The sequence below is a fragment of the Sciurus vulgaris genome, assembly GCF_902686455.1.
Source record: "Sciurus vulgaris genome assembly, chromosome: 10".
Taxonomy (NCBI): Eukaryota; Metazoa; Chordata; class Mammalia; order Rodentia; family Sciuridae; genus Sciurus; species Sciurus vulgaris.
In genome coordinates, this window is record NC_136470.1 from 70,609,565 (window position 1) to 70,681,653 (window position 72,089).

General features: G+C 42.2%; 1 protein-coding gene across 1 annotated transcript; it reads right to left on the bottom strand.

The window, feature by feature from the left end:
* Nucleotides 1-4,073: 4,073 nt before the first annotated feature.
* Nucleotides 4,074-57,993, bottom strand: FSTL1 (follistatin like 1). Its single transcript, XM_079155309.1, has 11 exons — nucleotides 57,838-57,993; nucleotides 57,638-57,694; nucleotides 23,930-24,034; nucleotides 21,181-21,310; nucleotides 20,311-20,343; nucleotides 18,676-18,806; nucleotides 14,427-14,545; nucleotides 13,022-13,134; nucleotides 12,606-12,716; nucleotides 9,942-10,018; nucleotides 4,074-6,750 (listed from the first exon to the last, which is right to left on the bottom strand). Exons 1-11 carry the CDS (start codon nucleotides 57,838-57,840, stop codon nucleotides 6,706-6,708), a joined length of 924 nt encoding a protein of 307 aa, XP_079011435.1. The 5' UTR covers nucleotides 57,841-57,993; the 3' UTR covers nucleotides 4,074-6,705.
* Nucleotides 57,994-72,089: the final 14,096 nt, after the last annotated feature.

Consider the following 72,089-nt stretch of genomic DNA (forward strand, 5'->3'; position numbering starts at 1 on the left):
CCCCTCCCACCCCTCTTTTCCCTCTATACAGTGCTTCCTTCCTCCATACTTGCCCCCCTCCCTAACCCTAACTCTAACCCTAACACTAACCCTTCCCTCCCCCCCATTATGTGTCATCCTCCACTTATTAGCGATATCATTCGTCCTTTGGCTTTTTGAGATTGGCTTATCTCACTTAGCATGATATTCTCCAATTTCATCCATTTGCCTGCAAATGCCATCATTTTATCATTCTTTATGGCTGAGTAATATTCCATTGTATATATATACCACAGTTTCTTTATCCACTCATCAATTGAAGGGCATCTAGGTTGGTTCCATAGTCCGGCTATTGTGAATTGAGCAGCTATGAACATTGATGTGGCTGTATCTCTGTAGTATGCTGATTTTAAGTCCTTTGGGTATAGGCCAAGGAGTGGGATAGCTGGGTCAAATGGAGGGTCCATTCCAAGTTTTCTAAGGAATCTCCACACTGCTTTCCAGAGTGGCTGCACTAATTTGCAGCCCCACCAGCAATGTATGAGTGTACCTTTCTCCCCACATCCTCGCCAACACCTGTTGTTGCTTGTATTCTTGATAATCGCCATTCTAATTGGGGTGAAGGTATTAGTTTTTGAGAATGATTGGGCACACATGCAGATAGAATCACCTATGGTTTACCCTACTTATTTTTCATATAATAACTTGTAAAGGCTTTTGTTTCACTCAGTAAAAGCCAAAGTCCCTATGTAGCCTTTTAGGTCTATAGGATATACCTTCCTCCTCTCCCAGTCCCTTAACCTGCTCTATCACTTCTTTGTCCTTGTTTCTACCACTCCCACCTTCTTTACTTCAGCCCTGAAGTGACACTCCGGCATGGCGTCCCTGTTGTTCAGACATCACCCATCTAATTCCTTCCACTTAAAGTCTCTTGATTTTTTCCTGTGGGTCCTGTTCTGACTACTCTTTTCAAAATTGCAAACTGAGGCATTTCTTTATCCGCACTCTCTCAATTTTCCTTATCTGAAAGCTCCTTATCACCTTATCACCTTCTAACATACCATAAACTTTACCTACTTATTTTGTCTATTATCTATTTGTCCCTGTTAGCATATGAGCTCCACAAGGCAGAAATCATTATCTCTTTTCACTGGTCACAGATGAGTTCAAGTACTCAGAACAAACTCTTAGAAAATGCCCGGAATAAGGCTGGAGTTGTAGCTCAGTGGGAGAGCACGTGTGAGGCACTGGGTTCGAACCTCAGCACCACATAGAAACAAATGAACAAAATAAAGGTACTGTGTCCATCTATAACTAAAAAAAAATTTTTTTTTTAAAGAAAATGCCTGGAACACAATAGAGACATAAAATATTTGCTAAATGAACATATATGGTGTTGATCTCCACTTTGCCTTCACTGAAGAAATACAAATCGCCCTTAACAAATCATAGAACAGAGCATAGAAAAATTGTAGTTCAGTTTGGATCCACCTCTGTACTGTTCTTGTTCCAGTTGGAATACTCTGTTCTGGAATACTCCCTGAATTGTGACCTTAGATTTAATTTATATACTCCCTAATGCTGGCAATGACTACATCATACCGCTCTTGGTCCCTTGAGTACACATTTTCTGAGTTCTTTCTGAGGCCCTTGAAGTTCTGCACTGGCTATTTTCTGTCCTTAGGCTTCAATAATGACAGAGTTTAAAGTTATTTTGTCTTAAAGACAGAGAGAAAAGATGGATAAATTGGGTTATATAAATAGTAAAGCTTTCAATAAGACAAAGAATACTATAAATAAAGTCAAAAAGGGGAAAATAATTGCCACACTCTTAACAAAAGGCTAGTGACATGAATCATCTTAAATCAATAAGAAAAAGGCCAACAACAAACAGACAAAATGAGCAAAGGAAATGACAGGGTGAGAACTATCATTATATTAATGGAAAGGTGCTTTATCTTACAAAAGAAATAATACAATCAATAAATTAAATGCAACAAGGGCCACGTGTGGTGGCACACACCTTTAATGCCAGTGGCTCGGGAGGCTGAGGTAGGAGGATCGCAAGTTTAAAGCCAGCCTCAGCAAAAGCGAGGTACTAAGCAATTCAGTAAGACACTGTCTCTAAATAAAATAGGACTGGGGATGTGGCTCAGTGGTCAAGTGCCCCTGAGTTCAATCCCTGGTAACAAATAAGTAAATAAATAAAGCAACAAGGAATTCCATTTTTCTGGTTGCCAAAAAGAACTGTGTTTGTGAAAATGTAGGGAAATAGAGACACTTTATGTAGGTACTTTTGGTGGGAATGTATATTGATACAACCTCTTTGAAGGACAACTGGCAATTGTAAGCACATTCATGAATGTATACACCCTCTAAGAGGATGATTTTGTGATATTTTCTTCGATACAACTTGGGATTTTTATTGCCAGGTGTGCATATTACTTTTTCAAGTATAACATGTTAAATAATTAGAAAAAATTTCCTTCTAATTGACAGGAAAACTATTTAGATGGCAACATTTTCTTCCTATACCATGCCATTAAACAGCCCCAAGGAGTAGTAGCCCATGAATGTCTTCATATACCACATCCATGTTAGATGTGCTCCAGGACTCTGAGAGCATCTGCTTAGATCTACTCATTCATATTCTATTTTTCTCTCTCCCCACCCTTATTTCAGAAATAACTGGAGGACTGATGGAATGTGATACTGCTGCTCTAAAACTAAAGCTAATCAAACTAATTTATACTTCATCTGTGATCCTGCATTTGAGCAATTCCCCAAATCCAATCAAGTTTACCTGGTTATAATTTTACAGAAGCAAGGTTTATACAGATATGATATTAAGAATTTTAAACCTTATCAGATGTGTTCTTTGGGAAAAACAGAATTAGTGGATCTGGGGGATGCATCATATCTACGAAAATGGGAAGTTGGAAAGCAAGTACTGCTCATGTGTTTTAAAGGAGGAGCAGAAAGAAGTCTTAACCACTTAAGATTCAACCAACCAACATTTGGTCCACTTGGAAATGTTGATCCCAATTGAAGTATGCATGAAGGAAGTCATTAGGGTTACGCAACCCATTTCCAGCAATGATTCCATGCTCCTTGTTTCACCTTCCCAAGTTTTTTGGTTTCTCATACAGTTTTACCAGTAGTCAGCCTCATTGGATGCCATTCCAGTCTCAGAAGACCCACAGGGCCTTTAGGAGTCTTCAGTTTAGCCTCTTCCCAATATAGGAATGCTTCCTGCCAAGTTCTGAATGTTTGTGTGTCCCCGCCACCAACTTTCATAGATGGCAATCGACTGTCCAGTGCAATAGCATTAGGAGGTAGGGGTCTTTGGGAGATGATTAGGTCACGAGAGCTCCACCATCAGGAATGGGATTAGTGCCTTAAAAAAGGCACTCCTTCTGCCATGTGAGGATGCAACAAGAAGGCACCATCTGAAGCAGAGAACAAGCCATCATCAGACACCAAATCTGCTATACTTTGATTTTAGACTTACCAGCCTCCAGAATGTGAACAACGAATTATTTATGTATTACCCAGTCTAAGCTATCTTGTCATAGTGGTCTGAATGGACCAAGCCACTCCCTGACTTCTCATCACAATTTACCCCAGATCCACCATCGTATTAGCCCAAGTAAACTTTCCCTTCCAGTGGCATTCCCAAAATGCCTTTTTTCAATTTATTTATTTAACTGGTATATGATAGTTATATATAAAATTGGAATGAACTGTAACATATTCATACATGCATATAGCATAATTTGGTCAACTTCATTCCCCAATTCTTCCCCTTTGCCCTCACCCTTGGTCCTATGCTTCTACTCTACTGATTTCCCCTCTATTTTTGTGAGATCCCCCTTTTAATGCCTTTTTCTCTCTAGTTTATGCACAATAGAAAATATTTGACCCTTGATTTTGAGTCTGGCTTATTTCATTATATACTCAAGATACCTTTAAGACAAACTCTTCAGCTCCTTTAAAAAGGCTCCTGAAACTCAAATTTACTTTTGTGAGGTAAGTGGTTATTGTTTGTTTGCACAATTTTATTTGGCCTTAACTGAAAGGAAGGAAACCAATAAATTATTTTATTTTCTTTATTTATCAATAGTAACCAAAAAAAAAAAAAAAAAATCAGGAGTTACAAAAACAAGTTAAATGCAATATGTAAGCATACTAAATACAAATACATTTTCACAAACACACAGGCAACAAACCTGTTAATTGTTTCCTGAAGTGTGACTATTTAAATCATAGGCTAAAGGAAAGACATTCAGACTGGTTCATATGGGCTTATTAGCAGGTGGAGGAGCCCTGCTTTCCAAAAACAGTGAGTGTCCAGAGTCATGGCATGTGGGAAGGTTTCCATGGACACTGGATCTTAGGAGATACTGTTTATAAAACCACACACACACACACACACACACACACACACACACACACAGAAAGCCCAAGAAGCTTGCAGCCTATGCCTCATATGCTTTTAGAGGGCTGAAAGAACTGAACCTGATTTGATCCTGCATGTTTGCTCCATGCAAAGCTCTATGCAAGACTCCCCAAACTAGGCTATTTAGCAGCTTTCCATGAATGGTCCTCAGATCATGTGATCCCATGGAGCAGACAACAGCTGCCCTATTTACACAGAAGCAGCAGAACTCAAGAGGAATGTGGATTTGCTCTTGGGAATTCAATGTTGCAGGGCGGGGTAGAGTCTTGGATGGTAACCATGGTTCTAAATGTGACCAGTGGAATAGACACTGTGGCTTCTTGCTTTTAAACCAACTGGGACTCCTGCCCTCTCCCATCGTGTCCAAGAACTGGCAAAACTTCTTTTAATTAAGGCATGCTTCTGTGAGTTCTCCAAGGCACTTGGACAGGGAGTTGAATTTCAGACTGTACAAGGGGGTTCAAAGTGTTTTTAGATGGGATGGTACATAAAAGCTCAGAATTTGAAGCAAAGTGGAATTTTGTCCTTTCAAATGAGAACAAGGAAAACCATTTAAAAGGAATTCTGGTAGACTTTCTCACAGTTGCCGGTGTAGTACAAACTACATCATATGTAATTTAATTTTTGCAAATGAGTTCTTCGAATGTTTGATCCTTGTTTTGACAAATGCATCTAAAACAGGGTAATGAGGGGGTATAATAATCTGAGGCCAAAAGACACAGGACTATGAACAACAACGGACTTGTCTCCAAGGTTCATTTTAAAAATTCCAACTCCATTTTTCACTCCTCACATTTGAAACCTTCTTTTGTTCTCATCTCTAAAGGGAAGCTCTTTCTGACTCCAACAAGAAATTGCACATGCACAGTTGAAGAAAGGGGTGGGGGGTGGTTCTCTCTCTTGTACTCTCCTCCTGGGCATGCTTTCCCATGGAGGCCTGCAAGGGTCATTCAGGCTGAGGTCAAACTTGGTCATCATATTTTTGGCTGACTCTTTTGTCAATAAGGTTTCATTTACTGCAAGAAGAAGGAAAATCACAGGAACCTGCCTGGCTCTGGACTAATTACCAGAACCACAAAATTTGTCAAATCAAAAGGCTAAAGCATTCTTATTAGCTCATTGAGGAAACTGAGGCCCGGTAACAGGAGACAGGGCCATATCACTCTGCTAGTTAGAGGGATAATGAGCGTGTTGGAGGCATTGTAAATCTCCAGTCTTTCAAACACTGATTTGTCTGAACTTCTCAGAATAAATGAAAACAAATAAACTTTTTGGATCTTGAAAGCTTTATATGAAGATGCTTCTTTCCCTGGCTTCTGTCTGAGGAATGTTCTGCCCCTTGTGGTACCCAGTTGACCTGCTAGAAGCCAGAGGTGCCAACTGTGGGGTACATCTAGTATATGGTAGGTTGGGGGTCTGGGTTACAGAAGTTCCTGTACCAAGAATCCCAAACTCCTTTCACCTCTGAAATGGTAGTACTGGAAAATTATTACAAAAGCTTAATATCTAGTCAAGAAAATAAAATATTATAAAACAACAACAATAATATAATGATAATAATCAAAGAATGAAGTCAACTTGCCAAAAAAAAAAAAAAAAAAGAAAAAAGTGTTTTACAGAGATATAGCACCTTTGGTAAAAAGTATTTAAAATTTTTGGTTAGGTCTCTATGGGGCTTGAAGTCTACAAGTATCTGCATCATTTGGGTCTACCCTCCCAGAAACTCCATCCAAGCCTGCAGGACACAGGTAACTAACAGGGTGGCTGTGTAGCTAAAGGCAGGGTTGAGACCAAGAGGAGAAGCAGAGATGCTGGAGGTCTGTCATACTGACAACAGAAACAGCATGGGCTGAAAGCAGAATGCATTCCTCTCCACTGTCCTCCTGCAGGGACGGCCTGCTCAGTCTTCTCTGGCACTGCATGCTCTCCCTGCAGCCTGCACACAGCTGCGGTGGACTCAGAAAGGCTTCCGATCTAGGTCTGCTCCCTCCCACCCTGATGCAGTTTTTTTACTTGCCTCTAGCCCCAGAGCACTGTTTACAGTTTCTCGCAAAGCACTCCTAGAAATGAAGGCTATGGCCCTTCCCCTACTAGCCAGCCACCTCCATTTCCTTTATTGCAAAACAAATAAACGAAATAAAATTCATTGCTATATAAGCAAATACTGGTGATTTGGCGATTGTAGCAGACACTTGCGTATACTGGACTCAGCGTTGAAGTGGAAGAGAAGGTGCTGGGTTCCAGACACTGTGTCTAAGTGTCTCTTCTTAGATCTCTTTAGTGCTCACCCTCTTGGTCTTTTCAGCTGTTTCCTTTGAGATGTAAGAGAAAATAACCATCAGGGAAGTATTACAAAATCATTGGCATTTATCTAGGTCTCAAAACTTTATATTGCTGTCATTGATAGATACATTCTTATGCTGAATTTGAATTCTGGCAAGGACTATGCCCTATTCATGACATGGTCATGAAGGGGTTATTTACTGAATTCACAGCTGACTCCATCTGTACTCCTTTGAAACAAGATCAGACCTTATTATTCCCATTTTAAGGATAAATAAAAAGGATACTAAAGGGAAGTGCTGCAAGATATTCTGAATCCCACAGGTCCCAGAGAAGTGGTAAGAGCAACACAGGTTCTGGAGGTAGACTGTCTGAGCTTGAATTTGTGCTACTTTCTTGGTGACCTTGGGCATATTGTGAAACCTGTGTCTCAATGTCTTCCAGCAGTAGAATGAGAATAAGAAAGTACTGGTTTTCACAACAGTGTCTGGCATTTTTCTCCAAAGAATACACAAATGGCCAATACGGACTTAAGAAAATGTCCAATATCACTAATCATTAGGGAAATACAAATCAGAATCACGAGATACCACTTCACATCCACTAGGGAAGCTAAAATAAAAACAATAACAGCTATGTGTGGTGGTACACACCTCTATCCCCAGCTGGCAGGAAAGTTACAAGTGTAAGGCCAGCCTACGCAATTTAGCAAGACTGTCTCAAAATAAAAGAAAAAAGATTGGGGCATAGTGTAGAGGTAGAGCACTTGCCTAGCATATCCACGGCCCTGAGTTTGATCCCTAATAACAATTAAAAAAAAAAACCACACACACACACACAAAACAAACCAAACTACACAAACAAGCAAAAAAATCAATAGCAAATACTGAGAAGGATGTGAAGAAATTAGGACACCGTTGATGAGGATGTACAGTGGTGTGGCCACTTTGGAAAACGTCTGGCAAGCTCTTAAAAGGTTAAATATAGAGTTACCATATGACCCAACAATTCCACTCTCAGGTAAACAGGTGAATTAAAAATGTATGTTTATGGAAAAACTTGAAAACATACACCCACACAAAAGCTTGTACAATTAATATTCACAATAGCATCATTGATTAGGAACAAAAATTAAAATAACTTAAATGTCCATCAATTGATGAATGGATGTACACAATGTGGTAGTTGTGCAATGGTAAGCAGCCACAAAGAGGAATGAAGTACTGATTCATGCTGTAAGAATGAACCTTGAAACACCATCCCAAGTTAGAGAATTAGACAAAAAATGCCATGTAGTGTACGATTTCATTCTTATGAAATATTCAGAATAGGCAAATCTATAGAGTCAGAAAGTAGATTTGTGGTTGCCAGGGACAAAGGGAGAAGAGAATGTAGAATGACTTCTAATGGGTATGTGGTTTCTTTTTGGATACTGAAAGCATTCTGGAATTAGTGGTGAGAACTGAATAGACTAAAACCCACTAAACTGCATATTTTTTAGGAGTGAATTTTATGGCATGTGAATTATACCTCAATTTTAAAAGAATTAATTAGGAAAAACCATTGGTCATAGTGATTAGTATCAGCAGACACAGTCGGTTTCCATCTCCAGTCCCTTGCTTCAACTGTTTTGGTGGACACTGGCATTGCTTCTTACTGCCACACCAGCACCTCTGCCTGGAGGCTTTCTCTACCTTTGGAAGCCTAAACTGCCTGCATGTGCTGGTAGCCAGGAATGCCAGGGAATTAATGAATACTGGTAGTCCTCGATCAAGGGCTAATGCGAGCTTTTGTTGAAATACTCCAGCTCCCTGCTGTCTCAGGCACAATAACTCCGCTCCCAGAGTTCCCCAATAGGATTAAGTTTTGTGTGCCCCTGGTGGTGCCATGCTGAATATTCTTCTTCTCCTCCTCCTCCTCCTCCTCCTCTTCTTGTTCTTCTCTTTCTTCTCTTCTCTCCCCACCCCCCACCCCTCCTCCTCCTCCTCCATTTTGGTCTCCCTAAGTTGTTCAGACTGGCCTCAAACTTGCAATCCTCCTGCCAAGTAGGTGTGTGTTTCCATGCCTGATCCGAATACACTCTTGATTGCTTCCTTCCTGGGTGCATTTCCCTGTATCTCTTCTGCTGTTTTATGGGATTGCCTCCCACATAAATGCTCTACTTGAGTCCTTGCTTCAGTGTCTGCTTCTGAAGAAACTCCCAAAAGACAGAGAAAAGTGAGAATTTTAGCTACTGTAATTCACTCCCCACCACCTGTCACTCCACTGTAACTTCTTCACACTAGATGAAAGGAATTCCTGTGAAGTTTATTCTGTACCCCTACCCCTTTAATGGGGCTGAACTCATTTGGGCACTCAAGACTGGTGAAATTAGGAACAGCAAGAATGATCAATAAATATGAACAATTACGATCAAAAGCAGTATTTTTTTTTTTTTTAACTCATGTTAAACATTTCATCTCAGTAGTATAGCAGCCATTATATTCCTTAAAAACTCAAACGTCAGGGAGGCGGCTTGTATTATTAGATCAGGTCTATAGACAGGTAACGTAAGGAGCAATATCCTGTTAAGACTACACGACATGGTGGTAGAAGGATGGGCCCAGGACCCAACACTGCCACAGTACATCAGTGAATCACTACTCTGCTAAGAACATTTTCCTTAAAGAAGTTTTCAACATAATGACATACAATCAACTAATTTACTATCTTCTTGAATCTCCAGGAAGGAGAATTTTCATCAATCACACATTTTTCTCTGACCAGATGGGTATTTAACTTAAATCCTTTTTATTGTGGTATGAATCCACTCATTTCACTCTCACTGAGTGTCTGCTGCATACCAGGCCCATTGCCAGACATAAGGGTACAATGACGAGCCAGTTATGGAAGCTGCTCTCCAGGAGCAGTTTTCAAACTGGGGCTGAGCACTGCATGGAATCACTAATGCTTCTTTAGACCATGCTCACTTACTAACAGCCATCTAGCCAATTCTTACTTACATAGTCACTCACCAAGTTGTAACTCACATCTGCAGGGTCTTGCTGGACTCTTAGAGGGCTTTACCAGAAAACTGTGTCACAGTTTGATAGTGCAGGTGAAATAGTATTATGCAAGATCTACTGTAATGAACAAAGTGTGTCTCCTTGGTCTCCTGGGGCACTGGGCAGTGACTGAGTGGTGTAAGGGTCTGGAGGCCAACACAGTGGCCACCACTCACCTGGTGCTTTTGGAGCTCCTGGACGTATCTGGTCACTTCCTCCTCTGTCTGGGTCTGGGTCCCCTTCTGATTCTTTCCTGCAAGAAGAGCCAAAACTCAGACAGTGGCATCTGGGGTACACCTGTGAGGAACCCACTAAGATCTACCTTATGTGTTTTCAACTCATCGCCCATTTAACCTGTGGAGGGAGAGTAGATCGTTCACATTTTTCTGAGTAGGAAGCCATAAAGGATCTTGTGCAACTGACACCTCCAACACACTACAACCAGTAATCTACCAACTATTCTCTGGCCTCTGTTCCTACTGTCTCCTTCAACAGGTCAGCACATCATGCCAGGGGCTAACCCAGCAGAAAAGCTATGGTGAGAACCTGGTTCCTGGCTAAGGAAATTCCTCTGAGGCAGTGATTCTGAACCACTTACACACCCTCAAAATGCTCTGAAGAACATTCAGATATGTCATTCTTGGAAGAGGGAGAGCTCAGTGGTAAAGCACTTGCCTAATATGTGTAAGGCCCCACATTTGTTTTTGATCCCTTGCACCGCAAAAGAAAAAAAATGCCAAGCTCTTACCTTCAGAGATTCAGATTTAATTTATGTGAGGTTAGGCCTCGACACCAGTATTTTTTTAAAAAGGCACTTGAGGGGTGCAGCCAGGGTTTTAAGTACTGCATACAGTAATGTTTCCCAATCTTGCACAGCAATAAACAAAACCAAAAACTATACAGGTTCCCAGGCTGTTCTTTTTGCAGATTCTAATTCAGTATTATGGGATGGCACTCAGGAATCTGTGTATCAATCACAATGTTTACTATTAGGAAACACCAGGCAGTGGCATCAATCTGCCTCCCAGCAGTTTCACTTGGCCCTAGCTCCATGGGTATACATCGTCTTGATGACCCTGCTTGCTTTCCCTTTGGGATTTGTGACCCAACACCAGCTTGCTAACTTTCGGTACTACCCTAGAAATGCCTCTGAATATTGCCTCTACGATTTCCTCTTAGACCAGGGCCTACACAATAAGACATGCCAAGACCCCTGGGGTACCACCAATGGGATTACTCTTTGTTTTCTGTGGTGCTGGGGACTGAACCCAGGACTTCAGACATGCTGGGCAAATGCCCTACCACTGAATTATACTCTGGGTCCCTGGATTGTTTATTTTATACCCACAGAAATCTGAATGGGGCCTTCCTGGGAGAGAGGGCAAGCAGTCCAGACCTGTGTGGCTATGGAAATAGGCAAATGACGGAGGTGATCATTTGGATTTTATCTGATACACGTGATGGGGCTTATCCAGACAACGATGTTTAGGGTTCTTTACACCAGCTGCATGCTGACTCCTGCATCTTAGAAAAGGAGGGTTAACTTTAAAAATCCAGAATGAAAGCAGTTAGGTATAGAGGTATACAGGAGGTGTTGCGGGCAGACAAGCGTAGGGCCAAATTGAGGCAGGCTGGGTCACTATTTTAAGATGTTCTCTGCTGGCTTTAGTAGCTACTGTGTTTGTGTGTTCTGGCAGTCCCAGCTCGGTCTTGACTTCCAGCAACTTCTAGAAATTGCTAGTCTTTATACTTTCCAAGCCTTCTTACCCTACGTAGAATTAGTTTGACCTCCTGCCCTCCCAGAGTGAAAGTGGACTTGGTCCAGCAGAGGTAGGCTAGTGAACACAAGCCTGTTTCTACTGTTGGAGCTTCGTGGGCTCCTTGTCCAGGAGAACCTCTTCCTACGCCCTTGAGCTCTTCTTCCAGTCACTATTTTACCTGATCTTCCTGATACAGTTTTAGTTACTAGCCCACTTCTTCTTGCCTCAGGTTCACTTTTTAAAATATAATTTTAGGTTCACCTCCTCTGGTGGAACTTTTAGGTCTGGTTCCAACTGACCTTTCTACTCAAATCCAATGTGACTCAATTCCATTCGAGACCTGGCTTTAGCACCCTTCTCTCCAAACTGAATGGCCCCTGGTTCTTTGCTAGGGCTTGGCTTTAAGTCTCTCCTGATTTCTGCCATCACTGTAGCCCAGGACTGCAATGGGACCCTATTGGTTCCAACACATCCTTTAGTCTCTGCTCTGTCCCCTAAGCTCTTTCTGACATCTTAATCTCCCCAACCCTCCCTGCCTATATCTCAACTACTTCAACATTATTAAAAAATGTCTTTTTTTAGATTACTCATTCTGTAGTTCAGTGAAGGTTTATAGATATTTTTCTTTCTTTCTTTCTTTTTCCCCCTGCTGAATATTTGCCATAATAGGAGTTAAAATGAGGAGTTATTTTGTCTTCTAATCACCTCAGTCTTTTATATATAGTATTTCCTAAAGTGTCACAGGATTAAGTGCTTAGAAGAATGCCTGGCACATGATCCTAAGTTGGCATTTGCTTTCATTATGATCAGTCCAGCCTGATACCAACATCTACACGTGGCCTTGGTCCCAGTTGTCTCTTGTTTGAAGGCGCTGCTGTGATTTTCAAACTAATGCATTTGGGCCAAGTGCATCACCTACATTGCTGCCCCTACAAGTAGCACCTACATTGCAACTTGTAATGTCACCCTAACTTCACAAGTTTGGGTCTGTTACTTGCTGCCTGGGCTCCTTGTTCCCATTCACTGTTCTCTTTCCCATGTCTCCTCCTGTTCCTTTTTTCCACCAGGGACACAGCTCACCATCACAGGTCATGGCTGTGCAGACCCAGTTCCCACAGGCACAGACACAGCGGTTACAATCCACCTCGGTCTCGGCTCCATCTGCATACCTTTCATCCTCCAGGGCGCACTCTATTGGACAGGAAATAAGACCACAGTTTGGTTGTGAAGGTCCTTGTTGTAGTCTGCACCTTCCCCTTTTCCCAGACAAGGCCTGCCTGTTCCTCAGAGGCACCATGGCTGAGCAGACACCCCCAGTCAACAGCGACCCTTTTGGACCTTTACAGCATCATGGAAATGACAAGCTAGGGCTCAGCCCAGAATCGTGGAGAGGGATTTCCTCAGCTAGCTCTAGAGAATTCCACCGACCCTCTCTATCTTGGCTCCCCCAAAATGCCTCCATCCCCAGGAGCTCTCAATTTCTAGATTAGGCATACTCTTCTCAGGAGGGTTGAAAGATGGGTTGAGGCATTTGAGGAACTCTTGGAAGCTCAGTTTCCAGTCAGCATTTTCATCAGACAGTTCAATGAGTGCATCGACACAGAGTCCTCTGCAACAAAACACAGGAGAAACACATCAGCAAGCCTTCGGCCTCACACCCAAGACAACGGAGAATCAGGCTCACATACAACTGGGGCCTCCAGGAGGTCAAGAACAGGAGTGTTCTTTGACTAGTTTTCCTTCTACACTGACCTGTCTCAAGTACAACCCAGCCTAACTCCTGTAAGCACCTAACCTTCAGTTTATTAAACCTGATGCCAGATCACTCAAGCTTGTTCTAATGTTCTCCCAAGACAACTAAAGTTTTGTAAATGGTTTTGCCCACCATGATTGATGTTTTCCCTGCCTGTACACCCTCCACCAGCGATAGCCTTCCACTGGTATAATTGTCAAGTCAGTCGGACCAGAACAATCAAAATAGAAGAGATGACAGATGATATAAGAAAATATATCATCTTTTTTGGGACTTGAAAGAATATGGCATTCAAGCAAGAATCACATTACCACCATTCTAGAAATAGATCTTTCAGAAGAGTTTTATAAAAGAACCGCAGTTCATTCATACCACACCTGGCTTGGATTTGAGCACTGACTTAATTTACTACCCAAATGGTCTTGAGTTAGTTATTCAACCTTTCTGAACCTGTTTTCTTATCTAAAAAGGAAAGACAACTCTCCCTCATTGGGATGTTGCAAGTTTCAAACATTGAAACTGTAAAATCTTATCTGACTTCAGCTTAACAAAATATGAAGGATTTGTAGATCCTATACTTTAAGGTCATGGACCATTTTTAGGAAGAATCCTTCCAGAAGCTGGGCTTTGCACTTCTTTTGAACACAAGAGAGGAGTTTTTAATTCTCACTAAAGTACTGGAACGACAGTAGAAGTCTCTTGAAGGTTGATTTTTATTAATATTTATTTTAGGATAATACCAGAAAAGAGAGCGATATGCATTTGCAACAATTAGAACAATCTACTTGACACAGCACTGATGGTTTTAAAAGTCAGCATTGAAGCTACTTTAGACACACAGATCATGAATCAATGTAATTCCTTCAGAAAATTAACCAATATAACATCACCTAAATCACTCAGAAACAACTTTGCTCTGATGTGACCTTGATAATTTAAAATTACATTTTTTTTCCTTGTAAGTTCTGGTCTAAAACAATAACTATTTGATCAGGTATCAGTGTTGCTCAATATATTAGTTCATAGTATTCACAGGGTAGAACAGGAGAGACTTTCTATTTTCAATTCACCTTGGCATGGGTGGCTCTTTACATGTAGGAAGGGACCTGAGTCCCCTCTTCTTGTAGGCAGCCTTCCCCTTATCTCACCTGAGAAGCTTGTTGTTCTCCTGGTCTGCATAGGTGGTGATGTTGATGGCAGTTTCATTCTGCTCCACAAATTTCAGAAACTCACTGGAGTCCAGGCGAGAGTCACCATTATCAAAGTTCTAGAAGGTATGAAGAAATTTTCAGGAAGGTTTGTAGAGCCCCAATTCCATCACTGCCTCCCCATGACTGACTCATCTCTGATTCATGTCATTCTTGACATCTTTCAATCCTACCCTGGCTTGGTCTCAGGAGCTATGGCAATAAAGGCTGGAATCACTGTACACCCAGAGAAGGAACTGGTGTCCCAAGATGTACAAGTGATAGAGCCTGGACAGAGGCCACCAGGAGGCCTTTCAGTCAAGACCTCCTCAGGAGGGCAGCCTGGACAGAAGTCCTGAGCTGCCCCCAAAGCCTGGAGTACTTGAGTGTGCTCTGTGCCAGCCCAGTCCCGACACTACCCTGCAGACATTCTCAGCTTTGCCCTTGCAGCCACCACATCACATTCTCAAACCCTGATGCACACCTAACAGCAGTGTGTAAAGTTGCATGTGGTGAATCAGCATCTGTGAAGCCCAAGTGCTTTTAAGTCGCTGCTCTGGAGCAGCAATGCAAGAGACCTTCCCTGGGAAATCACACAATTCTTCTTGCTGTATGAATTCTAGCCCCCCTGCCATGATCTCAGGGTCTAACTTTCACACTCATACCTGTAACTGACCACATCAGTGATAAGTCAAGGCAAATCAGTAAGCTGCAGGCAGGGGTGGTGCAGAGACCCCCATCTCTGTGGGACCACTGCAGATGTGTGTCCAGGTCCAGAGACTACTCTGTGCAGGCTGTCTGGACCACCCAGCTGACAGCCTATGAGCGTGAGGGGAGGGTGTGGTGAGCTTAGGCATTGTCTCTCATGGCAAGACACTAAACTGAGACCTTAGACATCTGGGACCACTCAAGAGGCCCAGGCCCTCGCTGCAGAAAGGAGTCTATTTCAAAGTTCTGATCAAATTCCAACACGGATGCTGTTGCTCTTCAAACTAGTTTGAATGGTATTCCCTCCATAAACCCCCAAATTCTGTCCCTGGGCTGCCTCATACTGCTGCCCTGGGAAATAATCAGCATCCCATGTTATTTTCAAAGGTGGCTCCTCAGATGGTGCAAGGGATTCTGGAAGGAAAGTTTGCCCAGGTTTCCAGGTAATAGAGACAAATGTCGTCACTGGCTATCTGTATGATGGCCTGTGCCACATGTACTCCACTCTCAAGTTATAAATCTATCCCTGGCATGTGAGATGACAGGTTATGAGGCCTTTGCTTCCACCTAGTTATCACTCTTGTCCTGATTTCCAGGAACAGGTCTTAGATACTCTTTATTCACTATATATTCTCCCTGAGGAAACTTCCCTGTAGTTCACCTTGTTAGGTCTTGATTAATTGAGGAAGAATAATTAAATAAGCTTAGCTAGGAATATTCTTAAGAGCAAAGGACTTTCTGGAGTTCAAATGTTGCATGTGCTGGGCAGACAGCGAATGTCTACAGGGAGGGGAGCAGTCCCACACCGGCTGCACACTCACTATCAGAGGGACCCGGGGAGTGCCATGAACCTGGCAACTGCAGTCCAGGTGGCTCTCAAAAGGCAGTGCTGTGTACACACATTTCAATGTCACTGGGACCAGAAGACAGGCCTGAAATTGAGGGGACATCCCACTCTGTCTGTAGTCTTGAGGGTCTTGTTGGGCCTCCACAGGCCAGATCTATATGTAGAATCCATAGGAACACAGATCTCATATCTGCCCCAGAAAGAGCATGAGAGGCCTGTGGGGTCTTGATCCGGAACCACACTCCAACATAATTCACTTGGCCTCTGTTCACTCAACCAGTTACAAAGACAGGAAGAAGAATGTTTGGAGACTCCTGGTTAGGGCACATGGAGACTGTTCAGAGCAGAGGGACTGAGGTAGACGCTGACCACACACAGCAGCTGGGGCCCTGGGGTACATGACACCAGGGTAAGGGAGACAAGAAGGCTGGCTCCAGCGTCAGCCCTGGCCTCCAGAAGTCAACCTGGAGTCACAGGGTCTGTGTGATATGAGCAAGAAAGATGCTTCCTGCTGAAGGTCTTCCCTTCTCCATCCTGTAATACTTTCAACAAACAGTGAGTGAACCACTGATGAGGTGAAAGGCAGATTTTAGCCTCATTCAAATGGATTAGATTTGCTTTCCCACTATTTTGATGTATGGTATACCACTGGGGCTGGAGAGCAATTCATTGCTTTAGAACATTCTCTTGAGATGTCAGATCTGTCATAGCAAGTGCCAATTGACCTAGTGGGAGGGAGTCTCCCTGAGAAGAGACCACACAGGCCTCTGATAGTCATAGAAAAAAGCAAGTAAAACTCAATTTTCTCCTGGAAGACACTGCCGGCCAGTGTGTCTGGGAAGAACTTTGTGTTTGGCAGCAGCAGTCAAGCTCAGTTGGGAGAATACGCTAGAGAAAAGCTGCTTTCTCAAGGGTCCCTGTGGTTTTCAGCTGGGAGCCTACAGTAGTGTTACTGCTGGGATGTGGGGACGTGTCAGGGGCGGTGTGGCCTGGGTGCTTGGGAATCAAACTGAAGAGCAGGTGTCAGAGACGCCTGAGGCAGGGTGCCACAAAGGGCCACTACCAACAGTTACAAGGTCCCAGGAGGCCCCTTGGAAGGAGCTTTCTGGGTCCCACAGCTCCATGCTGTAATCAGAGGGCAAAGACACTGCTCACAACAGGCCCTGCAGGTACCACTTGCTCGACTTTGGAAAGAGCATTTTCTTTCAGTTACTTTTTGCTCTGTTCAACTCTTCCGCTCAGCAATGTGACATGTTTGTCTATGAGAAAGGAAACAGGCCTGCCAAGGGTTCTGTCCTGTGGGAGTAGCTAAAAGAGAGGACAAAATGAGAGTCGAGCTTTCTCATCTTGGTGAGGTCTTCAAAACTTGGAATCCAGGGAGATTTAATCTCTGCCATAGAGAAGCTTCTATCTAAAAACAGTAACACAAGATAAATCTTAAATGATCAAATATCTATTTTAACTCAAATCAGAATTTCTCCATCTGTGGGCTCCATAATAGTTAAAAAATAAGAATCCATAGATTAGGGGCTGGGGTTGTGGCTCAGTGGTAGAGTGCTTGCCTAGCATGTATGAGGCACTGGGTTCACCACATAAAAAGAAATTAATAAAATAAAAGTATTGTGTCCATCTGTAACTAAGAAAATTATAAAAAAAAAAAAAAAAAAAAGAATCCATAGACTAAACTGGTGTTGAGCATGCTGGGGACTCTCAGAGCTGCTAAGTAGTCCCTTGGGCATTGAATCTGCTCCCAAGTCATGGTTTATTAGCTCCAGGAGTAGCAGGTTGGGGAAGCAAGTGAAGAACCCACCTAGAGATCTGTGTCATAAAGTGAAGGGGGCTTTGGTGCTTCTGTGGGAATGTGGGTCCTGGAATGTGTGTCTGTGTATAGGGTGTCTTTGTGGTGTGTGTATTTCTGTGGGTGGTGTGTGTATCTGTTCTATTATTGCACATGTGTGTATGTGTCTATGCTTCTGAATGTGACATGTTCATCTCTGAGTGTGATGTTCCTGTCAATTATCTGGAAGAGTGCCCTTACCTGCTTTCTCTCAACCATCAGGCTCTCTGAAAGATCTCAATGCCAGGTAGTACAACATGTTGCCAAATTCTATTTCCTCCTTTGTGTTCCCTTTTGAAACCAGCATTTCTCCCAATCCTAATTAGAATTCTGTTTCTTTAACTAAATATGGTGGGCAATGGTACTGCCTCGGTTCATGAGGAATCTTTGACCCATGAAATGCCAGTCCATCAGAGGAGGAAACTCAGGGCTGAGGATGATGAAGTCAGTGACAGAGTAATGTTAAACTGGGCAGGTAAAAGGTTGAAGTGTTCAGGTCTGGGTGAGATCAAAAGGTCTATGTATCAGCAGCCAGTTCTGTAGGTATCACATAGGGTAGGGGATAGAGCTTAGGCATGTTTCTCACTGACAGCTTCTCCAAGACCTTGGGTTTAACTGCCCAAAGTGGGCAGCACATGTGTGCTGGATCCCATTTATGCAGGGGGTCACAGGGCAATGCCACATCTTTGTGGGATGGTTGACAATGTGGAAACACCCAGGAACTCTAAGCAGCTGCATATTTCCTCCTGGGTAGGCAATGGGAGAAGGAAGCTTCCCTTTCTCTGGGCCTGAACAGTCTTGACTGCAACACTGATTACCTTAAAGTACTTGTCTAGGATTTCACTGTAGTTGCTGCCTTTAGAGAACCAGCCGTCTGGAATGATCTCAGCTTCCAGCCACTGGATAATGCGACGCCGAAGCTCATCCCGGTTGGCCTGATAGCAAACGACTGCAGGAAAGAGGAGGAAGACAGACAGGTGGTGAGGGAGGACCCCAGGGTCATCTGGCACCTGCTGCCTGGAGTGCAGTGCCCAGGCTGTGACTGAGTCATCCCATCCAATGCCCACAGTACCCACAGGAAACAGGATTATCACACCAGAGTACACAACCAGAAAGTATCAAACCAGGGGTCAAGCTAATCTCGCTAAAGCATTTATTAAGGTTGAGAATGTTGAAACAGAGAGCTGCTTAAGTGAGGAAAAATAGAGCAGAAACATACAGAACATTTTCATTAACTTTAGGAAGCAGAGGGGAAAAAAATCAATCAGTAGAGCAGCTCTTTTGGCTCAAAGATAAGCTGAAATAACACATGAGTACATGAGAGTGTTATCATTCATTATGCCACAAGTTTTCTGATTTTCTCCCTTCTCATCAACCAGGTCTATCCAAACTTTCTCCCATTTAAAATTTTATACCACCTAGGTGCAGTAGTGCATACCTGTAATCCCAGTGACTCTGGAAGCTGAGCCAAGAGGATCACAAGTTCAAGGTCAGCCTGAGCAACTTAGGGAGACCTTGTCTCAAAATAAAAAGGATAGGGGATGTAGTTCAGAGGTAAAGTGCTTGACTAGCATGTGGTAAGCATGTGCCAGGCCCTGGGTCCTGGGTTCAATCCCCAGTAATACACGAGCGTGCATGCATGCACACACACACACACACATACACACACACACACACACATTACACACCATCTTTAGCATTCTCTTTTATGAACAACAGAAAACCAGGCCAAGGAAGGGCCGTTGAAGCCTTGCTCTGGACAGCTGTCGTAAGTCACACAGAAGCAACAGGTGGGATCCAGGGTTGGGTGGATGGGGAAGCAGAGTAGAGAAAGCCTTGGCAGAAGGAAATTCTTGGAAGATAACATATGTTGGGATGTGAAAGGGGTACAGGGTCAGGGGTATGAACAAGTGGGCATTCTTCACTGTCTTTCCTAGCTGTGTGATATGCAGAAACTCAAACTCTCAGTCTCAATTTCTTCTTCTGTAAGGTGATTACAGTAAGATCTACCTCACAAGGATATTGTGAGGACCTAGGGAAAGCATGTGCTAAAGGGGTCTATGACTAAAATTCATGACAAACTTTTAATCTGTATCAGTAGAAAAACCACAGAGCCTAACTAGCATTTTCAGTTATCTACTTTCAAAGGGGCTGGGCTTCAGAAGGCCTATGACAGGAGCATGCTTACGGAGTGTTGAAAGAAGTACTTGGTGGCTTTCCTGTCCACACAGTGCAGTCACTACTCAGTGAAAATGGAAAACAGCTAACATTCCTCCCCAACAGCTGCCTCAATTGGCAAGCACCCAAAAAAAATGCAGTTTTGCAGCTTTTGTGAGCTGTGTTCTGGGTCACAGGTTCTGATAAACAGAAGAGCTTGTGTGCTCAGCAGGCTCAGGCAACACAAGATCTCCTCATAAGATGCCTGCACACTGCAGAAAAAAACAGGCACTCACCTGGGCTGGCAGATGGACTTACAGATTTCTTCTCTGCAAGAAAAAGGGAAAAAAACATGTAATGCAAAGTGAAGAAAAGGAAGAAAATTTCTGCATATTTCTAGGATTAAAACTGCCCCACTCAAAGAGGACTGTTTGTAAGCTTTCCATCATTTTGTCTTAAATTCTTGTCTTTTTCTTCTTTGGGGGTTCAAGGATGGGATCTTTTTTTCCCTGTTTTGTTTGACATTTTGGGGCCACTGGGTTGCCCTCCTGATCTCACACTTCCTCCTGTTGGGTTGAAGGTTCGCTGGGATGTTGAGAATTCATGTGGAGAATCATTCTGGTCAGGGACTGCAGTAGGAACTTACACCTGAGAAACAGTTTCTCGTTACTCCAGGGGAGGTCAAGGCTGGGAGTGCTAGGCAGGGCAACAGCTTGGCAGGAGGCTGGTTCTAATTAACGACAACCACAGGATGCCTTCCCTTTTACTTTAATGGCAATGGTTTGAGTGCAAAAAAGAGGAAACAATAGTACCAGGGCTGAGAAGTGCCTAAATTTAATTTCTACATTCTGAAAAGTTATAGAATTCCTTTAAGGACTATCTTAATATTGTCGATTATTTATTTGGTCACCTTAAATATTGTCCAACAGCAAATAGGTGCTGGAAGGTCTCTGGGACCTGATACACAAAACCCAGGGCTATGGCCTGGGCCATTCAGGGCAAATCTAGCAGGCTCCTGAATGTCAGGAGAGTGCATCTCCAACTAACTGGGTGGTCTTCTCAGCTTTAGGTGGCTGTGGCCATGGTGGAAAGGTCTTATGGTCACACCACAGCTCCCTGTCTCTCCACAGGTGGAGTTACCATGCTGTAGTGATGGCGTGCCTTACCCTTGCAGTGTCCATCATAATCAACCTGGATTTTGGATCCAGTGAGGCAGGCGTCTCGATGCAGCTCACAGTGGTTGAGGTAGGTCTTGCCATTACTGCCACATACAGGCCTCTTGTGAGGTTTGCATTGCTGAAACAGACCCATGGGAGGGTGTTTGGTGGTTATGGGCACCAACGTGCACTCATGCACACACACATGCCTGCACACATACACAAAGCCATCTCATGAGGGAACTCCCCACTAGCAGAGATGGAGTCTCTTTGCCACCATGGGACAGGGAGCCTTAGGCAAGGCCATCAGTGACCCTACCCTACTTGATGTTGGAGGCATTCCATCACTCAATCCTTCATGGCCCTCTGTGTCCATCCTGGTTCAGAGTCATCTCTTCTATTCAGTGAAGAAATGGACATCCTACTATGGCTTAAATATTTGTGCTCTCTCCAAAACTCATATTGAAACAATCCCCAATGCAACCATAGTATTAAGAGGCAAGGCCTGTAGGACTTGATTAGGTCATGGAGTTTTTTTCTTATGAATGAGATTAAAGTCCAAATAAAAAGATTTTGCACAGCATTAGACCCTTTTGCTCGTCTGCCTTTTGCTAGGTGAGGATGTTCACAATGCCAACTTGGAAGCAGAGACTAGGACCTCACTGACTTTAAACCTACTTGTGATTTGATCCTGTACTTCAGTTTTCAAAACTGTGGGAATTAAATTCCTATTATTTATAAATTAGCCAATCTCACATATTTTGTTGGGGCAGCACAAATGGATTACTAAATTAACAGAAAGGACATTTTATTAGGAGTCAGGAATCTGGATTATTTGTCACTTTGGAAAAAAATCATTCAATGTCTTGTTTGGAAGATCTAAGATCTCTCAAAATTCCAACATTTTATGGCCCAAAACAGCCAGAGCTGGGAATGTGATCAACGGGTGGAAACAGATGTGCACACGCATGTGCGCACGCGCACACACACACATACACACACACACACACACACACACACACACATTTCAGTTTTTCTGGGGACTAATCATAGATATCTCTTGCTTTGTTAGTATTTGGGGACCATTTTGTTTTCCTCCTAGTTTCACAACCTCTGTTGTGAGGCTGGGGTGGGGGTGGGACTACCATAAATCATTATGGCCAGGAATATGGAATAAAGTTCATCTGGCAACTAAGTTCTGCTTTGCTTACTGAAGGTGAGAAGATCACAGGCGAGCTTGATTTCTTCAGACTTTTGTGTTTTTTGAAAGGGGAAAGGAAGAAAGGGAAAGCAAAGCAAGAAAGAGTTGATGCAAAACAAACAAAATTTAAACATTGGTTCTGTCTTCATGGCATCTCATGGGAATTAGTTCACTCAAAATCACATAACTATGTGTGGCTGAGCTGAGACGAGACACCAGGCTTCCAGATCCTAAGTCTGGGCTTATGCCACCACATTGTGGCCAGTATACTTCTAGTGAAGATCTCACCACAAATCTCAGTAGGATGAGGTGTTTAGATTTCCAAGTTGGGAAACTTTCCTCTCTGTGGCAATGGATCAGGGTCCTGAATCTGGGGACCAAGTTGGGTATAGTTATTTGAGAAAAGACCTGTATTGCCAGGTTATAGGTTTGTTTGACAGAAGGAGGAAAAAAAGAGCACATATCCAGGGTATTTATGTCTACTTTGGAAGTGAGAATTTACTAGAGTCTTGCCTGTTTCTTGAAGGCTCACTTTTCTTTTTAGATGTCACCTAAAAACAAAATTGCAAAACCTGAATTTCTGCCCATTATTTAAAAAACCTTGGCACATCTTTTGACCTAGTAGCCTTGGTGGTTTGATCCTACAGAAACAAAGGGAGGATCATGAAAGGAAATTTGTACAAAGAATGTTATTGTTTATAGTGGTAAAAAACTCAAAGAACCACCTAAGTGTCCATCTATGGGAAAATGATTTAATAAACCTAGTTCTTTTATATTAATAAATATTATGCATCAGTTTTAAAGGGAGTTAAAACTGTATGTGCTGTTCTGAAATGTTGTCCATGATATATTGATGAGTGTAAAATATAAATTGCATATATTTTTATCTATAAGAATTATAACCTCATTTTTGCATAAAACAGAGGGAAACACTAGGTTTATTTTAGCACACACACCAAAAAAAAACCCTGGAACAGTAAATACCAAACCAATAATACCAGTTATCCAAGACTAATGGGATTGGACAATTATGGGAAAAATTATTAATTTTACGACTGTATAAATGTCTATACTATTTGGCTTAAATAAAGCAATTGCTGGTTTTTTTTGTTTGTTTGTTTGTTTGTACTAGGGACTGAACCCAGGGGTGACTAACCACTGAGAAATCTCCCCAGCCTGTTTTCTTTATTTTTTATTTTGAGATAGAATCTCCCAAAGTTGCTGAGGTTGGCTTTGAACTTGCAATCCTGCCTCAGCCTCCTGAGCTGCTGGGATTACAGGCGTGTGCCACTGCGCCCAGCAATTGCTAATATTTTAAATTAAAAAAAAATCTTATATAAGCTAAACATTTTTTATTAAAAAAAAAAATCCCTACATTAAAAACCAGGCATCTGATTTTTAACCCTGGGGGAAAATTCTACATGTCTTTCAGATAGACAAGGTGTGTTTTTATAAAGATGATGAAATTGTTGGCACTGCTCTGCTAATTGGCAGCTCCAGCAAGGCAGCCACACTGGCCTTGGCCACTGTCCTTTGGCTCCTGACATCAGCACCTACCTCGATGCAGAGGCAGGTTGGCTCTCCCTTCTCTGTGACTGCACATTCCCGGCCGGCTCCACAAAACACATTGGCACAGATCTTGGATTTGCTCCTTAGTTCTTCCTAAAAGACAAATAAAGGAAACCAGGTACTGAGATAAGACTATCACAGGATCAGCCAACGGTGGTGATTATCTTTCAGGCTTGGACTTTGGTTTGGAGTTGCAGCTCATGGTGCTAAAGGGTTATGATCAGCCAAAAGTTGTTCCCCATAATCAGCACCATACTCCCAGGCACTGCTCTGGCTCAGGTTCAGGTACCTCTAAGTCCCTAAGATTATTTCTCCAAGAGTAAGAATCCCTTCTTTCGTGCTTTCTTTCCTCAGAAAACGATTATCCAGCACTTATTGTATGCCAACACTATCCTAAGGGCTGGAGATACAAAGGACAATGCTTATTCTCAAGAAGCTCTACAACTCTCAAAGAAAGATACATTTAGAAAAATATATATGTACATATGTTTTCATATATATACATATATATGAAAGTGCAACAACAGGGCCCCAGGGAACTGGAGGGTAGCAGAGAAATGCAAGAATCAAATAGAACTTTCTGAAGATTTGAGGTCTCAAAGGATGAAAGATTTGAGGTCTTAAAGGATGAAAAGACTGTGCCAGGTAGTGATAGGAACACTGTAAAGAAATAGGAACATCTCATGGTCCCAAACCTCATCAAGTGGTGTTAAACACAATATCATCTCAAAGGACAAAAGAAAGATGGCTAAACCATGGAAACATGGATGTGCTATTATTTGATATTTGGCCCCTATGGATGTCTGCTCTTGCTTTAAGAATAGGAGGGGCAAACCACCTGAAAGAGAATAGAACTACCCTCAAGCCCCTTGCTGGTTAGGAGTCCTGTTCAGATGTGTACAGAACTGACAAAGCAGGGAATAACCTCAGTCTATGCCACCTGAAAATACGGGTACTGACAGGCGCTAATCTGTTCGTGGCACATTCCTTTCCTCCCATTCATTAGTGGCAGAAAGCCAACTCTACCTCACTCACCACTCAGCCCAGCAGCAGAAGTGATTAAACTAAGGAGAATGCGATTTCTTCAGCCCCTCTCCTTGACTGGCTAGGCAGTCACCAAAGGCCTCCAGGTCTAAACCCAATGGGCTGGCGCTGACTATGAAAAAAAAGATGGCAGGAGGCATGCTGGGTTCATAGGACCAGCTGTGGCAAAGACAACAGTCCACACTGCAGGCCACAGAAAGGCTTTTATCGCTAGTAAATAAGTTACATTCATGAATCGAAAAAAAAAAAAAAAAAAGCCAAAAAACAAAGTAGAGGCTTGAGAGCTGAGGGACCAGTGTCTAATACAGCTGGTTTGCTGCCACCCTGAGGCTGCTCTGCAAACTCCAGGTTGTTCTTTTCTCTCAAAAGGGGGCTTGACAATCATGGAGAGGTCTTCTATTGGTCTAGAAGTAATTTGCATGTTCACATTTCATTGGTTCACATGCTGTTGCTAAACCAATTCTTTTTTGGATGTTGCTAAGGCAAATTCAATAAAGCTGGCAAGCAGGGAAGAAAAGAGGAAGTAATTCCCAGAGGACTAGGTGGACTGGAGAGCTGTTGTTTCTAAACAGGGAATGCTGATAAAATCAAGCATGTTCTTCAGACAGGGCCCTCATGGGAGAACTCTGGGAATGTAATGCAATATTGAGGCTATTGCTGATAAGTGTTAAAAAAAAAAAACAACAAAAAAGGATCTCAGGATACCCTTCTCCTCACCCTCTCCTTCATTAGATGCACTAATCCCTATGGGTGTGTCCCATGTCCTTCAGACACACACAAAAGCATGTTCAAACATGTTTGCACTCAAGGACACAGTTCCACGGGCAAACACCCACAAAATCCCCGGCTTGCCGTGCATCTATAACTAGTCACTTTAACTCTCTGAGCCTCATATGTAAAATAGGAGTAAATACCAATACTTTCCTGTGAAGATGAAATGAGATATATCTGGAAGTGCATCATAGTAAAGCAAGCTGCCCATGAAAAGTGTGATTAATGGGAATACCTTACAGCCCCAACTGCAGAATAGCAGGTGGCACTTACAGAGCCTCCTTCTATCATAAGTTGTTTTTAGTGGGGATTAAAAACAAAAGTTTCTCCTTATAGACTGAATTCAATACAAGTCACTTTTCAGAAATACTTGCAAAAATCTTTTTGGAGAGAATACCTTTGACTCACATTTGAATAGTGCAGTTAAAATTTATAAAAGAGTTTTCCTAAAAAAATTCCTCTTACTGTGTGGGCAACCCTGCAAGAACAGGTATATTATTATTATTATCCATTTTATAGATGAGGACATTGAAGATCTGAATGGCCAAATAACTTGCCCAAAGTCCCAAAGTTAGAGAAGTGAGAGGAGCTAGGATTCAACCCAGATCTCCAGACCACAGATAACTAAGCTTCTATTTATAAATACCCACTCAATGATTTATTATATTTTAGACTTATTTTCATGTCCTGATGACTTAAAATTAAGGAAACTAAATGGGGATGTAAACTGCGTAATTAATGGGTGTGTAAGGAGAAAGTGTCGAGGAATGCCTCAGAGATTTAGATTTGGATTTCTCACATCCCACCTGTGTTCCTTTCTTGCCATGGTCATGGGCAAGGTACTCTCTGTAAACCTCAGTTTCCTCATGTGTAAAATGGAAATACAGACCCTTAGAAGGTTGTTATGAGGACTGAACAAGACAAATTGCATGAAGCAGAGTGTCTATCACACAACAGATACTACAGTGGATAATTACTACAGTGGATAATTTATTTTCAGTCATTGTCACCTTCGGCTGTCATGACCCCATTCTTCCCTGTCTTCCCTTACAGTGGAATAGTAATACTGAAAGGAGCAGGGCTGATGGAATGGAAAAAGCAATGGGCCTAACAATCCCTGAGTCCAGTTTGCAGAGCAGAGAGAGATGGGTGAAGTCACTGGTTACACAACCATTCCTCTTTGCAGGTGACATATCTGTCAATAGGTGGCAATCTCTCTCTTTGTCTTCTACAGCCCAGAGCCGCAATGCAGAAGTAGTCTTGGCTTCTGCAGCTCAGCCCAGCTGTTTTCCCAATGAAAAGTGGTGCAGGAGATGAGGAAACAGGACAGACACCCTACAAGCATAGGCAGGAGAATCAGCCAACTTGGGAAGGAGTGTCTTCACTGCAGCCCTCAAAGCCCTACCCAGGTCCCCATTCATAGGCATGCTTTAATGCAGAAATAAAAATCAAGGAATATTTATTTTACCAGGTAAAAACTTTCTCTGGGGCTGGGGAGATAGCTCAGTCAGTAGAGTGCTTGCCTTGCAAGCACAAGGCCCTGGGTTCGATCCCCAGCAGCGCAAAAAAAAAAAAAAAAAAATAATAATAATAATAAAATAAAGTTAAAAAAATTCTCTGAGCAACTGTCAGCTACTACATGGAAATAATACTTTATGCTTGTTCAGCAATTTGTGTGTGTGTATGTGTGTGGTGCTGGGGATTGAACCCAGGCCTTGTGCATGCAAGGCAAGCACTTTACCAACTCAGCTATATGCCCCGCCCCTTGCTCAGCAATTTTAATAAATGTGTTTTTTACTATCATTTTTGACTCTCAAACCCTTTCAATATAGGCAGGCAGGAGTTATCTCTAAAGATCTTCCAGATTGAAGATCCTGTGATGAAAACAAAGCTGAGGCTCACAGTCATATGTGACTGGTCCAATATCTCACAGTTGCAGAGTGCAGAGCTGGGGCCTAGTCGTAGGCCTCCAGGCTTTAACACCAGCCTCCTTCCACTCAACTACTCTTGATTCTTTACAAATGAAAGCCAGGAAAGGTGTTATCTTGAATCCAAAGTCTAACAAAAAGGAAATTATTTTGGCAAGCAAATGCAAAAGCAAATTATTTGCAAAATCACCAGTGGAGGTGATCATGCATCTGAATCTCTGGGCCAACCGGCATTAGGTTTGAGCATAAAATATACTTTGAATGTTTAAAAGAAAGTCTTCTGAAGTAAAACAATTTCTGGAAGAACAGTATGTTTTGGCAGGGGAGGAAGCTTATAAAGCAAAGCCATAAAACTGTCAGCTTAATATACTGTCATTTCACTAACATGAACTGGGACGGCTCTGTCCCCTCCAACCTCTTCTTCCTTTCCACTTTATTTAAAAGAAAAAAAAGGCCCTGCTTTTGCCAAGGTGGAATTCTGGCTCCACTTACCACTATTCTGTGACAGAGCGGCTTTGTTGACGTGAGAAAAGCTCTCCTTGCTTTGCCAGAATTAGTCATGGAAACTTCACAGGAACATCAGGGCCCCTCAGAAACACTGAGTACTATGGAGCTGGGGACAAAGGAATTCACAGAACTGGGGAGAGTGGGGGCAGGGGCCCTGGGGTGTGGTGCCTAGGGTGGGATGCTGGCTGCTTCCAGGGAACTGTTCTGGAGTGGAATCCTACAATAAAGCCCAAGGAAGCCACGGAGAAAGAGCAAAACTGCTTCAGGCCCTGGGAATCTAGCTGGAACACCCAAGACTTGTTCAATCTCTCTGACTTTTGCTTGAAATGTGTTGGTGCGTCCTGCATAAGCCAGGGAAAGAGGAGGAAGGAGGTGTGATGATTTTAGCAGTAGTTCTGAAGCACTTGGCAGTAGGCACTGCATTTGTGCCAATCCTACCATAAGAGCCCCTCCCTTAAATGTGTTCACAACCAATCCCTCATCTCAAGGTCCAGGTTTTGTGAGGCCTGAAGTTTAAACAATTTGGAGGCCCTCTGTATGGAAAAAAAAAGCATACAACTTTGAATGCCCAATTGGGCACAGGGCCCTGCAAGAAGCCTGGCAAGTAAAAGGACTAAAACTTATGCTTAATTAGCTTAACGGTGATTCCAATTCTCCATTTGCCCTATTATTTTATTCATCAACAAGATCTTTCCAACAATGGCCTTTGGGCCCTCAGTCTGTTAGAGCCTTATTTAATATTTTATGTACATATAGTTCATCTCCAGTATATTCCAAGTGACTTTCACCCTTCAGCTTCCCAGACTCACTAAGTGTCCTGTCTGAGAAAATATTCAATTAACAGCTTTTACATTAAATGTCATTTGGTGATATAGTTTCATTTATACTGAATAATAAATTCGATTACCTTAGTAAATTAAAAGTATCCATGATGGTATAGTTAGCATGGGTACTTCTAATCTGCTAAGAGAATAAATCTACACATACACTGTAACTGTAGAGGTAATGGATGTGTCAAGTAGCTTGATTATAGTGATTGTTTCACAATGTATACAAATACCAAAACATCAAGTTGTATATTTTCAATATGTAAAATTTTCATTGACAATGATAATTCAAGAAAGTTGTTTAGAAATAAAAAGAAACTGGGGGCTGACCTGGAAGGCTTCACAAAGATGTGGTCTTTGAGCTGTCAAGGACCCTGACCTCCCACCCCCAAACCCTCGCTGATCTACTACAGTAATAGAGGAACTTTACAAAATACAGATTCCCTGGTTCCTTTTCCAGAGACTGATCTCATAGTTTGAGGATGGGGCTGGTATTCTAGTATGAAAAAGAGCAAGAAAACAAAATGTTCTGTGGTTCTGATGGTCAGCCAGGTTTGTAGCTCACTGGTACAGTGCAGGGGCAAGCCCAAATAACCTGTGGCACCAGTGTGGTGTGATGAGGTGTTGGTCCTCTGGGAAGGAAGCACTATACAAGCTGAAGGGTTTACCCAGGGGAGCAGGAGGGGTAGGGCAAGGTTGTAGCAATGTGGCTGTAGAGGCCCAGAACCAGGAAAGCCCAGGCTTGGGCAGGAGCCAAGGATGGTTCAGATTTGAAGAACACTGGGAAAAGGGTGGGATGAGGACTGTTGTGAAGGACTCACCTTGAATATTGTGCTAAGGAATCTGGACTTGATGACGGAAGTACTGGCAAGCCAGTGAAGGGTTTTGCTTTGCAGTGTTGGGGACTGAACCACAGCCCTGGCTCTTGATTTATTTATTTTTAGTTTTAAGACAGGATCTCACTAAGTTGTCCAGGCTGGCCTTGAACTTGTGATCCTCCTGACTCAGTCTCCCAAATCTCTGGGATAACAGGGGTACTCACTAAGCCCAACAGCCCTGTGCAATTCTTAAGGATTCTATATCTGCCAAGTGCTATTTAAAAAAAAAAAAATTATTTGTTCTAATTAGTTATAGCAAGTCTAAATTTTTATGAACAAAATAATATACTCTATTAACATAAGGAGCAAAAACTGACCAAAGTATAAGAATTTATATAATTCCCAATGATAGTGGGATATTTCAATGTACATCTCAAAATTTTCTTTTTTTTTGGTACCAGGGATTGAACCTAGGGGCACTTTACCACTGAGCTACATTCCAGTCCTTTTCATTTCATTTTATTTTATTTTTTTTATATTTTGAGACTGGGTCTTGCTAAATTGCTGAGGCTGGCCTCGAATTGCTATCCTTCTGCCTCAGCCTCCCAAGTCGCTGGGATTACAGGTGTGTGCCACCACACTCAACCTCTGCCAGGTGCTATTTTGAACCCAGAGAAGACAGCAGTAAATAAAACAGACACATGTACCCTCAAAAAGCTTCAATTTTAGTGAGAAAAACAGACAGTAAGTGAAATGTGTGCTATGTCAGGTGGTCTATGTTATGGAGAACAATAAAACAGGAGAGGATGGTGTGCAGTGCTGGGGAGCTGAACAACTGAAGTCACAATTTTAAATAGAATGGCAGGGAAGGCAGCACTGAGGAGGTGACAGCTGACCTGTGAAGCAGGAGAGAGAGGGAGTTTGGTGCTATGCACAATTGCAAAGGGCACTGTTTTAGTTAGCTATTTCACTACCGTGACTAAATGATCCGATCAGCACAATTATAGAAGAGGAAAGGTTTATTTGAGGGCTCCCAGCTTCAGAGGTCTTAGTCCATAGAAGGCCAACTCCATTCCTCAGGGCTCAAGGTGAGGCGGACATCATGGCAGAAGAGTGTGGCAGAGGGAAGCAGCTTGCATCATCAGGAAGCAGAGAGAGGCTCCACTTGCCAGATACAAATACATACCCAAAGCCACGGCCCAGTTCCCACCTCCTCCAGCCACACCTACCACTTCCGTTACCACTTGGTTAATCCCTATCAGGGGATTAAATCACCGATTGGGCTAAAACTCTTACGACCCAGTCATCTCCCCTCTGAACCTTCTTGCATTGTCTCACGTGAGCTTTTGGGGACACCTCACATCCAAACCCTAACAGTAACTGAGGCTGGTGTGCATCCAGGTTCAGGGAATAACCTAAGGTGCAGTGAGCTAGAGGAACAAAGGTGAAGGCCAAAGCAGAGAAGTAAGGGTAGCAGTTAAGTCTGTTAACCACTTGCCTTCCTTTCTTCTCTTGTATAAATTAACAAATAAATCAGAATGCAAGCAGATTTGACCTAATTGGCGAGTTTAGGGCCAAGTATGAAGAAACTTGCCTAAATCTGTCTCTCAGCTGGATATTTAAAAATGCATTTTAAACCTGGACTCCTTGTATCAGTCTTGCCTTTCTCCATTTGTCCTTGCTGATTCTGTGAGGTATTTCTAAACTGTTTGTCACATACTTGCTTAAAATATTTCAGTGGCTCCCTGTGGTCTCCACTCAATAAAGTTTCGTTTTAGCCTGGCATGCACAGGGTTCTTAATTTGGCATATTAGCTATATAAATGAGGAGTCTTGGTTTTTTATATAAACTAATTGAAGTTACCCTAAGCAAAAAAAATTAAAAATTAAAAATGTTATTTGGCATACATTCAAATTAGTTTGTCAGTGGCTGGTGACAGCAAGACTCATGATGCTTCTGGGAAGGCACGGCTGGGCTCTACAACATCAAAATAAGGGATGTATCACACCAGAAAGATTAGCTTTAAGGTACAAATCATCTATTGTGGACTTACCAACTTGCCAACTAAGAATTATTTAAATCTGCTGGGTGGAGCGGTGCATGCCTATAAACCCAGCAACTCAGGAGGCTGAGGCAGGAGGATGGCAAATTTGAGGCCAGTCCGGGCAACTTAATAAGGCCCTGTCTCAAAAGAAAACTGTGGTAGAGGAGCTCTATCACAGTTTATGGGATATAACATGTTCTTGACACTCTTCTCATTATGTGATAATGTACTATATGCCTACAAGTTACTGTGTTCATATTTCAAATGCGACAATGCTGTTTACCTTAACTATCTTCTTATTTTACAGAATCTGTCACACTGACTATGTGTTTGCCTTTTCAGACTAAAGAATCCAAATTGGCTCAAGATCTTTGACTCCTTCCCTGGAGGTTTAGAGGAGTGTCTGTAAGAGATGGAGCCCTGAGAAGGGTCAAGTGAGGGAGGGGTAGGCGGGAATGAGTCAAGTATGAATGAGTCTATGGGGACACATCCCAATGACAGTTGAAAATAAAGGCTAAAGATGCACATCCAGATGTCTGCTGTATAGGAGTGAGAAATGGAGACAAGAGGAACAAATGAGTTTAGAAGCAAATGGTGGATAGAAAGCTGAGGGGAGCTGGACAGAGGAAGGGAAAGGATGAGCAGACAGACGGCACAGAGAGCAGGAGGAGTCAGGCGTTTACACTTGTAAACTCAGCAACTCAGGAGGCTGTGGTAGGAGGATGGCAAGTTCAAGGCCAGCCTGGTCAATTTAGTGAGCCTCAGCAACTTAATGAGATCCTGTCCCAAAATAAAAAATAAAAAAGGCTGGGGACATAGCTCAGTGATAGAGCACCCCTGGGTTCAATTCCAAGTTTAAATAATCCTCCCCAGAGAGAAAGAAAGAGTAAGCGTGTGTGTGTATGCACAGGAGGAGCACAGACTGCTTCCAGTCCACAGGGTTTCTCCGTACAAACCAGAAAAAGCACATTCCCCTCGGGGCAGATGTGGCACCAGGTCAGGTTAGAAGGCTTGGTAAGCAGCGTGCAGATTGGGTTTCAGGCACTTACCTCCTTGGGCAGTTAACTGCCCGCACAACCAAATGAGGACTCAAGGCATGGCAGCCAAGAAAGGAGAGGAGAAGCACTCAGAAACCTAGAAGACTAGTTAGTACAGAGAGCTCCAAGGAATGAATGAATGGATGATAAATACCATTGCACCACTGCATGAGAAATAACCTGGTTAACATTGGGATGAAATAGCAAAAAAAAAAAAAAAAAAAAAAGATAGTTAGAAAAAAAATAAAAAAATTCTTAAACCTTCAGTGAAGTCTGAGACGGTAATGCAGATGGGATGGAGGCAGTGAGAAGGACTGATGCAGGAGGCCTGGACGTGTCCCTGCCTCTAGTGCAGTGTGACTTATGGAAGGAGTTTGAGCCTCAGTTTTCCCGCCTATAAAATACAGAGGTTGTGAATGTTAACTAAGTCCCTTACACTGTTAGAATTCATGCGGCGGGAGATGTAGTTCAGTGGTAGAGCTGTTTGCCTAGCGTAAGTGAGACTCTGGGTTCAATCCCCAGTGCTGCGAAAACTAAGAGCTCTTGATGGTGCTTCAGGAGCTTTGCTGGGGGAATTAAAGTTGGTTGTTATCGTCCAAGGACATTCACAAGCAATGCCTTTTCACTCCTCCTGGATCATGGCAGAAGAAATCAGGGAAGCAGCAACTGGACCCCAATTGAATTGTCTCCTTTACTCTTGGTGAGCTGGCTGGACCCTCTACTCCCCTAGAATGCTATTAATAAAGTTTTTATTCTACTTGTGTTTGCCTTGCATGAAAAAAGGGAAGAAAAGAAAGGAGAGAATCCCTAAAGGAAATTCACAGGAGATTCACAAGTCTCCATTCCTGCCAAGAACCTGTCACTGAAGTATGTCTGGGGCTGCCAGAGCTCACATTTACTCAGCATTCATGCTCTAATTATTTCCACATGTAGTTCAAGGAAAATGGCTGATCAAAAGTTAAAAAAAAAAAAAAAAAAAAACCCACACACCTACATCCCAATACCCTCAGCTCAGAGGGGAGAAGGCTCTAGGGCAGCTGTGGGAGAGTTCCAGATAGTCAGTTTTAGATGTGCCCCCTGCAGTGTCTGACACATCTGGACCAACATCCCTGCATGTTCCCAGCACTCCATCCCAAGCAAGCCAACCCTCCACCTCCCCATGCTTCCCATGCCCGGAACCAATTAGGATTCATTCTTTAGAATGCTGAGTGGAATGCAGGATTTATTGCCTTGCTTTGGTGGAAGACAGATGAGAAATGGATAGATCTGAGAGGCATCTAGTTCTCTATTCCACCAGCTTTGCCCTGGGTGCTATTCAATTTGGGCAGCCCTGGGTGGTTCGTGACACCATATACCTGCTAGGGAAGGAATTCACTGTGGCAGAGAACTTGGGCAGCATCCCTAAGCTGGGGACTAGTCCCTCCACCACAACTGTGGCTCCTTTCCATCACTGCAATTTGCACATGGCTCCCCCTACCTTGAAAGTAAAGCTGCTGTCCTTCATTGACCTAGCACTGGATTAGATGTCTGACAATGTCATCTACCAGCATCTCCTTGGGTGCATTCAACAAGTTGTTCAACATATGGCCAGGAGTCTTTCCTCTCTCCTGGGTGACTTCATTGTTTATGTGACCTCAAGATCCTTGGCTTCATCTCCAGTAACTCTCCACTTCTCAAGGCCTCTGGCTATAGAGTACTGTGGGAGGTGTCTGCAAGCTGAGCAGGTAGCCACAGAAGATTTAAGTTGCAAGTAGATTAAAATAGGTGAAGGGTAGAGGGCTCCTGAGTTTCTACATTTTGAAATGAGAACTCATTACCCTTTGAAAATGTCACCACTGTGAAGTATTGTTAGATGCTTCTTTAACCTTCACATGGGCAGAGAATGTCCCACAAGATCAACTAAAAAAATAATGTCACCATCTGGGAAGTCTGATTTATTGTCTGGCTTGCCAGAATTCTTTCTGTCCTTCAAGGCTTAGCTATAGTTATACCATTCCACCCTGGCTGACTTTTTTTTTTTTTTTTTTTTTGGTTGGTATTAACTCTTCCTTCATTTTCTGACCTTTGATTTTCTTTATATGAACTCATTTAGAAAATTTGATTATCATATCCAGCTAACCTGTAAGGACAAAGACTATTATTTTAGAGTCCTTTCATAGGTCCTGGAATAGCATCCTGTGCCACTCAATCAACCTCTGTTGAAAGCACAAAAGAGCAAACTGAGCCACACTTCCCTGGGACTGGGTGTGGGGGCAGGAAGGCATAGTGCCTCTGCCTGCTCCTCTCCTAAGGCTGCTCCCTCCCAGTATGGGTCTTTCTGGAGAGCTTAAGGACTCCACCCTTCCCTAGCAGATCAGAAATATTCAGCCTGGAATTTTACTAATTCAAGATTGTTTCAGACCCACAGAAAGATATATTGGTGTGTGTGTTGATGAGGTGGACAGAGGGCAATGGGGGACTGAAATGACTTTCAAGCATTTTCTTTGTCCACAGTTAATGTATAACTTAGCCGAGACATGAACTTGGCTGAGACATACGGAAAGAATATGAGTTTGATAGAAGGAAAGAAAGTGAAAGATAAGGTTACGTGGGATGTGAGGTAACTCAAGACAAAAACTGGGTGGGACTTTTGGGATGTAGGACTGGACAGCCAAAGAGCAACCTGACTCCTTGGTGACCTACACATGGGAAAAGCAGGGATGAAGAGAAGTGAGAAAAGGGCAAGAAAACAGTGAAAATGGGATTGCTATCCAAGGCAGCTATTTTGTGTGAACTCAACTCAGAATCTAGAGCCTGCATTGTCCTATGAGGTGGAGGGTGGCAGGTAGTCAGTCTCCTTAGACCAGAAAAAGAAGTTTCTTGCCTTGCTCCACTCCTCCTGCATTCCCAGAACGTTCTGGGCCGACCACTCCCCTATCCACTAGGCTGACATTGCAAGGAGCTGGAATACACTGAAGAGTGGATTGTGAGGGCAGGGCGAGGCCTTAACTGTGCCCGGGTGAGGTACTTCCCCAGGGATGGGCACATTCAAGGAACCGTGATGCCCAAACAATACTGAAGCCCTTTGATAGAATTTCAGGAGTTTGGGAGGCGGGGGGGGGGGCAGGGAGGGCAGGATTCCTGGAACAAAGTAGAGCAGGAGACCAAGCATAGCAGAGCAGTGTGACTCTCCGCTTTAACAACAGGAACAAAGTCCTGGGAATCTTTGGGGGCAATATGGCTGCAAAGCAGCTGTCAGGTTTCCAGAATCCTGGCAATTATTCTCTAGCCCAAGGATGCAGAAGGGGTTAAAACCCAGCAAGAAACTACAGTCTAAATGAAGTCTCCATATGTGTGGCTCGGTAGGGTTCTAGGAGAGGCAGACAGATGTAATTAGAAGTTCTCAGACACTGTGTTGCCATGGCAACTGCTGGCCAGGAGAAAAGAGGGGAGGAAACCTGCAGCCCCAGGAACAGTCTTCCAAGGAAAGTGCAGCGGCAGGTGGTGCCCCTCATGCTCAGGCTTCATGGCTGGTTCCTCCAGCTTGCCCACTGGCAGGCTCTCCAGGACCCTCTCAGTCTAGCTACTCCTCATTTCCCATTCCCACCCTCCAGATTTACACCTGGGGCAATTCCAAATGCAAATCAAGGGCTCCCTTCTGTAGCATACAAAGAAAGGATTTCAGGAACTCTTGGGAGAAGAGTTTTTGCAAATGATCTCATTACTGGGCAGTGCCTGCCTCCAGGGGGTTTCTGAATCTGAGTCTGAAGGTCTGGGAGGCTACCAGCTTTATTGCCCAGCTCTTCTGCAAGGATGGTTCTACAGGGCAGGTAGAGATGTTTGGTTGTTGCCTTCAGCCATATATTTTATCATTCAAACTTGGGGATTTGGAAGAAAAAGGGAACCTTTTAAATAGATACACTAGGACAATGGGCATAAACTGACACCTGGTCACCTTAATTATTAGGAATAATTGCTATTTTGTTATTTTATTTTATAGAGTGGAATTCTAACCTAATGAATATGGGCTCCTAGAAACCCAGCTATAGATTTTGGAACTGAATTTCCAGTGGGACATGCATATTTAGATACCCACAAACCAAAACCCAAACCCAAAAAACTAGAAATGAGACACCCAAAGAAATTACTGCTTGCGGAACAGGCTACCTCCTGTAACCTGTCAAATCTTCTTTGACTCAACAGTCACATGAAAATTTGCAGGGTATCTGCTGCTAGGAAGCCAGGAACCTGGGCAGATGGCATCAACTTTGTTTCTAGATTTTGATGATTATAAATCCTTTTGATTACTCCTCTAAAGAGAAAATCATTCACTTCACACATTGTCACCAAAGGGAGATGGTTCCTTATGAATCATTTATGGTGGTAAATTGGTCAATGGAGTGGGATCATTCCCAGCAGTGACACCTAATAAATATGGCTCTGAACACAGGGGTGCCAGTTTTGCACATTCCTTAACAAGGGAACCAAAACCAGTGGCTCAGGGATCCTGTGGTCAGGAAAGGCAGAGGAAGGTCAGACACTCTCAGGGGACCAGCAGAAATAACTGTATTTTAGGCATAATAGCGCCAGTCTAGATATTATGAGCATGTGGTTCAGCCACAAAATTGTAGGATGTTTAAAGGGTCAGGCCCACCCAGGGTGCATCTTCTAGCATTTTCTCAGAGACTTTGGGAATCCTAGTCACCATGTGGGAGTTCCTGAGTTACTTGGCAGCCATGGCTGGTGGCAGCATCTTCTGTCCCCTGGTTTAAGGTTGGAAGCCACTGAGCATCATGACTTATTTACCTCGTCTACTCCCAGATGGGTCCTGGAAAGTGGAGTACAAATCTACACTGAATTTGGAACTTCCCCAAGCTTTCTGGGGGAGTAGAAAGAGGTTCCTTGAGATCTGTAGACATCAATTTTAACACCTGTGCTCTTTGCTGGGCTCTTTGCTGGTTGTCAGGAAGTTCTGGCACCCTCTGCAAGTCCCCTGGATTTTAACAGCACAATTTAGAGAAACAGTAATCTTCTGGGGACAAATTAAGAACTAAATAAAATCAGTTCCTTTGGAAAAAAGCAACACTTCAGACAGAATTTAATCTACAGTTCCCTAATACTGCCCAAAGTGGAAATTGATGAAACCCACTTCTGAGCAAGTAAGCAACATACAGGACAAACAAATAATAAAATACCAAACATGTCATATGCTAGGGGCTCAAGGACAAATAAAGCCCCATCTACGTCTCTAACAGCTTATAGTTTAGGTGAGGAGATGGGGACATAAATACAAGAAATTTCAAGTACCAGAACACCATGATCTAACAGAGACAATGTAAGACAAAGTGTAGCTAACTGCAATGCATGGTCAAGTGACAACAGTCTAGAGCTGCTGATCCAACAGAAACAGAATGCCAGTCTCACAAAGTTAAAACTTCCTAGTAGTCACATTTTTAAAAATCAAAAGAAATATGTTGATTTTAATAACTTAAGCAATCAGTATTACTAGACAGTTTATACATTTTTTCATACCTAATCTTTGGAATCTGATTACACTTAGGGCACATCTTAATTGGACTAGTCATATTTCAAGTGCCCAACAGCTCTAAACAGTGATTCCTCAGTTCTGATCTGAATTGGGCAGAAAGAGTAAGACTTTCATTTGTGATAACATATAAGTGTTGTACATAACTGTTGTACATATTATTAGAAACAATGGGCAAGGCAGCATTCTGGGCTCTATCTGGGACCAGGATACCGAAGTAAAGAATACTTAGACTTGGTGATATATTTAATTATTAGGATCTTGCTCTGTTGCCCAGGCTGGCCTTGAATTGTGATAACTCGTGTCTCAGCCTCCAGAGTAACTGGAATAAGCGTGTGCCACCACACCTGGCTTACCTAGTGCTGTGGAAATGGGCAGATGTCATGGTCATATAAGCCTACTTCTAACTTTGCTTCCAATGCCCATGGACAAGTCACTTCAACCTTCTAGTCTCTATGAGATAAAAGGGTCTGCCATTTCCTACCTTTAAGACTTTATATGGCTTAGCTTAGAAACAAGGACAAAGGGTTAATTAAACTGAACATATCTGAGCCGCCACTTAACTTTTTTTTTTTTTTGGCACAAATATCTACGGATCAATTTGGCAATGAGGTGGCTATATTTTCTCAAAACCTTTTTTCCCCCACTTTCTTAATTCAACTGCTTTAACTCTCTTGCTGCCTGATTTCAACATTACACACTTTCACATTTGGAGCCTTGAGATTCAAGTCAATGAAAACATGCACATTCTATTCTTCCTGAGTCATTCCTGCCATGCATTCTTTCCTTTGAGCCCTTGGGATGTTAGGTTGTAGCTGGGGGTGGGGTGTCAGGAAGAAGCTATAAAGCCTAGTTGTACAGGCCAATCAGGCTTTAGCTGATAGGAGGCCCACCAATAAGCAACTGCCAGGTATTCTGTTCCACTGCAGCAAATCCCCCTATTTTTGAAGAGATTAAAATCACATGAGACCCTCAAGCTGAACCAACAATGTACAAAGACCTACTTTTCTGTTCAAAAGGGTAACAGAGAAACTCTATGCCCAAATCTACTAGTTTAGTTGCTATGGATAGATTATCATTTCTGGCAAAAATACCCTCAAGTACTATGTGACAGGAGAGTTCTCAAACTGCTATCATTTATTTTAAACTAACTAAACACCACATATTTAATTTTTTTGGTTATCCTGGGGGACCCCCAACTCCACTAAAAAGTGGAGCAATGTGCTATAGGAAATCAGGAAACTTGGTTTATGGATCAAGTGTAAGGAAGTTTGGAGAGTGAAGCTGGCAGGTGAGTGGGGTGGTCTGCTCCTGGGAACTCTACCCAATGCTGATCACTGTGGTATAGTGTGGAACTTATCCAGGAATAAATGATTTCTCTAAGATTTGATTTTGCATGAATCCATCAACACTGAATGCTTTTTTTTTTTTCTTTCCTCCCTTACCCACATTGGAGACATCATAGTTGCTGTTAAAACGACACAGGAGGGGCTGGGATTGTGGCTCAGTTGTAGAGCACTTGCCTGGCATGTGTGAGGCACTGGATTCAATTCTCAGCACCACGTATAAATAAATAAAATAAAGATCCATTGACAACTAAAAAATATTTTTAAAAAATGACACAGGAAAAAGCAAGAACAGAAAGGATCCAAAAAATAAAGTTCTCAGCAAATGGAAGGTCATTAGACAAAGTGACTTGTGGCTTTGAGCAAAGAATCACCAACAACAAAATTTAATGCTCTACTTTATATTCCTTAGGACATTAGATTCCTCTGGGAATGGTGCCTAGTTTTATCAGAATTGCTGATCATGAAAGGGAAGAATAAAAATATTTACTATTCAGCTAGCCTCTCCTCTCTTTTTATTTTGTACTGGGAATTTAACCTAGGAGCATTTTACCACTGAGCTATAACCCGAGTACTTTTTATTTTAAGGCAGGGTCCCACTAAGTTGCTGAGGGTGGCCTTGAACTTGCTATCCTCCAGCCTCCCGAGTCACTGGGATTACAGGCTTGTGCCACTGTACCTAGCTCAGTTAGCCCCTTTTTAAATTCAATTTCACCTAGACCTAAAAAATTAAAATACTGGCATCTGATTAAGCAAGTTCAGCATTACTACCATATCCAAGATTAAGCAAAATGTTGATGATCAAGGGCTGTCACCCATCTTCCCAGGTACACATTATAATTGCAGAATCTGGCATTGAGATGATGACCAGGATACAGGATTACAGGCAGGACACTCTGCATCTTCTCATATAAGACATCTGACCTCATTAATTAATCCATTTAGCCAGGAGGATTGATTCAACAGATATTTACTAAGTACGGTTCTAGGTTCTAGGTGCTGGGGACCTATTGGTAAATGAGACAGACAAGGTCTTTGTTTTGAAGGATATTCTAGAGGGAAAACAGTGAAAAACAAACAAAAAACCAAGTTCACTGCAGACTGTGATAAATTTGGAGGGCAACAGTACAAATGGTAGAGATCTGGGAGAGGCATCTTTATAGGTTGAGTGGTAAGGGAATGCTCTTAGCTGAACCCTGAAGCATGAAAGCAGTTCCCAAACAGAAGAAAAATGCAAAGATTCTGAAGCAGGGTAGAATTTTTTATGTTCCAAGAACAGAGAAAACACCAGTTGGCTGTGGCTTGAGGTCTGCTAGGGAGAGAGGTGTGAGGTTAGGTGGGAGAAGCAGGCAAGGGCTAGAGCATGCAGGGTCTTGTAGGCACTGAGAAGGTGAGTACTTCATCCTTAGTGCAACAGGGGACACTGGAGGATTTCCCACAGGGAACAGATGTGTTTTACAAGACGACCCAGGCCACTGTGTAGAGAAACAGACAGCAGAGAGACGAGAGGGGAAAAGAAGAACGCTGCTAGGGTGCTACTGCAACAGCTGACATGATGGTGGCTTGGACCAGAGCATTGGTAATGGAGACAGAGAGCAGTCAATAGAGAAGTGACATATTCTGAGACTAGTGCCCACAAGACTTGCTGAGGGGCTGGGTGGGGTATGGGAAGGAAAATGAAATGTCAAATAGAACATCCCTGGATACTTGAGTGTGATACCCAACAGCCCGTAGATAGGTATGGACATAGTCATGCTGATGGCCCAGATCGGAGTCATGCCCAGAAGGCTCTTCTCTCAGCCTGGCCTTGGGCTCCGGATGAATCCCAAGCCTGATGAAATGATGAAATGGGATTAGTTCAGGAAGTGAGCTCAGTAAGGCCTAGGGTCAGATGCAAATAGATTCTGTGAAAATCTGTCCGTACTGGTACACACAACACTAGAACTAAAATATTTATATTTTTAAATGTGTTCCATGGTGAAATGGTTGGGGACCATTGCTTACTGAACTCTCCTCCTAGACAGTTATAATTAATGCACATGAATATTACAAGGCTCTGAAAAGTCCTGCCGTAAAAACATTTAAGCCAAGCTCAGTGGTGTATGCCTGTAATCCCAGCAGCCGGGGAAACTGAGGCAGGAGGATTGAGAGTTTTTCAAAGCCAGCCTCAGCGAAAGTGAGGCACTAAGTAACTCAGTGAGACCCTGTCTCTAAATAAAATAGAAAACAGGGCTGGGGATGTGGCTCGGAGGTTGAGTGATCCTGAGTTCAATCCCAGTACCAAAAAACAAAAAGAACCCATTTAACCCAGCATATACATCAACACCACTCAATACATGACACCGGTGTAGGTTCTTTATTTCTCTCCTATAGTCCTACTGTTGTCTGGAACTCAAGCAATAGCAAGAAGAACAGTAACTACCAGTAATCGAGCACTTTATGTACATCATCTCCCTGGCTACTTACTATATACTGGTGATATTCTAAATATTACATTATCATTTCTCTGGTGAGTTTACTTATAAATCATATATTTCCTTTGCAAACAGTTATGTAACTTTTCACTTCATACCCATCAGCAGGGTTCACCGGACAGTATTTCCTTAAGAAGCATTTAAGATAAAGATCAACAGTTCTTTACTTCATCACCTCATCTTCATTTGCTTAACTTGCTACAATTTACTGTGAATTTCCTACCTGCTTTAGGGCCTCCCTCCTCCCAGTCCTCATCAGCACTATTTTCTGGCTTCCTATTCACTCCACCCATTTCTAGGACAAGAACCACTTTGTGATTGCTCATGCTTTGAATACTAGCAGCCTTAGAAATGCCTGATTTTTGTTTTTCCTTTAAAGAGAATGTCATGGTGTTCTGAATGTGGCTACTTTCACATCTGAATCCACAGACTGGCAGCCTGGAGCCTAAAATAGCACTTGGCTACCTGACAGCCAAACACACACAGAGGCACAGACACACGCATTTCACCAATCTTACCAGCACAGGCAGAGAAAACACTTTTTCCTGGGGTTAAACAAGTCACCAGGGAATGAGGAGGTCTTTACATCCCTGGCCAGTGTAACATGAGTAATTACGGTCACTCAATGACAATGCCATGTATACTGGGCAAAATGATAGCATTACCTGGAAAAATAACCCAATCAGCCAAGTGAAGCACAGCCACCGGGGAGTAAGCTGGCTTCTCTCTAAGCCACACTGTAATTTGGTAGGCAGGAAACAAAAAGCCTTCTGTTTGATCAAATGTCTAAGGGGAATTTCAAGGGAAAATGAGATGATATAAGCTATAAAATGACCAACCCAGTAGGGTTACTAATCCTCAAGCATTGTTGTTCTTATAGGGTTTTATATCACAGCATGGTTTCTTTATTTTGTGTTTTAAAAGCAACTAAACCATATTACAAAGTTATGTTGTGTATCGTGTACATGTATGAATATGTGACAACAAATTCCATCAGTATGTACAACTATAATGTACCAACAAAAAATGTGGGAAAAAAAGGGAAAAAATGTAATTGAGAAAATGAGGGGGAAACACCTAAAATTAGGGCATGGAATAAACAAAACAACCCTCAACTCTTGTATACCTTATCCAGATTAAAATATAGATGTTCTTTGGCAGAAAATGAACATGAAGACTTTTCCAATTGTTCCTCTACGAGAAAGCTGTTAAATTTGTAACTGTCCTTTAAACAACATGGCCCATGAATAGTTTTGGGAATTTTATTAAGAAACAGGTCTGCAGTGACTACTGAATTTACTATACCCAACCTTTAGCAAAGACTGACTGGTCTCTATTCAACACTTCCAGTCTCACTCTTCTCCTAGTCCTATCCTCCAAGAAAGGAAATTGAGAAACGCAAAGTGAGCTCACACCTGAAGTGTTCCTCATGCTTGGGTTTTCTTTGATCATTATCCAGATTTTGATGCCAAGCAGAAAATTACTCTTCTGTTGAACATGATGTAGACACCAATTAATGCACAAAATGAAGGTTTTACCCTTAAATACCTAAACCAGGAAATCTTTTCTGTGTGTAGCTGTGGGCAAGGTTAAGGTCATAGTCACACAGGATGAAAAAGGAAAGAAAATAGAAAATGCCAAAGAGGAAAGACCAGAGGAGAGGGGAACAAAGCATCACCATCCCTGAAAGGTTCTTGGAACTCTAAGGAGAAGTCAGGTGAATTTTCTGCTTCTGATGTACACCAATTAGAATATCATAATTATAATACATGATTACATGACCTGTGTAACTCTACACCATGTACAACCAGAAGAATGATATGTATACTCCATTTATGTATGAGTGTCAAAATGCATCTTACTGTCATGCATAACTAATTAAAACAAATTTAAAAATTTATATAAAAAAGAGTATCATAACTATAGCGTATAGCAAAGACTCAGGGTGAAGATGCCCTCAAAGAAGGAAGTCGGCATTCTGATGATTTATGGATGAATGGTATGCATAAACTTGCCTCCATTCCAAAGTAGCTTTTGTGAATTGGGCTGGATTACCAAGAAGCCACAGGAAGCCACCCTGGGCTCTTCAGATAGGGACTCCGGCAGTAAAGTGTGCTTGGGTATGTCTGAGTCTATGCTCAGGGGGGCATCTATCTGTACTTCTGCTTTACTAGATCTAGCTGCTCCAATAGAAGTTCAATACGTATCAATTTCACATTAAAGTTTCAATGAGCCAAGGACCCTTGTGAGAGTAATCAGGATTTCCTTGGGACAGTCTGAGTTTTCCATCCATTTCCTTTTTCTCTGTCACAAATGTTATGCCACAAACTTTGGTCCTTCTTCCTGAAAATACATTTATTTAGCCTGACCCTTACAGAATGAATCATAAAGGTTGGCCATGGGATTTGAGAGAGAAAACATGGTTTTTATTCTTGGAATAAGGTACAAATAAATAAGTGAATAATATACATTTTAAGTTCGCTAATAGTAAAACTAAAAAAATCATAAAAATAAGCACTGGTCTGCATGTATAAGCTTAGGAAGATATCAAGGTAGTCTAACAGAAGTCACATATAAACAAAACTAAATTAAAATACAATGGTTAAAGGAAATTTAATAATATGCGTGCTTCTCCTCATTAGTGTCCGTAGGGATTTTTTTTGAGGGACGTCTCACTATAGGAGATACAGGTAGATGGCCCAGTTCTCCAAGCAGTGAAATCAGTGTGGGTGCGTGTGTGTATGTGCCTGTGTGTATAATCCACATGCATGTGCACAAATATATAGTCTACCCTGGGACACAGCCAATTTGAATCAATTGTAATCTGTACAAATACCCTTATTGGGAAAGACATATACAACCTTGGGCTCACCCTGCCCCCATTAAGGAACAATGGTTGGCACAATTTTGCACCCTGGGATTATCTAGTGGAATTTGGGAACAGGAATATAGGCAAGTACCAAATATTTTGGCAAGACTAAAACATCTGTATGAGCCTCTGCTTCCTTACTGAGCTCACCCCAGCAAGTCACTTGATTCAAACCACGGAGATCAGAAGCCAAAGACAGTGTTCATGCATAGTAAAACAACAGCTTATAACGGATTTAGAGATCAGGGCCAGGGGACCAAGGCAAAAACTTCATCAACACCTGTTCAGGAGACCATGTAGGAGACCCCAACCAGGCAACATGGTGAGAAGCCAGGATTCCAGAAAACAAAATTAGAGTTTACCCAATATTTTCAGATAGCTATTTTTGTAAGCTGTTTACAATACTGCATCATTATTTTTAAAACAAAATGTGAACATTTGAAGTTGGAAGGAACTTTTGGTTTTTGAATAAGTTCAATAAATTTTGAATTGCACACTTTGGATTTTGGGTTTTTTTTTTTTTTTTTTTTTTTTTTTAAGACTCTTCACTCAACCCCAGGGGAACCCAGCATCCTTCATGCCTTGCCCAGTGTTGTGCAGCTGGCTTTTGAAGTGGAAAATTGAGCGATTCCTTTCTGTAGTGTAAACAGCATTTGGGATTCCTGGTGTTCAGGTGCCACATGCTGTACTGTTTATATTCCACTCAGTACACACAGAGGAAGTAAGGGACCAAAAGGGCCACCTGCTTTCATTCATTCTGTTTTCTCATTCCTGGGCCAGCCTCTCTTTCCAACTATTACGTCCTAGGCTGTAAATTAAGACAAGAGCTAATCAAATATCTTAATTCCATTAACTAGAATATTCTGACAATATAGCCTAGAGTGTCTGCCTTCTTTTAGATGGACAGGATTTCAAAGCTGTGTTTTGGAGCTTACCCACTCTCACCCTGTAGTTCGAGGTAGGGAGTCAAGTGATTTGGCTGAGTCCACATGGCATGAAGCTTATACCTGGGGTTCTGCTGCCTGCCCTGGGTTACTTGCCCTAGTCCTTCTCTGGCCAATAAGTGGTAACTGTTTGAAGCCAGCTCCCATCAGGAATCTAATCTCAGATCTGACATTATCTAGCATTGCTCTTGCTTCTTGACTCTGAACATCTCAAGGCAGCTGAATCCTGGCAGACTCATCAATTCACTCACCTACTTCCTATGTGTCAGGCTCATGCCAGCCCTCTGAGACAGCTGAAGGTTGACCAAGAAAACTGGGAAAATGAGTGAGGAGGGACAATCAAAGTCAGAGCTGCAGAGACAAAGTCAGAGCTGCAGCACTGTGCAGATTGTGCTAGAAAGGCACAGTGCCAAGTAGACACTGTCTAGACGTTAACCGGCCTCTCCCAGCAGAGAGGCAAGCAGGGAGGAGGGGAGGCCAGGCGGGAAAGCTTGCTCACTTTTTGTTCAATAATGCAAACACATGACACAACCTCCAACAGGCTCCAGGCCTGGGGTTCACTCTGTCTAAGATATTTCTTCCCAGGGGCTGGAATTCAGTTGTGTGCTAAGTAAGGGAAGTTCTGCTAATCCAGAAATCAGAGGAGAGCTGGGAACTCTTTTCTTCATTCCTGGGGAATCGCAGTTCTCAAACTAGACTGAGCTGGGCAACAGTCAAAAGTAGCACACTGTGGGGGCAAAAGAACAGACTTTTAAAACTTCCATTCGTATAATCTTGGCTAATCCATTGAGGAAAGGTCACAAAAACCAAGAATAGGTTTTTGATGGAAGCCCCAAGACTGAATGATACCAGTTTGTAAAATATACAGCTGTAGAAATGGTCAGAAGAGTCCAGGCAGCATCACATAACTCAGAGCATTTGAGGAGCTTTGCACATGAGTTAGAAAAAGGGGCTCCCTTCTTCTGATTGACAGACAAGCCCTGTATTAGGGCATGTGGCTTGCTGAGCATAGTGCAGGATGGAGTCTGCCTCACTTACCCCCTCAACTGGGTACATGTGTGCAGTAAACAATGTGTACAATCACACTCAGTAACTAGGCTAGAGTTCAAGAGTCATCTTGCAATTTGTCCTTATTTAATGTGAAACAGTTGTAAACACATCTGAAGAACAAAGAAACTGCCTTAACACATCCCCGGAGCCACTGACCGTTAGCTGCAAATGATCTGACAAAAACTACCCTCCGATATACATCAGAGAAGTAGGTGAAGGTGAGTCCAAGTGGAGACCACAGTCCACATCCATATGGCCAGAATGACCAGGCCTGCCTATCAATCATGACACTCAAGTCATTTAACAACTGATGTAACTTGAAGGCCAGTACAGTGACGAGTCCATGTTACTAGCAAAAGAGTTTCTGGCTTATTTTCAAAGTCACTTTCAGAAATAAGGTACAGTGGGTCTAAATCACTGAGCTTTTACCTTGGAATTTTAAGTAGGCCACTTACTAGGTAGCTGATTTGGGGTAACTAACTGAATTCTCTGAGCCACAATTTTTTCATGGATAAAATTAAGATTATAATAACTACTTAACTAGTTGTGAGAATTAAATAATATATGGCTCTTTCTCTCTCCTCCTACCTGCTGTCTGGCTAAGTACTAGTCATTTTTCAGAGCTCAGTTTGATGGTCACTTCCTGTGCTCAGCCCTGTCCTCACACTGTTCACATTAGACCACTTTGAGCCAGTGTCTCTGTCTGCCACTCCAATGAACTGCAAGTTCCTTGGGGACAGGTTCTGGACCTTATTCACTAGCACAAACTCAGTGATACAGAACAGATTTTTGAGACCTTCCACTTGGCTCTTCTGAGCTGATGTTGAGAAAATATACTTGGTTGCAGATGATTAATGAAAACTAGTGCTTTGTGCAATTCTATCTCCATACAATGTGAACATGGGGGTTCACAGATATTTTGGTAGCTCCTAATGTAACCCAAATACTTCGGGATGACCTCTCTATAATGGCAGGAAGAGGAAGATGAGAAAGAAAAGGGCAGCCAAGAAAGAGGAGAAAGATGAAGAGGAAAGTAAAGAGCAGTGCTCAGGGGCTGGGGAGGAGTGGTGTGGGCACAGGAGGCTGGAGGCAGGGCTGGCTGCAGCCCTGGCAGGGCCTTTCCAGTAGGATTGGAGATTCGAACGCAAAGTACCAGAAGGTACAGTCTTGACTCCTAAAGGGAAAAATCCCAGCCTGCTCCAGAAATACTTTCTACCCTGTCTTTAAGAGTAGCTGGTATTTATTTTGAAACAATGAAAACAACGGGCCCCGTTTATGTGACCATATTTTCCCAAACCAAACGTTAAGATTCATTTCCAGGTAACAGGCCATGCTATGGGGATTACAGCAAGACTATATGGAAATGGCCATCCATGATATCTAGTGGTCCCCTCACATGTAAGGAGAAGCCTCGGAGAGAGAACTCTATGTGGAAAAATTCCAGAGGAATTTCACACCTCTCCTTTGCCTTTCTTTCTCTTCCCATTCTGGTTCCTTCCTTTCATTTACTGCCTTAGGGAGAAACTTATTGCCTACACATAGGACGGGCTCCATAAAGGTGAAATTCTTTCTCTAGAGGAAGGACAGAGTTGTCGTTTCACAGAGGAAACACTACATAGAAGTTTACAGGCAACTCTGGCTCAGTAGAAGCAACGTTTCTTATTTCAATATTGAACATCAAAGTGTTCACAGAAATAATCACCTCAGTTTTCTATTTAGTTTATCTATTTATTTATTTATTTATTTATTTATTTATTTATTTATTTATTTATTTTCGTGGTGCTGGGAATCACACCCAGGGCCTGGACCATGCTAGAGCAAGCTCTTACCACTGAGCAACAAGACCAGTATTTTTAACTTTTAGTTTGAGACAGAAGCTTACTAAATTAACCAGCCTGGCCTTGAACTTGGGATCCTCCTGCCTCAAACTCCTGAGCTGCTGGGATTATAAGAGTGTGCCACCACGGCTGGTGGCTCAGTTTTCTTTTTAACCCATTTTTTTCCATTGTCCCAGATGTGGAAACTCTGTGAAAACTTAAATTGAGCAACAAATACACTACTTATGGTAATTTTGAAATAATTATGTTTGCAGAGTTGAAAACTTGGATTAACAAAGAAGGCGATAGATACTTAAACTCCTGGAGAGAACAAATCAGAAACAGGAGAATTCTGCATACTATTAGCACACATAAACATGCGTGTGCACACATGCTCTATCTTTCGTACACACACACCCCATGGCTTTTGGAGATATGCTTCAGAATGGTAGTAGCTAACACGCTATGGGCCAACTCACTTTTAACTACTTTACATGTAGCGACTTATTTGATTCTCACGACTAATCTTTGGGGTCGATACTTTGTATTTAACCCATTTTACAGATGGTGAAACAGGTCAGAGATTTTAAGTAACTTCCCCAAGACTGCACAGCCAGTGAGGGCAGCACTAGGATTTAAATCTGAGGGATCTCTAGCTTCAAGGTCTGAGTGCTGAACCATCATTATTATATGTCTTCTCAAGGATAAATAGGTAAATGAAGTATTAACCCGAGCCAGTGCACATGCTCTACAATAAGAGACAATGACTTGTGGATATTTCTGTGTAAAGTGAGAATTTTCTTGTTGACATTATAGAGCCAAAGTTTTTTGGTGACTAGTGGGGAATGGCAACCGGCACTTCATCTCTCTGGCAGGACTTTGTTTTTGGTGTTGATTTATGTACCATGAGTCAAGAAGCCCTTTCCATTACCTAATGGAAGAGACAGGCAGACTCATTCCCATTTTACAGATGAGGAATGTGAGCTCATGGAAGATAAGTCACTTTGCACAAGGTCTCACGTCTGGACAAGTCTAATCTAAGAGACATCCAGTGACTTTCACATGGTGACATCAACTAGAAAAGGTAAGAACAAGACTTCTAAGTCAAGGATTTTTTCATTATTTACAACTAATTGCAATTAATAATGAAAATGTTTGGTAACAGAGTTCATATAAAAGACAGACTTGGGGTTGGGGTTTAGCTCAGTAGTAGAGCACTTGCCTAGCAATGTGCAAGGTCCTGGGTTCAATCCCCGGCATAGGAAAAAATTTTTCTCTTTTGAGACATCCAGATATGAAAACAAGAGGAGATAATGAAGGAAGGAACTCAGAGGAAGGTTTGAAGGTCATGAAAATGGGAAGCAAAGGGAAAATGACAGAGACTAGGGATAGATAAATTTTCAGGTAAAGTCCCATGCAAAAAGCTGTCACCTACTGAATGTACTGATAGGGGGTACAAAGTGGACGCTGAAAATAGCCCCAGCTGCCCAAGTGGAGCCTCAGAAATTCTAAGAAGGCAGGGGCCACCCATCCCACAGCTGCATTTCAGGATTTCCTGAACCAGTAGAAGAATGGAGTAGTAATTTCTACTAAAGCCATAGACTTGGCTCTTTAAGGGCGGGATCCATTTAAGCTATATAGTAGCTACAGTGGTGGTAGCTCCTGCATGCAGGGACCATAAGTTATCGCCCTTTCATTCCACGGTATTCCAGTGGTAGGATATGTGCAAAATGACTTGCATAATGTCAGAAGCTTCTGTAGGAGATTAATAAATTGCACTTAATAACGACTGTTGAGGAGTACAATTAAAGACTGGGGAAAAGACAAATTTCGCCTCAGACACAGGATTTAAATCTGGAAAACAATAAAAAGTAGAGAAAGACAGACTCATTCCCTACATCAACTCAAGCCAATAACCCATGGAAACACACACACACACATTTGGGCCTGCAACATGCCACAGCTTTTGCCATGTATCTTATGACTTGTTTGGCAACAACTTGATTGCTCACAAATAGTGGCTGGGATTATTCAGGGGACACATTGGGGGTCATAAATTTAGACTTAATCCTGGGAATAGCTTAATAGTGATGGCTTCCAAACAAGGAAATAGAAAGTCTGTTAGGAGATTATATGGAAATCCTTCAACCACAGCAGAAAATGCAAATTTATGGGATATATTTTGTACTTCAACTACCCAAAGAGCATTCTATTAGCAAGTTATTGCCAGACTCTGCTAATGTAGAGCTGTTATCTATGATAGCAGCAGCACAGCCTTAGCAATAACAACTATTTAAACCTTCATTGGAACAGCCAAGAAAATTCTCATTGTCCTATATTTGTTGGTGGCCAATGTAAGAAAGTTTGGCTTAATTTAAAGTGATCAGATTCATCTAAAGAACTTAAAAGCCTGGGCCAGAAACTGGCAAGCAGTGTTTTCCTGAGATTTTCATCCATTTCAAATCTCCATTCTATCACCTATTACCCCATGTGGTCTTTGTCAGTTTCACACAGACCTGAATTCTGCCTTCTAATTATCCTAATTTTGGCTAAACATTTGTCAGTGTTTGTCAAGCTGGATTGATTTTTCCAGCTGGAATAGCAAGTAACTTTGATCTCACAGACAGACTCTGATTTATTGCTCATGACTACCTAGAACATTGCTGAGTAGGATTTTCAAACCTCCTCCAGGTTCAGTAGGAAAGAACTTCATGATTGATTAGCACTGTGTGTCATGGATAAGGGAGGGGTAATGGTGATGTATATATATCATGTTTGTGCCATCTCTGTAGACCATTTATGTCATTGTGTTCAGAGATACTTATTTTTATTTTCTATATTATAAAATAAGCTCATTGAATAGTTATGTTGATTGGCTCTATCATTTCTCTAGAAGGGGGATGAACCAATAGTGGCTACTATGAAACTTCACTTCTCCTTCTCCTAAAGTGATTCTTAGAAGTTCTATTTCTTGGGTATTTCATTCAGTACCTGGACAACATGGGAATTTCTGTGAATCCCTTTCTTTTAAAGAGGAATTCATCCCTCTAATATTTTATTTAAATAAAAAGTTGTTATTTTCTGATAGAACATGAAAATAAAGTATGCCCATAAAGAGAGGGCATAGAAAAGATGAGAGCAAAGAATAATCCCAACCCTACAGGTAGTATTTTGTAAACACAACTTTCAGTGGCATGCATGGCTACGCCATGATTTATTTCACCTTTCTCCCATTGGATATTTAATCAGTATTAAGTTTTCTGCTGTCATAAATCACATGATGGGCATCTTATGTACAGTGTCCTTAAATGAAATAATGACCAGGGCAAACTGGTCATATAGAATGATTTGGCCCTTTACTTAAGTTTCTCAGTGTAAATTATAGTAGCCCTCGTGTATCCATTCACAAAACAGTCAAGTAAGCTCCCCCAAAGTTGCTCTAAAGTTTACTAAAAATCAAATTCATGCCAATGAAGACTGCATTTAACTATTTGCTGTATGTCCTTGTAACTAACAAAGAAAACAATTTTCTACTATAAGCACTGTTAACTACAAGTTAAAAGCTTAAAATAATGTGCAAATTCCAAGTCTCATAGAAGGTTAAGTTACCTTTTCATTAATTATTAAAGGATCACTATTGCTAAAGCATGGATTAAAAACTTGCCAAGTGTGACTAGGTTGAGACATCAAGAGACTGGATTGATAAAGATAATACTTCTTCTGTCTTGCGGGTGATGGCTACCACCTGGGTGTATCACATGTAAAAGTTCATCAAGCTATACCCTAAAGATTTGTGTCCATTTTACAAATGTAGAAGAATCAAATTCAAGGCAAGTAAAACAAAAATTGTAATAACAAAAATTACAAGGATATTTATTCACCATATCCATGTAATATACATTGTAGGTGCCACCATTTAAAGCACCTGGTCCACCACTAGACTGTAAGCAACCTGTAGACAGAGATCATGCATGAATGCTATCTGATGGGCAAAGAGAAAGGAAGACCTGGGCTGTTCATGGCTCACTCCTGGAGAAGGCACACTTGCCAAAGCTAGGGTCAGAAATGGGTACAATGGGAAAAAGTATGCATTTGGCCTCTAAAGACATTAATCATCTGGCTTACAAAATGAACTATATTATTTTTTCAGTCTTATGATATCTGATATTAGTTTGAGGCAGACTCTCACTGTGTTGCCCGGGCTGGTGTCACTCAAATGATCCTCTTCCTCAGTCTCCTAAGTAGTTGGGACTACAGGAGTGTGTCACTATACCAACCTGATAGCTGGTATTATTAAGCCAATAAGATGTATGTCTGTTAGAATGTTCTGTTAGATGTCCAGTTATTTGAAACCATTAGAAAAAAGAAACAGTGACATTTTCCATTCTCATATGTGACACTGTATTCACAGTTCATCCTTTACTTTTGGTTCTTGTGCAAGCATGTGTTATTATGCCTAACAGACCTTATTTTTTTCTTTGGGACATTTCCTCTGGGGTCATTATATCCAGCTCCATCCATACTCTCTAACTTCCCCTCACAGTTCTTCCCCAACTTGCTCCTGAGAGACTGGGAACTGATGCCTGCTTTTGGTCACCTAATCCATAAACTTTTACAGGAACTGTAATGTGGGGGTGGGGTGGGGGTACTGGGGATTTAACCCAGAGGTGCTTGACCACTGAGCTACATCCCCAGCCCTTTTTAAAAATTTTTAGCCAGGGCTTTGCTAAATTGTTGAGGCTGCTCTTGAACATGCAATCCTTCCTCAGCCTCTCCAGTCACTGGGCTTACAGGCCTGTGCTACCTTGATGGCCAGGGCCTTGATTTGCAGGCACTTGCCCCTCTGTTTTTGCTTTTCAGCTGCACACCTGCTCTGTTTTAATATTTCAATTTCCAGTGGCGGTCTTTAGAACTACAGCAACCTTATTTGCCAAAGGGTAAATAAGAGATCATTTTAGTAGCAAATATATAAGCTGCAACTCCAAGAAAGTAGCAGTCAGTAGATGTAGGTTACACTCTAGGCCTACCTGAGTCACCTAAGAATGTGGAGGAGCTCCCACATCAACCAACAAAACCCTAGTGGTTAGCCATATGCAAACAGGGTATAAATGAAAATTAAGTGTGGCTTCTGAGGGATAAAACCCTGATGTATTGTAGCATGGCCAGCTGAGAGCGTAGTGACGTTAATCTTTCTGTAAAATTGTTACTACATCTCCTTACCATTCTCTTAAGTAACATACTCATAGTTCAAGTGTGGATTCCTTATTGGAATGAGCAATCTGATTTGTAAATCTGTTCCCTTTATGTGTGGCTCATAAAGAATTTCCAGACCTAGAATGCTGGGAATCAATGCCAGCAAAGGCAACCACTAATAGCAAGTGGGGGAATACTTGGGCACTTGCTAAGCCTGTCCCCCTGACAGCCTGGTTGGGCCACAGAATCCTCTTCAACTTGCCATGCTCAATTGACAGAGATCATGGACGCAAGGAGCAGGCAAACCAACTTCCGGGTTCTTGCCACCATGTCTCCATCTCCAACACTTTTCAAGGAACTGTAGTCACACCCAGTGGAGGGGATGAGAAAGGGAGAATGGACAGGCTCTGTGGGGTTGTTAGTCGAAGCCCTTGCTCTGACCCTGCCCTGGCCCCATGTTCAGCCCTGGCCAGAAGGCAATATTATGTACATCTAGAGACATGTGCCACATTCAACACCCTCTTTTAAGCAGGGACTCTTATAGAGTACAGGTGTTTGCTCAGGCAAATGGGACAGAATTCAGATGGCAGCTAGCTTGAAAGAATATGCTGATGATAGACTAGGTAATGAGTACGTAAGAAAGAAAAGAAGCAATCAAAAAGCAACTTGGAAATGCCAAGTAAGAGACTATGGAAAACTGAGAAGAATGTAACTCTTTCCTTAATGTGATCTGTTAATAGTTTCTCAAATCTAACTAAATGGAATTTACATAGACTGACATGAACAATGATGACAGTCACCTTTCCCCAAGCTTGGAATACCTCCAATTTTGAAGGTTACTCCAACAGCTTTGGCTTCTTCAAATAGTAACATGACTTGTAGATAATTATATTATTATTTTTTAAATGCTGAATTAAATCTTTTATATATTTCTTTTCTTTTTTTTTTTTTTTTTTTTTTTTGGTGGACACAATGTCTTTATTTTTCAAACCCAGGGCCTCACGCATGCTAAGCGAGCACTCTACCATTGAGTTACAACCTCAGCCCTTGAATTAAATCTTTATATTCAATCTTGGTGCAAAAAGCACTGAGAAACCTCACTTTACTTTCTAAATTTCATTTTTAAAAAAGTTGAACTCTATTTGCACAATTTTAACTAATCTAAAGTGTACTAAAATGGATTCTTGCCAATAAAGACTACAAACCCCACAGTTGAGTGTGTTTGCTGAATGTCCTTAAAGGAAAAAGATTTCTACTGTAAGCACCACTAACTGTAAGACATAATGCTTAAAATACGTCTGAAGTGCAAGTCTTTCATGGAGAGGGTTAATTTACCTTTTCATTAATAATTAAAGGTATATTATTAACACATGGATTAAAAATTTGCCATATATAACTTTTAGGGTTAGATGCCAAAGACTGACTCGATTAAAAGATAATGATCCTTAAAAAACTGAAGTCATGAACTGTAACCCCTCCTTCTTCATTGTAACTTTCTGCACCAACTCCCTCAATTTCCATGCCTCAGCACTTCTCCATTTTGCCTCTTTCCCTGTAGATTTTGCCTGGGAATTCTGAGAATACTGGATGCTCTTGTACCTCCAGCAGGAAATTGCTGCTGGGGGAACTTCCTACCAGGGCAAGCTTTTCTCTGCATTGCAGAGGGGTGGGGAGGCGGGTGTACAGTACAGGCTGCCTAGAATAGATCTCAGACCTTGGGCCACACCGCCTTGCGGTGAATGAACCCACAGCTTCCTCACACCTATTTGCATTCCAGTTCACAGAGCCATTTCACACACTAGCTGGCAATTCTTAAGCCTGCTGTAAAACTAACCCAGGATTCACCTCATCCATCACAGAACTATAGCTGTCTTTTGAGGGCTACAGCAAGGGATGGAGGACTGTTCTTTAGTCAGGACTAAATCTACCAGTGAAGGGGGATAGTTCCTCAAATTTAAACTCTAGAAAACAAAATGGAAGAGAAGCAGGCCTGGAGTTGAAGGTGGGTTCCAAAGGCAGAGGGAGCTGGGTTCAGATCTTTCTTCTTCACTAATCAGTTACATGACCTTGGGCAAGTCTCTTAAATATGTTCCCTCTTCTGCAACCTGTTCCAGGATTTGGGGAATTTTAAAAGAAATGATGCAGTAACACATACAGCCAATGTCTGGAATACAAAATACCTGGCATATGCTAAGACGCCATGTTTGGGTCTGGAGCTTGGGTTCAAATCCCACTGCTAGCATTAAGAGCTGAGGGTATCTGATGCCTTACATAAAGGTCCCTGGCTCACTTTCTATACCATGAAATGGAATTTTATTACAACCCATAGTAGATATTTAATAATTATTAGCTATTCTTGTTTCATTGGGAGTAAAAATAGCTTGTGTTTCTACATCAACCAATGATGTAGTGAATTAAATGAGATTTCAGTACAATGTATATTTTTTTAACTCATGAAGACTTTGTGTGCATTTAGGAATTCTGGGGCAGAGTCAAGCTGTGATGCTAAGGGTGGGGCTAAACTGTAATATGAAGAAAAAAAAGTCTAAGAGGGAGTATAAACCACCCACCAGGGAGCTATTTCTTTTGTAATGTGCATTCCATTTCTTCTCCCTCATGCTTTTTAATTCCTTCCACATTTCCTGCCATAATTATCAAATGTTTAGTTTCTGACCTCACTTTTCTGGAGACTAGAGCCCAGGGAATTTAGAATTGTTTATTTTCTGTCCATAAACCTTCAAGTTAATGGAGGGGCTTGTTAGCAAAGGGTTTGTTGGTTTGTTTGTAGTGTCTCAGGAAGGTCACTGGAGTTGAAAAGAAAACATTACAAAAAAAAAAAAAAAACGCTGAAATGCCTTAACTGGAAACGCAGAGCCCCCAAAGGGCAGAGCCATGGATCTCTCACACTTGCGCAATGTAAGTCTAAAGGAAAACCTAAGATTTTAAAAATGCCCTTATATGGCCCAGATAATACCACAAAATCCCAGGGCACTTTGTAAAGAAGAAAATAAATTTCAGGGAATCATAATCTCACTTTATAAAAGAGAAAGGGAATTTATTTCGCCCCGAAAGAAGAATCTCTAGGTTCCCCCACCCCCACTCCCGGAGGAGACAGACTTGGAAAAGTCCCGAACTATTCTCAATTTCCTCTAAAGTGACGGGAAGACCTCAAGGCGCCTTTTTGAACTCGACTGCTGCTCCTGTCGCCGCGTCGGTCCCAATCCGCTCGGTTCGTGCTCTCTCCCCCTCCCCACCCTCCCTCCATATTAGGCGCGGTGGGGCTCCCGCTTACGGCCCAAACTTCTCCTGATTTTGAGATTGAAGTTCGGTGAGTAGCAGTTCTGCTCCGAGCGCCCCCGAGCCTCACCCCACTCCACTCCACCGCAAGTGTGGAAACTCCCAGTCCCACCCTGGGAGCATCCCCAGGACTTACGCCGGCCGCCAGGCGCGCAGAGCCCACTGGCCTGGGGCCCGCGATCCGACCTCCTGGACCCCTCACCTACCTCGGCGTGGACCCAGGCGACGGCCACCAACGCGAGCGCAAGCCAGTGTTTCCACATCTGCGGAAGAGAGAAGAGAGCGAGACTGAAGGCGCCGGGCCCCGCGCCGACCCGGGAAACTTCTTCAGGTCCCGCAGGTCGTCCCCTCAGCCCGGGTACCCCAGGCCGCCCGGAGGGGTCGAGCCACCGCGCCCCGCGCTCACCATGGTCGGGTCCGGGGCTCCCGAGGGCGCGGGACAGCGCGGCCGCAGCGAGCTCAAAGCGAAGGTGGGAGCTTCGCCGATCGGCAGCCTCGGAGGAAATCCGACCTGGGCTCGCCGCCCCTTAAGACCCCTCCTTCCCCGACTGCCTGCCCCCCAGCTCCTCCCATTCTCCGCCCACTTCTGCAGCAGCGGCCCCCGCGGCTCCACTCCCCTCCCTTCCCTTGTCCCCGGCTCCGGGGAACCCTCGTGCATCCTGGCTCCGGCTGAACCCCTCTCGCCGCCCGGCCCTCCGCCAGGCACCCCTCCGGCCCCTGGGACGCTGCGGCTGAGGCAGTGGGGGCTGTCCCGAGGGGCGCTGCCACAAAGGCGGAGAGGGGAAGCGGGCGCGGGGATTGGGCGCAAAATCCCTCCCCCGGGAAGGGCGGCTGGCCTGCGGCAGCCGGGGTGGCCGCGGGCGCTGGCTGCGGTGGTGGCCAGGTGGGCGGTACCGCTGGGAGCCCCCGGTCTGGGCCGGGACTGGAACCTGGGGGAAAAGGCGCCCCTCAGCCTAGGCAGCCTGAGCCTCCCTACTGCTGAAAGGGAGAGGATTGGGGTACAGAGGAGCCACCTCAGCCAGGGAACGGGGGTGTCGCTGTAGCCAGAGCACCGGGAAGTGGGTGCAGAGGTAGAAGACCGGCCGGCGCAGGGAAGGCTGCTGTGGGTGCAATCAAGGGGTGAGGGTGCGGCCCCTCTGCTTTGCTGAAAAGATGCTGAGTCCAGCATATGCTGGCAGCCTTATCCTGCCCTTCCCTCAGGTCTAAGAATAGTGTCCGTCTCCTCTTCTCGGCCCATGCCTCACCTGTGTCCCTGTCCTTGTGTCATTACAGGTAACTGCCATGCTCATGCCTCCAATATCCACCAACTTCTTCCTAGCAGCCTTCAAAGGTGTCTTCCCTTTTTGACGGTGCTCCCTACTCATTTAAATCTCTGCTTCTTTCCTGCCATGAGTCCCCTGTGGCTGGTGTAGAGAACAAATCTTGGCATCTTAGATTTAACATGCCCAAAGCTAAATCCCACTTCTTACCCTGGCTCTGGAACCTGCTCATCGACCTCCTTCAGTGGTTGCCTTCTAAATGTATCTCCTTATTTGAGTTTGGTTGTCACCATAGCCTGGCAGTTTTCCCATTTTCCCATTGAGATCGCATATGTATCCCTCCCCTCCTATTTCCACATGCCCACCTTTCTAGACCTTAATCTTCCCTCCTTCAGAAATTCTGGAAACCACCTCTGGTTGCCCTCTGGCTCCAGCTGCACCCCCACTCCCAACAACCCACCTTTCTAGTTCCACTGCGACACGTGGCCACATTCTCTCACTACCTGACTTAAATTCTACCTTTCTCATATTTTTCCTTTATTAAGAAACTTTCAGCACTGTTGCCCTGCATCATATCCAAACTTCTTCCTTCCTTGTGAACCCTTCATTACCTGGCAGACCTTAACCCTCTCTGCATCTACTTCAACATGTTCCCTCTGCTCAAATCAGGCATCTTTAAATTGTCCCCTGAACTTGTATTCTTTGACCAACGTTTGCTGAGTGCCTACTAGGAGGGCTTCAAAATAATGCCCAGATCCCCTATTGATGGCAATAGGAGTCACACTGACTAGGGAGCAAATATCAGCTTTGTTCTTGGTGAAAACTGGAATGGTGGCTTTAGAACTTAAGGGACAATGGACCTACTAGTAGTTCCTCAGAACGACAGGCAGAATTGGAAAGCCTTCTTGTATTAAACCCACTGCATGGAAAAGCAGAAAACACTGCTTCCTGGGGCAGGCCTGCTCCCTAAACTTGAGAGTGTAGAGGATGCATGACTACTTTGGATTTCATCAGTCAGAAAACTCCCTCCTGAAATAAGAGGAGTAGGAAATAGATTTTCCCCACTAGTTACCCTTCCCAATCGTTGTGCTAGAATCAAAGGAGGAAATTATGATATATAAAGTTTTGTTTCTGCCCTTTTTAAATCACAATACTTTGCATCCTTTGTATAGCACTGTATCCCCTCAAAACTGGCATTCTTTCCTTCTGTCTATTGAAATTCTCTTTTGTTATTGTTGTTTTCAGAGCCCAAGTCAAATTTCATTGCATCCCTAGCTCTTTTCTAACAAAACTTTGCCTACTGGAAAGTATGTGAGGTTTAAGGTCAAACTACCCTGACTTTGATTCCTGTCACTGCCATTTACTAGCTGGGTGACCTTCATCAAATTACTTAATTTTTCAGATCCTAGGTTTCTGCATGTGACAAAAAGCAGTGATAATGCCCTTCAAGGACTGTGAAATTTAAATAGATACATTACAAAAAATGCCAGGCAGTAGCAGGCCTCTATAAATGGTGACCATTAGTTTTTCATTGTTCTGCTTTGCATCTAAATTGCAGTTAGTACTACGTGCCAGGTTCTTGAGAATCATTCAACTTGTCTTATTTTATTTGTCACAGTAAACTAAAAGGTATTTTTTATTAGTTCCATTTTCAAATAAGAGAACCGAAGCTTAGACAAATTTAGATACTTTTCCAAGGTTATACAGTTGGTTATACAGCATTATAGCTTGGCATTTTTATTGCATACTGCTATACAATGTCTAACACTTGTTTACATAGTCCTTGATTCAGAATATGGTTATCAGTGAGGATGCTTTGGTTGCAAGTGACAGACAGAGAAGCCAATTTAAATAAATGGTTCTGAGATCAAATAGAATGCATTGACCCACGAATCTGAGAAGTCCAGAGATAAGACTGGATTTAGGTAAGCCTTCATTTGGAAGTTCAAATAAGGTCACCAGAGATCACTTTCTTGCCAGCTCTAGCTTCCACCTTTCAGCAGTGTTATTGCATTCCTGAGTTCTATAGGGTGATTCTTGGAACCTCAAGTCTCTGAGCTCAGTGTGGTGACTGACAGCATGGCTAATCTCATCTGGGTGAGAGAGAGCCTCTTTCTGGAGCTGCTACAAAAGTCATAGGACATACTTTATTTTTCTTTTACCCTATTGGGGATTGAACCCCACTGAGCTATAACCCTATCCCTTTTTATTTTTTATTTTGAAACAGGATCTGAATAAATTGCACAGACTGGCCTCCAACTAGCTATCCTCCTATTTCAACCTCTGAGTCCTTGGTATTACAAGCATGTGTCAGCATGCCCAGCCAGGGTATACTTTTTAAAGGCCAAATTGAGTTACTTGACCTCTCTAAACTGATCACTCTGGTTGGGCAATTGGCTGGCTTAAGCCAATGAAGACCCACCCTTGGAACATCCAAAAGAAGGTAAACCTAATGTTGGCAAGGAGAAGCAGGAAATGGATGCTAGAGGAGCCAATGTCCACTATAGCCTCCACTGTGAAATCACAGTTCTCCAAAGAGGGGGAAAGCGTCCCCAGAAGGCATGGGAAAAGAATATTAGAACTTCTGTTTTTACTTATTTCCTATGTAAAAATAGAAATTGGCTTTGCAAATATGAGTTGACTCTGGTATTCATATTTGGTTCCTGTGTCAGTCATGAGTTAAATCTCATTTGCCAGACACCATGAAGTGTGGGTGTTCTTCCAAACAAAGGGACTGACAGCAACTTGTCCTTTTAACAGACTGTGATGTGCTGTAGTGTGCCCACTTCACTGGATTTACATATAATAGGATCTAGTTTAAACTAGATTAAAACTATTTCAGCTACAAAACCATAAGTGGGATAAAGCTTTCTCCTAATAGTAAGGAAAAGGCTAATACGTTTTCTACTTCAGAAAAGAGTTGCTGTCTGCTACATCAACACGGTAAAAGCAATGACAATCAAACCCGACCATAAGTCAATCAAAAAATTCAGAAATAACATTATGGCTATTTAAAATATGGATTCACAGTCATTATTACGGCCTTATCCTAGGTATGCCTTGAAATACTGGTTAAAAGTACATAGGATCACCAAGACCTTTAAAAACCAGGTATCTGGAACATAAAGACAAATCCTGCTTTTTTGTGTGAGTATATGTAATATTCAATTTAGTACTTTGGAAAATTTCACTTAATTTAATACTAAATGTTTCGAGACTTTATTTTAGGTTTCTTAATAACAAAAGACATACTGTTGAGGGACACACTTGTTTTCCTGCTTCAATGGGAATAGTTAGTACATGAAGAACAATATGATGGCAAAATGTGTACATATATTTTGTGTTTTGTATCCATGGATTCAACTAGCCACAAATAGAAAATATTCAGAAAAAATTTTGTTTGTTGTAAGTATGTACAGATTTTTCCCCTTGTCATTGTTCCCTTAGTAATATGGCATAACAGCTACTTGCATAGAATTTACTTTGTATTGGGTATTATAAGTAATCTAGATATGATCTGAAGTGTTTGGGGGAAGTACAATAAGTTATGCACAAATATAACTATTTTACATAAGGGAGTTGAGCATCCTTGAATTTCGGTACCTTTGGGGGTGTCATGGAAACATCACCGAGGATTCCAAGGGATGACTATATATATTGCTGTAGATTAGCAGAAAATGCAATAAAACAAGTATTAGAACAAATTACACCATGTGGGAGATAGCTATATAAAGAATAAATATATAGATGTCTCAAATGTTCCTTAGATTATTATATTGGCTAGATTCTGTTTCAATAATGAAATGCACAAAGAATTGCTTTTTCTGTGTGTGCAACCTAGGAAGGGTATACTGAGAGAGAAACATTCTTAATAATACATTGCATCCTTAATGAAAACAATATTTTTTGGAAGAACTGTGCAAGTGAAGCCACCTAGGAGTGGAAGAATTTGGGCAAGGTTCCATATTGAGGCTCACACGTGAAATCTTCACTGCACATCCATAGAGGAGCTGCCACAGCAAAGGCACTGGGGTCAGAGCTGCACATACTGTTACAGACAGTCACTGATATGGTTAATAAGTTTTATAAATTAAGATATAGCAAAATATTTCTAATACTTAGTACTGACGTGGGCAATGACTCTCAAAATATTTTATATTTCATTAGGCTCAAAGGTGATTTTGAGACAGAGTTCTTAAATGTCATTGAACTTGGAAATATGCATCATTGTTTGACCTAAAGACAGCTGTGATAACAAGGAGAATGCTTCCTATTGATTAAAATTCACACACAATCTGTCACTTCAGGATGAAATGTGATGATATTAAGAAGTAATAAAAAAATTGCTCTTTAAGAGAAGAATGCTATGGATAAAATATTTTGAAATTGGATAATTTGGAATGTTTTATCATTAAGTGATTTTGTTATTCAAAATAATAAAAGTGGAACACCTATAAACCTTTCATATATGCACATTTGAAAAACACAATATTCTAACCTGTTTAAGAATCTTCCAAGAGTTCTAATGGTTTATTTACTCATTTTTTAAAATATAAAATACAACAACTTTAAAGTAATGAATAAGTGATTTACAAAGCAGATGTAAATTTACTAGTCAGATTTCAACAAAACCTTTGCAAGATTGGTTTTTAGGACCAAAAAATGAAACTGAAAAATGAGGTCATGATTTGGTGAGTGAACCAATAGCACACGTTTTCCAGCAAGACCAGTGTGTGCTTGTGAGTGCATTCATTTTCCAGAGCTGCTGTAACAGAATACCCCAAACAGTGACTTAAACGACATATTTATTAGCTCACAGTTCTGGAGACCAAGGTGCTAGCAAAAGACCAAGTTTCTTGAGGCCTCTCTCCTTGGCTTACATGGCTCTCTCCTGGGTCACTATGTGGCTTTTTCTCTAGTGTCTCTTCCTCTTCTTATAAGAACACAGGACCTATCTGATAAGGACCCTATTCTTACAACTTAATTTGGCTTTAATTACCTCCTGTCCTCAAATAGTCACATTGGAAGTTAGGGTTTCAAAGTAAGAATTTTTTGAAAAAATATTTTTCAGTTGTAGATGGACACATCTTTATTTATTTACTTTTATGTGGTGCTGAGGATTGAACCCAGTGCCTTGCACTTGCGAGGCAAGCACTCTACCACTGAGCTACCCCAGCCCTCAAATATGAATTTTTGAGGCATGCAATGCAGTCCCTAACAATTAGTTATCTTCGTTCAGCTCTTAAAGCTATAAAACCAAATATCAAAATAAATTGGACCCAGAATCAGACTTTCAACTCTTCATCACAAAATTTTAAGCAAATAATTTCTGAATGAAGTAATGCCATCACACTCACTAAATTTATTTTTCCTATTTTTCCATTGAGATAAAAAGGTTTTTTGACCATTAATAAGTAAAATTAGCACTATATTGATCATTTTATCTTTAACTCATCTTCTTTATAAAAAATTGTGTAATTTAAAAAATTTTGCCTAATGGGGATTGAGCCCAGAGGCACTCTACTACTGAGCTACATTCCCAGGGCTTTTTAGTTTTTATTTTGAGACAGGGTCTTGCTAAGTTGTCCAAGCTAGTCTTGAACTTGTTATCCTCCTGCCTCAGCCTTCAGAATCACTGGGATTACAGGCATGAGTCACTGTGTCCAGTTTATTTCATATTTTTGTGTGTTTTGTAAGGCATGTATTAGTCTACTGGTCTTGGTAGGAGTGCAAGACATTTGAAAATCACTGCTGCAGAAAACCATGTCTATAATACGTATTATGGTTAATTAATCATTCATTATGACATATTGACTAATCATTGAGAATAACTGTGGAAAGATGCTTTCATCAGCAACTTGGGGAAATCAAGTATTTACTAAATATTTATTGATCGATGTATCCAGAGCAATTTAATGTAGCCTATTTTGTCAGTTCTAAAGATCTTAGATCCACACAATATCTTCAAAGTTAATTTTAGAAAATTCTGTAAATCAATAGTATAAATTTTCACATTATATTCCTACACTATGATTTCTGTTATTCCATCTATTTATCATGAGCTTGATAGCAAAAGGATTTTGCAGGTTTTTGTTTTGTTTTGTTTTGTTTTGTTTTGGGGATTGAACCCAGGGCATTGCACAGGCAAAGCATGCACTTTACCACTGACTGATATATCCCCAGACCTGACTTCATAGCATTTTTCAATGTCATGATATTCAGTACACATCAACTCCTTTTGCATCCAGCTTGCTTTCCTGTATTTTAGGTAATGACACTAGTTTCCTTCTACAATACCATTCTTCTTCCACTCTTTGTTCATGTATTCCACCCCACTCTAGAGATAAAGAAGTGACTCAGGATAAATCAGTCAGTGCATTTCATATCTTGGCACAGTGATTATTACTTCAGAGGAGACATTTGATTGAAGTTAGCCCAAGAGGGCCACGAAAATCCAATTCTAAGACTTTTGTCCTACCCATCAGGGAAGCTGACCTTCTCTGCTACTGGGTGCCAGAAGACATGAGTCTGAAGCTGTAGGGGGCCTCCTCCCAGGGCCTGAAATATACCACACTGGAAAAGGCAGAGCCAGAAGATGGAGACCAGGAATATTATCAGAGCCTCAACTCAGGCTGAACCTGATTTAGCCCATCTTTTTAGGTTTGTTGTCTTTTTGTCTTTGTTCAAATCTTTTAGGTTTTTTTTTTTTTTTTTTTTTTTTTTTTTTTACACAATTGAAAAAAATCTCAACTGATCATCAGGCTATAAATATTATTCTAGAGCTTAAAAAAAGATAATATAAACAAATGCACTCATCCCTTAAGCTTAATATTTGTAAAGGTTCTAAAAAAGCAGAGCTGGATAAGAGGAGTGATTTTCTCAAACATTTGCAGAAGAGCAGATGTTCTGTCCATAGCACCATGTTCCTTCTTCCATTGCCCAGTCGCTGCAGACACAGGGACATGTATTATTTAAGACATCTTTAATATGCATCACTGAACCGATGCATGCTAGCCTAAGCCAGGAGGGAATTTATTGATCAGTGAGGAGTTTGGGGAGACTCCTGGGACTGAAGGAGGAGCTGCAGGAACTTGGGAAAACTTATTGGGACTGGTGGAAGATTTAAAAAATGCCCACCAAGATATACTCACTTCCCGAAACCTATAAATGTTACCTTGTATGGCAAAAGAGTAAATATGGCCAGGATGTGATTAAATGAGAGATCTTAAGTGGAGGAACTTCTCCTGGATTACCCAGGTGGACCCTAAAAGCAATAGAGGCAGAGGGGAAATTATATGTAGATGGAAGTGGAGAGGAGACACCAAGAGGAGAAGGTGATATGAAGGTGAAGATGGAGATTTGACAATGCAGACACAAGCCAAGGAAAACTCTGGAATGTTTGCAGCCACCAGAAGCTGGAACAGTCAAGAAAGGAATTCTCCCCCAGCTTCCAGAGGGAGTCCTGCCTTGCTGACACCTTGCTATCTGGCTTCTGGCCTCCAGCACAGTGAGAAAATGAATTTCCATTGTTTCAAGTCATCAAGGTCGTGGCAACCCTAGGAAACTAAGGCAGGGGTTAATGTTGTCTGTCTGTTGGTCTCTCAGTCTCTCTCTCACATGTATGTGTGCATACACACACACACACACGTACACACACATCAGACTCTCAAGCTTATTCTGATGTTTGTTTTTTCCACGTGACTGAGACAATGACTGGTGCAAGTCTCAAATCACATCCTCTAAACTTGGGAACTCCAGCAAGAAAAGAGATTCTATTCTCCTGAGGCCCATGGATCCATCCCAGAGCAGGGTTCTGATTGGTCTTGCTTGTGTGTGTGTCCACCCCGTGGACAAAGCATACCATCCTGTGGTTAGCTGTGTTTGGGTCATGATACCATCCCACAGCAGGCTGTGTACTCATCAATAGTTTCAAAATTCTCCAAAGAAGGGACACTGTGAAGATTAAAACTACCAATGTCCACTTCAAGGCAGTAGTTCAGCTTCCTGGACTATTTTCCAGATTTGGGACACCATGAGAACATGTAGGATTGTGGGCAAAAGAATAAGAGACTTGTCCCTAAGCATAGGACATTGAGTATTGCCTCCTCTAGAACCAGATGTAAGAGTAAGATTTGGAATTTACATGGAGGTTGCAAAAGCTGCTTGTTTGATCACAAGGATGGGGCTACCCTCCTACAAGTTTCTGTCGGAGTAGGCCTGGCCCAGGCCAGCTGAGAGGGTGGTCTCAGTGGCACCCTGAAGTATAACTGGCAGCATTAGGTTGTGGATCTGGAGAAGAGCCTGGGGACAGGGTTTCCATGGCCAGAGATCCACAGCTGAAGGGAGCTTTTGCCTCATTATCTGGCAGTTTTGTTTCCCTCTTTCCCCCATTTTAGTCTCCCTCCCTCCAATACCTTTCTTCTTTTGCCCGACTCCTGCTCTTCAGAGAAGAAGCAAGATACCGATGCACCATCATTGGGCTTTGTAGAAAGCAGTTTATGCTCTTTCTCTCCACTGAAAAGAAAATGCCTTCCCTTGCCTAGTTTCAGTGGAACACTCTATTATCAGCATAATCATTGACATTTATCATAAATCCTCACTGGCTAAAATTCTCTCCAGGTCTGGGATATTCCCTGGGAGTAAATCAGCCACTTTTGAGCAATGACAGAGCTTCTTTCAGAGCCTCAGGTATTATTTTTAATTCATCAGTGAAACCTAAAAATGGATGGGAATCAATGCAGCTGCTCTGAGGAACTGACCTGCATGCAAAGGTCATACAGTAGGAGGATTTGGTTCATTAAATGTGTGAATGTGGCAGAAAATGCTCATTTTTGCTGGCTTTTCATGATATATAGAAAGGCTGCCACTAAGCTGCTGACTCACCACAGAGTGAGCCCTTCAGATGGCAGCCTCCTCCTCCTGGCTCTTCCCTCTCCCCTGTGTCCTCTTTGTCCTCATTACAAGTTGCTTATGGCAACTTCCAAGGAAAACTGGCTCTTTCACCTTACTGACTTAAATAGCTATAATGACTGTATAGCTGTAACAAATGCATGCGAAAGGTGGGGTAATATCTCTGCAGGGGAGAAATCCATGGCTTTTTAATTTGAGGAAATATGCTATTCTAATGTGAATGAAAATCTATGGATCCAGTGGGATCTGTTTGGGGGTCCCCAAGACGACTTCCACAAGTGATTCGCTAGTAGGATTCACAGTACTCCGCGTATAGGTGTGCTCCTGGCTATGATTTATTACAGTTCAGGGTCACAAAGCAAAATCTGCAAGGGATAAAAGCGCGTTGGGGGAAAACCAGAGAAAACAGGTGCAAGCTTCTGAAGTCTTCTCCCATTGCAGGCACCCAGGATGCTCTTCACTCCTCTAGAAACAAGTTGGCACACATGTGAAGTGTCAACTATCTGGAAAGCCTGTGAGGGACTCAGTGCTCAAGTCTCCTTCACCATGGACCAGAATTCCAGACTCCCCGAGGGCAAGCAAGTGGTAGCATAACTGTAGTGTTTGCACGAACAGTTCTTGGAATGATGGAAATACTCTTGAAATCCAATTTTCCGGATCCTAACCATAGGCTAACATTGCAATCAGGGCTTTCTAAGCATAGCAATCTTGAGCCTGCTATGTCAATTCTTCTGCACACAGTGACAATGGATCTTTCCAATTTTTTATCTTCACAATTTACCAGTAATCATAGCATTATTTTTAAAGGAAACTCTGAAATTATAGAGTAGAATTTACAATACATTAATTAGGGGATAGACTCTGAAGACTTAAATGTTAGTTGTGCCTCCAGCTATCTTCTGGCCATAGATGGTAGACAAGGAATTTCTTCTTGAGTCTAAAACTGATATGTGTAGGATGAAAATGATGGAGATGAAGGGTCACCAAGTCAGACCAGTAAGAGGAGTGCCATAACAAGATGGTGAGAAGCTGACCCGATCCACTGTTTTCGGAAGAATAAACTTTGATGAATGAAAGTGGGAGACTAGAGCTAGACTGAATGAGAACAGTATCTCATCATTGTCCCTGTGAAAACCATTGTGATCTTTAATCTTGAAGGACCATGGTTAGGACAGAAATGATGCCACCTGGTTCACATTTTCAGGATTCCTTGAAATGAATGCATTTCCTGCACCAATACTGGTGTGTGTTTTCCAAGTAGCCTGAAAGAGCCTTTTAATATAGGGGTAGATGTTCCCTTCACAAAGGGACTTGCCAACTAAAATGAGAATAGTTGTACTAGAGGACATCAAAGGAAACTTGAAAGAACATAGTCAAGATGGATAAGAAGTGACACCTTACACTGCAAAAAGAAAATTTGGAACACATTCTGTGGGAGTTCTCTCTGCCATGTCCCACGTGGAGGAGAAAAGGGTTAACTGCTGGAGGAGGATGTGGTCGGTTTTCCTATTACCCAAAAAACTCATCTACTCAATGAACACACAAGAGCCAATACTCTTTTTATGGGAGGGGGCGTGATGGGTCTGGCCATACCAGTTCTGGCCTCTCACAACAACTCCCCTTTATTTATAATATACAGGTAAAGGGGGCAAGGACCAGGAGGGGCTCCTTCTGTGATGGACAGGATAGGGTGGAGTTATGGGAGCCATCCTCTGAGGGAGAAAATTCCAGGAGACAGGGATTCACTCCCATGCAGTGCCACATGATTCTCTGCAGTTTCTAGAAGCCAGGCCTCTGTGTCCCATGGCTCAACCTAGTCTGATTTTGCTAAATAAGGACGGCTTCCCACAACATTCTATCCTGTAAATAAAAAACATAGTAGGTATAAGAAATGTCTTAAAAATTATGCGTGATTGAATATTAGGAGTGACAATGAGAAAAGCTCAAAATGTTGGGGCTATTTCCCCTTGAATGAGGTAGATGTCAAGAAAAAGAGTAATGCTCTCCTCCCATGTGGCGCTGGCATCCTTTCCACATGCAGTCCCTTGGTGGGATCAACCCAGCATCGTCTGAAACAAGGGTTGCTCTCAAAGAAGCTGCCAGCAGGTACTGTGGAATTGAGAGAATCCCTTGAGAATTTGAACCCCAGAAGGCCTAAACCGGACTAGAGTATTGAGCTGAACTATCCTGGAGGGCCCAAAAATTCAAATCCTGTATCTGAGATTGGTTATATATAAATTCATAGAGTAAAAGATTAAATAGATCTCAAGAACCAATATTCTGTGACTCTGCAGGGGCAAGGATAATTAAAAGTGTATCTGATGGGCGCTGCTTAGCTCAGGGTATCACTGTAAAAAGATCCTCAGGACACCCGATTGGTGTGTGGGAACATCCCTTCTGCCCTCTGACTCACCCACAGAGAACCCCATTGATGTGTTATTGACTGAGGCAGGAATGTGATTAGAAAGGAGGGTTTCATTTCAATACCATCACCATTTTAGGAAAGGATAACCTTTCTTTATTGGGCCTGCGACCTTTTGGCTGAACTTTTAGTACCTTGGGACTGTTCAGAGATAGCGCTAAATGGCACAGGAGTACTTATTCTGCAGTGATTAGTGCCCAGTGAGCTTCCGGTAGTAAGAGTGATAAGGGTTGTCTGAAACTATCCAGTTATAGTATTGGAGCCATTTCCATCCTTTCTTGTTAACAACGGGCTAGAGTTTTCTTCCCTAGGATAGCTGAAAAGGAAAACAAGCTTTCTTAAGATTCCAGGGCATGTTTATGCTTTTGAATACTGGATCTTGCTTAAGACTACAGCTTCAGGGCCATGAAAGTCTTGCAACTTGCTAACTGCTCAGGTCAGTGACCTAAGCTCTTTGCTCCTTAGTTTCTTCTTCTGCAAAATGTGAACAATAAGAACAATAATATCACACAGGGCTTTTGTGAGAATTGGATAATATATATATATTATATATATATATATTACTTTATTACTCTTTATTATATTATTCTTTTTTTGTTTTGTTTTGTTTTTGTTTGTTGGTTTTTTGGTTTTTTTTGGGTGCTGGGGATCAAACCCAGGGCCTTGTGCTTACAAAGCAAGCACTCTACCGACTGAGCTATCTCCCCAGCCCCTATTATATTATTCTTGCTTTCAGGAGATATAGGAAGAAATTGGGAATAATATACCATGATATCTATAGTTTATTTTCAAATGGTTTAGAAAAAATGTGTATGTCTCTCTGTATAGTATACAGAGAGGGAGAGAGGATGTTACAGAGTGTTAACTGGTAAATCTAACTAAAGGATATACAAGCGTTCCTTGTACTGTTTTTTAACTTTCTTTAGCTTACAAAATTTTCAAATTAGGAAAAATTTTTAATGGAAAATAAAAATATCCTTTAAAAAATAGTATTAGAATTTTTTAGAGGGATCATAGTTCGAAATAAGGAGTTAGAAATTTGCTCCAGAGCCACTAATTATCTCTCCTGGACTTTGAGAAACCACGTTAATCTGGGGTGGTAGTGGCCAGATACACACATAGGAGAAAGCCATACTTCAGAGATAGGCAAAGAAGCAGCCATACAGAGACCAGCAGAGGAGAGGGAGCTGGAGACTGCTGGGGAAGGGAGAAAGCAGGGTTGATTCTTTTTTTTTTTTTTTTTTTTTGGGGGGGGGTGGGGAGTGCTGGGGATCGAACCCAGGGCCTTGTGCTTACAAGGCAAGCACTCTACCGACTGAGCTATCTCCCCCGCCCCAGGGTTGATTCTTGATCAGCTTTCTGCCTCTGAGTTCCATGAGATACCCTGAAATCCTTCTAATACCTTCTTTAATTATTATTATTTTTTGCTCGAGATAGCTTGAGTGGTTCAGGTCCTTGGGAGCTAGGGGTCTCTGAGTAGAGTCCTGCCAGCGTGTTGTTACGATTGCACTGAGGCACATGGTGGACACTTCCCCTCAGTTCGTGAAGTACGGGTGGTAGATGCATTGCTTTGCTTATTATCACTGTAACCAAAATACATGACAAGAACAACTTAGAGGAGGAAAAGTTTATTTTGGCTCATAGCTTCAGTTCATGGTCAGTGGACTCTATGGCTCTGGGCATGAGTGAGGCAGAACATCATGGCAGAAGAGCATGGCAGAGAAAAGCTGTTCAGCTCATGGCAGCCAGGAAACAGCGAGAAAGTGCCAGGATCCAGGATCAAGGGCACCACCCCCAGTAACCTACTTCCTTCAGCCATGCCCTACCTAACTATAGTTTGCAATCCTTTAAATGGATTAATCCACTGATGACATTTTAGCTCTTAATTATTATCTAAAATCTCTACCTCTGAACCTTGCTGTATTGGGGATGATGCTCCCCAAACATGAGCTTTTCAGGAGACACTTCTAGATCCCAACCATAACATTGGATAACTGACTTTTCTAGAGCATGGGCACCAAGACTGTGTACTTCTGCTGATCACTGGTGTGTATGCAACATGGAGTA

Excerpts from the sequence above, each read along its gene's own strand:
- FSTL1 (XM_079155309.1), bottom strand. Across the intron at positions 21,311-23,929 it reads CAACCTGCCTCTGCATCGAG|CAATGCAAACCTCACAAGAG; the intron begins GTAGGTGCTGAT and ends GGTCTGTTTCAG. Across the intron at positions 18,807-20,310 it reads AAGTCCATCTGCCAGCCCAG|TCGTTTGCTATCAGGCCAAC; the intron begins GTGAGTGCCTGT and ends TCTTTCCTGCAG.